Below are 72,089 nucleotides of genomic sequence, written 5' to 3' on the forward strand. Positions count from 1 at the left end.
ACTACACACACACATTTTTAGAAATAATAATGGATTGCCAAATATATTAGTAGGTGCTAATTTCAAGAATAGGTGGATTAATTGTGATAATTTTTTAATTTTTTTAAATCAAACGAAAGCTTATTGAAGGGATAAGTCAGAAAATATCCCAAAAAATATTTTAAAATTTGGAAAAATGATATGAATAGCTGATATTTATATTTTATTTCATTTTTTATATTTTATAAATATAAAATATGATATTTTATAAATATCATATATTTATCATTATAATTATATGATATAAAAACATAATTCATATTTAACTGGTACTGAGAATAGCTGCTGACACATTCAGCCAAATTTTGCCAGGAAAACCAACATTTGTTTACATTTAAATTTTAGAACATTTTAAGTATACAATGCTTGACCATAAATTGTATGCATTTTGCAACAACCGAGTTACTATCTAATTTTTGTTACAGATTTATTTTTTCCACATAAGGTACTAAATACTGGATGGATTCCGTGACATTTTTATATATTATTTTACAATGGCATACAAAATAAAGAAATGGACACTTACATGTCTCAACAAGCCATGTTTTTTCAGACTAAATTCTGAAAATGTATAAGACGTATATCGTACTAAGCACTGTAAGACTGTTTTCAATAGAATATCACGCCGTATTGGTGAGAAATTGGAATTATTTAATGGTTACTTATAAACACTGTTTCACTCTCTGGCTTAAGAGACCAAAAACAACGTTCATTAATTTAAAATCTAAAATTGATCAGTAGATCACTTCATGTGACTATCACTTATTCCATATCAAGTATTTATTATGTGATTCAAAAAGAATGTGTCCATGGCGTCCCTGTTCTACAGCATGAAATTATATGAGAAGCCAAGCGTAACTGATAGTATTGTATAAAAATATACGTCCTGACTGACAAATTAGTAAACGCCAAGCAAAACCCATGAAAGATAGAGGAATAGAAACTGGTACATAAGTTTATTGTGTGCTCAAGAGGTGTACTAAGGAAACAATTTACGCACCGACGTCAAGACATCGCCCCACTGGTCTCTATACTTGGCTAAATTCCCATAAGAAGTGCATTGTAAAATATATGTGCAATAATACACATGTTATGTCTGATAAAAATGAAAAAAAACCAGATAAAATTTAACTAACTGTCACTTGTAAAATTATAATGTGATAAAAAAGTAATATGTTTGATTATCTTAAGTAACATTTAAAATTTCTGTACATCTATTATAGCTTAAAATCATAGATAAAATTTTAAAATACCACTTCTTATTTCAACCTTATCTGTAATCATGGTTGAGTACAGATAGAGCTAATTGAAATAATAAAATTGGAATCTTTAGTAAAAACAAATTTTACTGTAAATTGAGCATATATTAAGAAAGCATCGATTGTCAGTACTTTAGTGCAGATTTTAAAGCCAAAATTACTACATTACGTTTGGTACCAATTTCAAGAATGTTATAGTTTTATTGTTTTTAAAGAAGTATTTTTCTTAGAACAGCGTATGTATATAACCTTTTACCAGTCAAATAAAAAACCTTTGGTACCATAAATATGTAGAAGTATATTAGACAGAAGTAAAAAAAGGGCATAAGTATAAGTTTTTCCCCGATATGATTTTCAGACCTACGTAAATATTCTATTGATCGTCACAACGATTTCTAAATCATTCTAAATCATCAGAACCAGAAGTGCTCTTATATACACAAAGTCTAAAATAAAAACCATACACAATTACACTTAATTTCTGAAGCTCATTACCATGAACACTGTACTAATATGTACCTAAAACATCATAAGTGCGTTCACTGAAAATCTAAAGACTTTGAATTTATGGTTATTCCACACTGTGCTAAAATATTTTAATTGTTACTGCAATGTTTGGTGCTATTATCACAATACCATAAAATATTGGATAGGTACTTCAGGTATTTCAAAATCGTAAAAACTGTACTTTAAATTTAAATCATAAAAGGTTATGGGCACAGAATATCTGTCAGTGAAACTCATTTGTAACAAGACATTTAGAAATGTAATATAAAAAAATATTCCCATGGTGTCCCTGTTGTAACTACTAAATTGTGTGCGACGACACGGTTATCTGCTAGTATATGTATATTTTTTATATCTCAACAGCGAACCAAACAAAAATATGCCATCGGACCATTCCATCCATGTGCCATCTTGTCTAAGATGGCACATGGTACTTTAAGTCTTTAAAGTAGATTACAAGAGTACACGGTGCTTCGCCAAAGTGGGTTTCAGAGATCTATATATGTATACATTTGCATAATAGGGACAAGACAAACTTAACTGTCGTGTCGGAAATGAAATTCATTCCAATGAATATAAGCAAAACTTATTTTAAAAGCCAATAGCAGTGTCACTCAACCACTGATCCCATTAAACATCAACACAGAAATAATATTTACATGATTACGTGATTTACGTTTGAAAAATGTATCGAAAATATGTTAAAGATAAGCGCTTTCCCTAAGAAGGGTACAGATTTCAATTTCGAAAGTTGAGTACATAACAATGGGTAACTGATAGTATGCAATTAAAAATATACTATAGAAGGTTGGTGTGAAGTGGCTTTTAATGATTAAGTATTCATTTTTAATTATTCTGATCAAGTTTTATTAGAAAAAGTTTAACTTATAGGAATAAATATGTTAACGAAATAAGATGTTCCTTTGAATATAATGGAATTATATGTAGTTCTACTTGTGAAATTTATTACAAATTGTCATACGATATCTGTACAAAAAACGACGATATTGTGAAATTCATAGTAAAATTACATAAATAATCTAATTAATCTACCTAAAATCCTCAATAAATGATCATAGTTAATTTAATATGTTCCAAAGACACGGAGATACTCGTATTTTTTTTTTCTCATGTAGATAGAGTATTAAAAAAGGACATACACACCACGACAGTGATGTGTCCATGAGGCTTCCCTCTGGCGCCTTATATGTATCTGAGATTTCTTGTGTAAAGTGGGGAACTGTAAGATGTTTAAAATGGAAATACGCTTTATTCTTGGAAGAACGCTTTGTATGTTTTTAAAATTATTAATTCTGTTTTGTTATTTATTGCGGCCATTAGTGTTAATTATAAGCATGGAATGTACGGCTTTGTCTTCAGTAATAACATGGCAAAAGGAGACCTATAGCGATATTGTTTTAATTGGTTTAACAACATAAAATCGAATAATCACATATTTCCATATCAGTTTCCAATAAGCTTAAACCGTTATTTTAAATTGAATAGAAGAAATCTATTTATATTATCAGGATAGAGTGGCTGGCAATGCAAACGACGTTACAGCACCGAAAATACCGTATACTGAAATGTATTACATACAATAGTAAACACTTTTTAACTAAATTAGGATTCTCAGAGCGAGTATGTACATTCTTTTTGCAGTTTTAACTAATTAGAACCATATATGCTTCTTCACACGTTAAACCTCAAATGAAAACCAGTAGCAGTTTTTACATATTTTTAACCTTTTGAAAAAGCACCGTAATAATAAGTACCCTAAATGTGTCTCCTTCCTATTCAAAATTATCTTAGGGCTCAATCACTATGATTACTATGAAATTAATATTCCTTCAATCTGGTTTAAATTATGGTAGAAGTGTAACTAAATTATTGGAGCTATTCATTCAAAAATTATGGAATAATAATGGAACATTTATTTATACGTTTATATTTATGAAACATGTTTCACTCTTTGTCTTCAGGCCTCCAAGCTATTGGGTTTTTAATCCAAGCCCAATTCGTATTGAATGAATTAGGAGATTTAATTGGATTATCTCCAGGGACTCTCAATTATTTGTAGGAGTATGTTTTATTCCATTACAAATTATATGCCTATAATGTTTCTGTTATTCAAGAGGAAATTGTGATCAAATGCACGCATAACTGCTAGTTAGTAATCAATACAAAGTTTTATGTCAATGTCAGGTCGTTTGTGAGATATCGTGTGATAGAAACAAGTGACTTGTTTTAGCCCTTTGAATGATAGACTTCTCAAACAAGCGGACAACATTTATATGTTGATTATGTACAATGTATTAGAACTACAGTTTTTAAATTATACCCTCAATATTTGAAGCCTAATCAGGATAATTCTAGATATTTCAGTAAATTATTATTAATCTAAAAAGTAATATTTATATTAAATTCAACCGATTATTAAATAACCTTTCAGAAGAAGAAATGGACAGTTTTACCAAAGGCTCTTTGTTCCGTCATAGTTTGATATACATAATCTGCTAACAACCATTGATTTAAGGCAGCCACTTTTTTTGGAATAATCAAATTAAAATTTCAATCACCATATTGTTTGTCTTAAAAGTTTTTTTAAATCAGAAGTTACAAGACTAAAGGGGATACCAGTAAACATATTTTTACCCCCTGCGACTCATACTTGGCAGCGGGGGCTAAATCTCTAATCTACGTCAAAAGTTCTATATTTTTTATTTTTATTTTATTATTAAAAAATTAAATAAATAAAAATACTGTAACACGTAAATTGTCTGCGGCCAGCATCAGGTATAATTGCTAACTGTTGGGTTAGGAGCAATCAATCAGAGTTTCTGTTCAATCACGGTTTATTATATCTGTCATTTAACCAGTACTTGCTAACAATCCAGTTTAGTCCCATTCAATACCACAGAGTTGACAGTTTAAGCCAGTTATTCGATAGCAGTTATAAGCTGCTTGTCGAGTTGACGTCCGGCCATTACTATAATATCACTTACCAAATACTCTAATCACTTTGTAGGTGTATTTTGTACCTATTTATTGTACATATTTTTGTAAACAACTACATAATTTTGCATTTATGAATCATCACTATAGTTCTAAAGGGAAAATTAAAGCGATTGTTTGAAATGACAAAGTGAAATTCGTTATCGGGGTCAAACAGACCGTAAGAGCCAGAGTAACGGAATAACCTCCACACATATGCTGCAAGCTTTGCTGTTATAATGTATGGACGGACTAACATTGACAACAGATTGTATAAGTGTGACGAATGTTATCGACAATACATTTCGTAAAAGACATTGGTACCAACAAGTTGAACATTGATTTTAGTAATAATTTATTGAATAAAACATTGTATGAACTGAATGTATCTGTGAAATAAAAAGCATATCATCTTGAATTGTACCCTACAACAAGAATTTATATTTAATTGGAAATATATAAATGGTGTAAAAACACTTTCTATACAAAATTTAGGATATGGACCAAAAAGAAACAAAATGCAACCAATGTTAAATCTTTATTCACTTAGCATCTGTCTCTCTGTATGGGTTATTGGTTTTAATTGAGAAAATAATAAATATAAGAAAGTTAACGATAACACCATTAAATATTAAAAATTATTGTTCTTGCTGTCCTAAATGAAGAGAAAAAGCTGATAATGCATTACTTTATTACGATTCAATATGACGGATGGATGAAGCTTTTAAAGCTTAGTACAATAAAAAAATTGTATAGTCTTATTAGTTTCTATAGTACTAAGCTTTTAAAAATCTACCATCTTGTAACATGATATGGTAATAAAGTATTATTTTATTTCTCGAACTAACAACAAAAACAAATATTTTATTTTAAATACTGTATATTTGTATTTGAATAGGATAATTTACTGATATAAATGGGGCTGTTTACGAACACAATCTCAAATAGGTGCATTATATTTGTCAAGTGAGAAAGACTTTTATCTTCCAAGCTTTAGAAAGAATAATGGGAGTGAAGAACATCGATTTGAATGTTGGAAAGTGTCAAGTGCTACTTAACCAATATTGATACAGTTCCCGCACCTAAGGAGAGACACTTGTCATGCAGAGCAGGTCACATTCTCTAGCACATGTTTCAAGTTGTTGTGATCCAATTAAAGCGTGTTACTCGAGCACGTTCCAACTCGTCATGGATCACAAGAGGAAACATTTACATTTCTGATCCCACTATCACGTTACAAAATTATTTCTGTAAAACCTTTACAATGGTGTAAAAATTGTTACTGTAGCAAAGTTTATAATCTGAAATGTTATAACTATGGAAGCTTTGTTAAGTTAAGTAAGGTCGCATCAGTAATTAATTGCCCATAATTATACTGATTCTTCAAATGTTAATACTACGGATTTGGAATTTTGAATAAAACTTATACTTTATATTAAAATCCCAATGTGTGCATTTTAAGAATCATACCATCTTTAATCTAACTGGAGCTCGTTTCAGTCATATCTCGAAAACGTTTTTTATAAAACGTCTAGGCGTAACACAAAGTTGAGCCTTTTAAGCTAGTCTAAATACTTACATAAAGTTTAATTGAAAAATCTTTTGCTCATATTAAATATATTTAGATTTTCCTTTTGGTCATTAAACAAACTCTCAAACGTACCTTTCGGAAGGCTACTAGTCGTTAAAGGATGGAGCTAATAAAAATAATATTCTTTTTAACTAAGTATGAGTAAGTGTTAAATAATCAACTCCAATTAGATAACGATTTATCTTTTACCACTGCAAGTAACAGACCGATTTGTTCGATGCAGCTCGTGTGCAAATAACTCTTATTTTAAGCTAACTGAATCAAAGTTGTCATATGTTAAGGATTATACACACACTTGTCGCTCGTATTATCCATCAGATTATACCTGCCTTGCGTAGTGCTAGTTTGTCTCTTTTTTTCTATGTAATACAAGCTGTTTTCTGCGGCTTTGCACGCTTTTCGTAAGGTTGCCCGTGTATGAACACTTTTGGTTTAAGTGAATTATATTTTCAACTCCAATGTACAGTTTGTCTTGTTTCCACTATCAAGAAAATCTTTCAAAAGTGTATATATAGCCTTTGTGTACGTATATATAATTTATTATAAAGTGGTCTAACACTCAAACTTTAATGTTATACTTAGCCCCTTCAAATAGTGTTTGACTATTTAATATATCTAACTCTCTCGAGATGCAGTTTATAATGTACAGGCGCTTTGAAAGCTATTATTTTTTCCATCGTCGCCTGGTGGCGATTTTCATCATTGGGCATAGCATATAAACCTTCTCCGTGGAAATAATACATGCAATACAAATTTTCATATCGGTTTGTCGAATATTTTCTGAGGCAATCAATGCCAACATAATATATTATAACATAATCTTTTTTTATATACATGTATATATATATATTTATATATATATATATGTACATGTGTATATGTATATATATATATATATATATATATATATATATATATATATATACATAGAAGAAGATAAAGATTGCTTCAATATTTGTGACTTAACAGCTTTTGTGGATTAAATCCATTATAGAGGTTGGAGGTTGGAGCTGATAAAACCGTTTCTTCGACAATTTTCCATTTTCGAATAATTTATGTTTTACATGATCGTGAAGCACTTAAGCACTGTTTAGAACTGATCGCTAATTAGACTGCTAACGAGCGGAACCCCAACATAGTCTGGGTTGTGATTTGTATAGTAACATCCCACATAACAAAATTAGTAGTTATTATATCATTAGTTATTAGTTATCAACTATTATTTCGCTCTATTTAACAAGCAATAAATCATTGACATAATTTTATCTGAAGTCTTAGTAATTATTACTTTTGTGTTCAGTTACAAAACATACTTCTTTCGCATTGAAACGTTGTGTTGTGTCGCTTTGACTGCAGCAAATGCCTTACGGTTCAGAATCAGATTGACATAATTTGGCCTCATTCATTGTAAAACCGCAAGGAAGGTGTTATTTACAGATATTATAGATAGACAATTATTGTGCAGTAGTTTAACATGTAAATTATACGTAAAAGTAATTGCAATTTATTAAGTTGTATATTAGGGCCTATGTGAATTATATATATAAAAAAATATCAATAATATAAATTATTTCGGTAGTTTTAAAACTTCCTCGTACTCAAGAGTAGTTGATGTTCTAAACCACCGCTGTGTATAGGGGGTGACATCTGTGGTGGAAACAGCACCATCAATCAAACCTAACATCAGAGTACGGTGCTGTAACAGTATGGTGGTAACACCTGAATCTCCGTAGCCACTGTCTAATGATACCTACTTCATTTCAGTGTTTTATTATTTTTGAAGTTGTTTTTTTTTTTTACTGAAATCAAAATATTGTACTTAATTGAATTACCGTCCATGTTGAATATATGGCATTCCTATCTTTATGTGGAAAATTGCCTTTGTTCAATATGTTTTATTACAAATGTAACTTTTAGTAGTAAGGTGGATAATAACGATTACCGTAGCAGACGAAACGGTATTTTATAAATACTAACATTTGCTATTGAACCGAATCTTTGAAGATTTCAAATAAATGTATTATTTTAAAGTATACTTTTTAGTAGAAGTGTGTTTTAATTTGTTTTCCTATGTTTTAATGTACTGGAGTTTAACGCTATTAAGATACGAATATCAACCGATAAATAGTTTATTGTTACTTAAGTAGTATTATGGAACGTTTGGCGAGCCGTAACCTCGTAGTAAAATAAATTCCACTAATGTTAAAACCACCAGTATAATTCTACATAGGCTACTTATGGTTCTTGAAGCAGCACATCCAGTACTAGCTTTAAATACGCCTGCTGTGGTCCCGCTTGAAGACGGCAATTCCTCCTCTTCATTCTCCAGAAATGAGGAACGTTACAACTACCACATGATCCCTATGCCTAAAACACCTCACATGAATTTCAAATTTTTAGGAAAACATTTAGGGTCTCCTACCCTATGGGTATACCTGTAGATAACTTTCAGTACATTTGGTCCTACTAAGCAGTTCAAGAAAAACATACGAACTAGTCTTGCCAACTTATGAAACCCTTGCGAGACTATAGTATAAGCAAATAGGAAGTGTGGCAGAAAACCAATTAGTTGCATCACACGTACACACTGTCACACCACACATACAGAGATTTGGCACAGCCGGCTCCTACTGATTTCCGTTCCGGGTCATTCATCTAGGCTAATGACTAAGCAATGCTCTTTAACAATTAGAGGCTTTAATTTATACGTTATTAGGCATCATTTTCTCCTCATGATTGCAAACTGTATATTTTATCACTTTAGGATAAAAATAAATACAACAAAAGTCTTGCTAACAATAATGCCAAATATAACTGTTACCTGATCAAATTCAAATTCAAATGACTTTACTTTTATCATATGTACAAAAGGGCGAATTTGATCACTGACTGTTCCACGATTTTCCTTTTACATTATTCGCGGTTGTTACTTTAATTCCGCCTGCTCGATTATGCTTTAGGTAACATATACAGATACTTTGTTTTAATATTTCAAAGTACAATCTCCAAAATATTCATAACCAGGTGCTATTGACCAGTTATGACACTCAAAGAATGTGTGCAATATTTCGACATGATTATTAAGAACTAAAATAAGTATTTATTTTCTATTATTTTCTACAAAAGAAACACACAATGGTCAAATAATTTTTATTTTCTTACACGGGGCTAGAAAATAGCTTTTCCAACGAGAAGAGCTCCTCCTTCTATGTATTTGTTATTATCAAACCTAAATGTGTATAATGCACCAAAACCTAAGATCGAGAACCAAGCGAACATGGAGCATAATTAAGTTGTGAAGCGCACAGGGGTGTGTAACATCATTTTAAAGTAATCTGGTAATTTTTACTTGACCCAATCAGTGTACAATACATAAATATTCATAAATAATATTCTAAACAATGAAAATAAGAAATTAATTTAGTAATGGTATATATAGAAACCATTCGTATTAATTTTCACCACACATTCTGCTCTACAGTGCTTAAAACATTGTTCACAAAAATGTGTTTTTTATATTTAAAGATATGTTGTGCAAAATACAATGTTCTGTTATAAATTCTAAGACTAACGCATAAGAAATGAACAATCTACCATCAAATTTTTTTAAATATCTGCACTGACGCTGCATCAACTAAATAATGACCTAGCTCATTTAAACTTATTAGATAAAAAGTTAAACTGCCACTCCTGGATTCAAAACTTTTACAACTAAAATTAGATTTTACAAACACAGTACTTTTCTTATTCCAGCATCACAATTTCTCTTTTAACGAGTTACCTTTATTACAAATATTTTGTGCAAAAATTTGGCTTATAAAAGCACAAGTGTATTTCAATATTTTGGCTGTACATTACATGCTAAAACTGCAAAAATCGAATATATTGATTCTGAGATCCTTGTAGCGAAGGGAAAATTTACGTTCAATCTAAAAACATGAATACCAGTCAATGGATGAAACATTCCTATTCAACCATCGAAGTGTGGATTGGATATTGGATTGGACTTGTAAATACATTTTGCTGTTCAACTGGTGAATAACAAGTGTACAGCTTTTGGAATAAAAATTTATATAACATTTTAACAACTAAAACAGAATATTTTAATGCTCCACCTAATTATTTAATGTATGAATGATAATAATAAAATGCATTTATTGCTCAAGCGTATTTTCAGTACAATCTGTTTTCAGATAATTTGTCAAATACATCGTTATTATGTGCATTAAATATTATTACAGTTTTTTCAAATATTACCATAATAAACAATAAGACGTACACAATCTTTGTACATCATGAATGCTATTTAGGCGTTTAGTGGAAACAATATATAAATATACCGTTTAAGGCATTTTCTTGTGAAATATAAAGTAAAGATAGCAATCTATATTGTATCTACATCCATATAATAAACCGATTATTCTCTAGTATTTTTATGATTTATTATAAATCTGTTTTATATTTAAAAATTACTTGTTAGTCAATTATCAAGGATTTTGATACAGCTGGATTTATATGTTTATAATTGTCTAATATTTAGAGAATATTAAACTGAAGTCCTACCGTACTAAGCTAAGTAGTAAAAATAACTACTCATATTTGGTTTATAGCAATTTAATATACGCCTATGTCTTAGCCTCGTAAAATTTGACGATAAGTAAAATGTACTTCCAAGAAAGAACATAAACCGAAACACCATTCTGTAAAACCAATGGTTCAGTTTAAATTTAAAAATAATATATATATTTCCCTGTGAAAAATAATTAGAAATGCTAAAAAATAAAAAGTGTAGGAGTCTAAAAGTTTTTAAATTCAAGTTTTTAATAATTAGTCTTGTAATAAAGGTTAATGAGATACTAATATATGCAGTTTTTAGTTAATGTTTGTGAAAGGTATTTTCTTGTTACTCAGCTCTTGTTATTAGCACATCGTTGTTTCAGGCGTGGGCTGGAGTTGTGTATATATATATATATATATATATATATATATATATATATATATATGTGTGTGTGTGTGTGTGTGTGTGTGTGTGTGTGTGTGTGTATGTGTGTGTGTTTTGAAAAACTAATCAAAACTTGCTTACATGTTGAAATTGTGATTACATTTAGAAAGTTTATGATCAGGTGTGTACCTCCTTTAGTTTGTTTATTTTATTTTATTCTGCGTATGTTTTACAAGTGTACTTGACAAAGTTGTGATACAACGAAATATTGTACATTAAACAATTGTAGTTTTTTTAACTGCTTTAAGAGATTATAAATATAGCCTACAGTGTTTAAGTAAACATGATAGTATTACGTCATCCCAGTCACACGTCTCGAGTCGCAGTCTTCGCCGAGGTTGCATGCATAATTTGAAGTCTATAGGTCATATTATACTCAAGATGTTCCTGAGGACAATAATACAATATACACACAGACAGTATTACACAGAAGGACATTGCTCAGCCTACTAGTGATTGATTAGTAGGACTCATTATTGTCTATATAAATATTAAGTTGCATGAAAAACTTAATCTACAGATTAGATATTTCTTAGGATTTCCCGTCACATTCACAGTTTTTTTTTTCATTAAGTTAGATTCCAGAGCTGTGTACAGGCAATAATCAAAATCTTTAACAATTCACCAAAAGATTATGTATTTGTAACAGTAATTAGGCTACTGTGTTAATGTTTCACATATTACTCATATAATTGTACTCTTTATGTTTACAAATTAATTCATTCAGCTATTTTATTGATTCCATCATAGTTCTCAAGGTCAAGGTACATATTCGTTAAGGCTCAGCTACATTTGATTGAGTGATATATACAATGATCGAACCCAGTGTTGCTTTTGAAGACTTTCTAGGCCCTTGAGTGATAGGCTTTCGTAACGCTCAGTCAGAAAGCAATGTATCGTAATACTTTATCTTTATAGAATTATTGTTGTTATTGCTATTTTCGGTGAATAAAGTCTTTTGATCCAAGAACATTGAGCCACGGACTAAGTGGGGTCGGGAAGTGAAGTGGAAGGGTTGAGGTGGAGAAGCGGTGAGTGTTTAATTACTGGCGGTGAGGAGAACAGCCCTTTAGCCGTCCCTACATTAGTTCTGTGTTTGGCTTTAACTCTGCCTCTTACAAAACAACTAAGATATTCATTAAAACATATTAAAGCCATCCTTAATCAAAATTAAAATTTATTAGTGAGTGCATGGCATTTATTTACTGTATGGAACAATTAAAACGATCCAATCAACCTCGTTCTAACATTTAAGATAATATTCACTTTGGTACAAAAACATATAAATCTGGACCGTTAGTATCTCTTAGAATACAAATTATAGCTTTCAATATATTTGGTTCAATAATATAGTTATTCAACAATATTTGGATATTCATAGAAACTTATCAGCTCTGGTTCACGTCAGTAGTAACCCTTTGAGTGCCACGGGTATTTTCCAAAGGCATATGCATAAAGTGCCACGCTGTTTTTCGCATATTTGTAAGCTTTTGGGAAAAAGGCTGTTGTAAAATAACTACCAAACAGATTTCCATAATTTTGTTGTTGTTTTTTTGTTATTAAATGCAGAATATGATACATATCGTTACAAATAAAATTTGATTTATAAAAATATAAAAATTTTAGTATTTATAAAAAAAGGTTTTTACTTTTGTATAAAAAGTTAAGTTTTGACCTAATTTGTGTGTATACGTATTTTTAAGATTTGTTATCTTTATACCATGATAAAGGCCATATGATTCTAAATAAAACCCATGTGTAATATCTTATTCTAGAATTTTAAAAACATGGCATTATATGTATTAACAAAATGCTACCCGGTACCGACATTTTATAAACTGTACTTCATTTGTCAGAGTTTAGAAATTACGAGTAATGATGTTGTTTTCCCAATAAATCTAATAAAACATTAATACAACACAAATAAATATGATTAGTAGATTTAGAAACAAATACTTGCTAACATATTTACATAAAAGTTTACATTTACTAAATAATAACCCTAATAATATTTACACTGAAAATTCACGTTTTTCGCTTGAACACAAATCAAATCATACATTACTTTTGTAAAGAAATACAGTAAAATACTGTATAAGTTACTATTTTATTTTGTATTTACTCAAATGCTTGGTTATCGGCACATAAACAACAAGAAAGGCCGTTACGCAACACGGTACTCGTCCGCTACGTCGCGTGACTGGAAGACAGAATCATCGTACAGGTACTTATCACAGCCCACTATTTTTGGACGAGTTTTCCCTATCAGAGATAAAAATAAACTTCATTATACTTTCCTTCTTCCATAATGAATCGACAAATACTCGATGAGTCATACTTCCTATCTCCAAATCGTCTCCAAATAGACACACGAATGACCTGACATTTTCGAATAATGAAACGTTGTTCTTATAGTTTTAATTTAATTGATTGTCGTAATAACTTGTAAATTCCAAAATAGGTTAAATAAAGTCAGTTGTTTTTACTACTGTAATTTATTTTGTCCCCGATAAGGAAAACTCGTCCAAAAATAGTGGCTTCTTGATAAGTACCCAAACAACGTAAGTTTCGCAGATAACATAGTAGAGAAAGAACATAAAACTCGTATTTATTGATAGTTTGGAACCTATTGAATACAGCCGTCTGATTATTTGGGCAAAATAATCTTGTACTATATTAAATTATTATCGAAATACGAAACGTCAAAATTGGCGACGCTCGCACTTTATGCACATTTCGTACCGTCAAAGTTAGCGACGCTGTGGCACTCAAAGGGTTTTAAGAAATAAATAAAATAAAAAGAAAACACTACAATTGGAGGCTCGATTTTAAATAGCTACTTAAATTGCTGGACTCTAGATTAAGTGTATTAATATTATTATTATATTATATCACTGGCCACACTACTGGTAATAGTGGTCAGTAAATTCCGAAAAAGTTATTGTGAATTATACTTTGTAAATTATTGATGGAATAAATTATTATTATTAAATTATTATTATTATATGTGAATTTTAAATGATATTCATACAATTGTATTCTATTCTGATGGAACAATTTCTATTTGAATTGTTTAAATTAGTTTAGTGACTCATAAATTCCATGAAAGCAACAGATTTTAGAGGCTTTATACTGTCGTACAATAATAAGAGATTTATTTGATGTGTAGTGTGTTTGTGTTAATATTGTTTTATATTGTATTTTATTTAATTTGAAAATGCCTTCTGGTTAATCCACAACTTCAAGAAGTAAAAATATATGTAATATTCCTTTTTAGACGTTCTAAATGTAGCAGCACCTTTATACTTTTTGCGTGTAAATAAAATGTATACATCGTACATAAAATGTATAAGTGTGAATAGTATTAAGTCCTAGAGAGCAGCTTCTACGTTCTATAGCAATTAGACAGAAATATATTTATTTAAAAATATATAACAGATAAAAATAAATTTGACATTATTATATATTCTGGGATAGGTGTAAGCTGTAACTAAATTCGTGAATCTTGAATCTTAACAGTTACTTAACCCTCTAGCCCATTTACTGAGTGGGTTATAGGAAATTTTCATGTTAAGGCGCATGACTGAAACCAGTAGAATTTATGACGAAATTTTGATCTAAATTTTCTAACAAACAGTTACCCGTTTATACCCATTTAGACCCAAATTATTTTTTTTTTCTAATAAAATATAAAATATACACAAAACTACTTTAATATTATGTATTAAAGATGTTCTTAGCAAAATTTTACTAATTTTGTTATTTTATCTTCAAAAAAATTAATGTTCCCAAATGGGAACAGTGGGACTGAATGGGATGGTGACCTATTGTTCCCAAATGGGAACAGTGGGTATAACAGGGGTGGTGTAAAAACTCAACATTATTGATAAATAAAGTTTATTTTACAATAAACACTATGCATATAAGTGACAAACCTCTTTAAGTGAACTACAGAAAACTAGAAACAACACATTTCATTATATTTCACGTTTGATATTTCACTGTTTAGAGTGAAATTCTTGAGAACAGTGTTGGTGAATTGCCACATTGCATTTTTTACACTTCAACCTGGCATTCTTTTTGCACTGTGCACATCTTGATTGTTTGTCATTGGTTACATGGAAGTGGTTCACTTTGTCGTAACGTACCTCATCCACCACTCTTGATTCCACTGGTTTCACAAGACGAGGCGGTCTCCCTAATGTCAAACGTTGAGCATACTTTTGGAGATAAGTTTGGCAGATCGCTCTTGTAAATCCAAGCAAATCAAGTTGTTCGCTTTTACTCTGAATGGCATATCTGTGAAGTTGCCATGCATTGTTTACAGAAGCATTTAACGGAAAACATAACAACTGCCAATACCATTTCTTACCTCTTATATTTATACGTAGTTTAGAAATGTTTTCATCAAGGCTATCAACACCTCCCATGTAGTTGTTATACAAAACAAAGCAAGCTGGTTGATCAACCATTATATGAGATTTACTTCTTTGGCTAAATCTCCTTACTTTTCCAATTGGAGATGTTCCAGCTTGGTTCGAAGCCATTGTCACTACATTGTTATCATGGTAACGGACGAGTGTTATACCTGTTTCTTCATTTGTAACTTGAGAGTAACTCCCTCTCTCTAGTTGCTTCATATCTTTCTTTGTTGGCAACGGAGCATTTAGTGTTCTGTTTTCCCTCAAAGTCCCAGTACAGCGGAAGCCCATTTCTTTGAGCTTTTTCAACAACGCAACACTTGTGAAAACGTTATCAAAAAATACACTGGATTCTGTATTTGGTAGCTTACTCAATAACTCCATCACAACCGATCCACCTACTCCTAACTCAGGTTGTGTATTTCCTGTATTTTTCCCCATGTATGGGATTGATTGAATGAGATACCCCAGCCGGCTACATAGACACCAAGCTTTGAAGCCAAACCTTATTGGCTTGCCGTGCATGCGTTGTTTAGCTCCATGCCTACCGTAGTAAGGAATCATTGATTCGTCAATGCTTACATTATTTTCTCCTGGATAAAATTTCAACCATTTTTCATTCAATTTTTCCCAAAGTGGTGTTATTTTGGCATAACGATCACCTTCCCTAAGATTGTGATTGTCACAAACATGAAAATATTTCATGATTTGTGTAAATCGATTTTTAGGCATAGCGTTACTCACTGCAGAGTTGTGACAATCAGGGCTCTGCTCCCAGTACATACGAAGTCTTGGAACTTGACAATAGCCACTAAGTAAAAGTATTGCAAGAAACACTTTAGTTTCGTCTATAGTGAGTTTCAAATTGTGCTCACCATTTTGATAGGCATGTAAATTAGTTTGATGACATATAAGATTAATGACTTCATCGTCATAAAAAAGCTCAAATAGTTTTACAGGGCTCCCATCACTACTTTTGAGCCAATCCGGAAGCTCGAATTCTCTTTCATTGTACCTTGGAAGGTCTTTTTCAGTCCAAACATAGGTTTTTTTATTAGATTTTTATCAATTATTTTCTTGCTTGCTTTTACTCTATTATCTTTTTTGTTTTCACTCTGATTAGGTGATGACAAACCTTTCTTCTTTTTAGCTTTTGGCTCATCATTACTGTTAGTACAAACTAAATTTCTAGTGTAAGGCTCACCTGCAGGAAGGGCCAATTGTTACTCACTAACAACTTCAAAATGTTCATCATCTTCTGAAATGTCTTCAGGAACACCAATACTTATTTTTAGTAGTTCTCCATCCACAATTTTACGAACCGAGGATTCCGCACTTGACAATAGTTGATTTCGTGATAGGCGTGAAAGATCTACCTCATCCTCCTCACCACTGTCGGCATCTGAATGAACTCCTTCATTTGGAATAATTACTATTTCACTTTCCAAGATATCTGTTTCCTGCTCCAAAATGTCTTGAATGTCATTTAGTGTCAATCTGTAACAATGAAACATACGAATAACAACCTACCCATTCGGTCCCACTGTTCCCAAATGGGAACAACATACTTTATGTGTTTACAAAACATCATAAACAAACTGGTATAAAACTTTTCATTATTTACAACTAAAACTACAATGATATTGAGTTATTTCATTATGTGAAACATTTAATACACGTCATATATAATGCATAAGTACTTACTTTTAATAGTATGCCATGGTAGAAGCATATAACCTCAAAGTGAAGATCTACTGCATGAATACCATGTGCTCAACTGTTGAACAGGTGTGTTGTGGGGAAGCAGTAGTACCACCTGTCATAGACTACCAACAAAAAATTCCCTAAAATATTATTTTTTAATTTTTATTTATTTTTGAATAAATGTTCCCATTTGGGAACAGCGGGGCTAAATGGGATAACTTAAATATCCTCTAAGAGGAACTTTTAAACAATTAATTGATTCGATTCGTCTCTTAATTATCTAACAATTTTGGAATTTAATACTTCTTGCATGGAATAAAAACTTTTCAATTGCTGCAAAAACTCAATTAGTTACCTGTTTTGAAAATCATTCAAAAGTAATGTTTTGTTGTTAAGACAAACAGCGGAACATTCGGAAAAGTCGTTCGTGTGATAATAATAATACATACATAATATACAATATTAAGACTTACAAATTAATTGAGTATAATAGATTAAAATTGCGGCTTATGTATTTCTTAAAAGTAACATAAGGGTGTTCGATATAAGCTTCGCCTAAAACTGTTATTGACCCCAGATAAATAATACCTCCATATGCTTTGCTTTCTATCGACTATTATTATCCACACTTCGTAATTCCAGGGTAACATAGTTTCCGAGTACCTTCAGGCTTAGCATCCCTCATCCTTCAGGATCTCTTTCATTTCTAGACATCTCCTCCTTCTCCTCAGTCTCAACAACCAACATCGTTTCTGAACTTAAAATACTGAGAAATATAATCCTTAGATCTGTATTCTTCACCTTCATTGTAATTGTATTCCAACACTAAAGATCCCAGAGAACAAGATGGCTTAATCTCACTAATAAAAAAGAGTGGAACACGGTAACCTTAGTATTTGGATTGCGTAATCCTGAAAAAGAAAAAATACGTGCTTCCCAATACTGTTTGTACCTAAATTAAGCGTGGTGCTTAGGGACCAGCAAACAAAATAAAAGGTTGGTTCCCAGAAAAAACTTACAATGAATGCACATGTAATAAAATATGACTAAGTAATTCTATCCATAATCTATGGAAGCTCTCACATTAATGTACATGATAGTGTAGTCTAACACTGTAATAAATGATACATTGTAGCCAAAGATTCAGTATTCCAGAGATCGATCCTCTAGAGTCTAGAGAATATGGTCCGTGAGAGTAATACTATTGAAACAACATTACTAATGAGATCTTAGGTTTCCAATCACCACTTCGTTTAAAAAAGCGTACAGCTCTAAACGCTTTATGTTCATAAATATGAGTATTATCATGAAATAATAATAATAAAAATATTATAATGTTTAACATAATGCCATTTTCGAGGTTCTGTATTTCTACATAAGGCTATTATACTGAAATAAATTGAATTTCAGGTTCGTCTAACCTTCAACCATTTTGGTTATTTAGTCCCCGGTTGGTCTAAAATTGTATGATCTTAGAGCTAATTCGTATTGTATCAGATTATAGTCCTTACAGCTTGAATGTACATTAATGACAACACATACCATCACTTCCAGATCACACAAGTAACTGCAGTAAGGTATCAATATACAGGATCGACAGTATCGACTAACGAAATTCAATTATATCATTTGAATACCTCTGAAGATAAATATTTTCACTCGATATTAGCTGGAAGTTCACAAAATTCTATCACATGATACGAAAGGACCATAATATGTCTGCCTCGTAACTTTACGTTACCTTAAATAGAGACTTATACAAAATATTCGTCATATTTGTACATTAATAGAAAAGTATGAACAGTATGACAAGTTGATGTAATGTATCATGATTTAAATACTGAATTTTATTCGGTTATATAATTGTGTATTTAATAATTCACATTCAAATACACGTGCTCTCTGAGGCAGCATACAACCCAACTTCATTAAACAGTTATGGTGTAAAAAGTAATGTCAACATGTTGTTTCAATTCCAAATTGCTATCTAGGAATCTATAAAGGAATTGATTAAAAGCGCATCATTAGAAAGACTGCTAATAGACCTGTGCCGGTATTCTAGGCCACAAATTGATGTGTTAGATCGGTTAATTGGATCTGCGTGGCCACAGAGGACACAAGGTAAGGTATAGAGCAATCGAATTAAACGTTCCGCTCAACCTTTGGTAAAGAAGGGCGGAATAGCTTTGTATTTAACAAACACTTGAATACTGCTACTTTATGTATAAAGTGTCTGGGTTTCCGTTTTCAGTGAAGGCAACTACTTTCACGCTCGATATGGATTTGTATGAAACTGTACTTATAAACTAACTCTACAGTTGAAATGTAACACATATTTGTGTACTTTAAATATATACAATACCAAAATAAAGTAAAACAATATGCATGTTTGGATTTACTAGTTTTAAACTAACAATCGTCCTAATTGCTGAAATTTGTACAAACTCTACACCAACAGTTGTACAAACCACAAGCTCTCGTGAATTTTTAGGAGCCGTAAAAATTGAATAATTTAAAGATTTTTTTAAATTCCCGATATTAGTTTTGAATACGTTTCAATAATATATACATCCTACAATTAAAAGCACTCCTTGAGGTCATTGTAAATTGTGTATGTATATTTGGTCCCATGTCAAGCTATAACTGTCATATGCCATTGGGTCCAAAAGTAGGGCAAGTTTATTATATAATTTCGCAAAAATATCCCTAATCAGTTTTAATAAACTTTGACAAAATGCTTTATCATAAGTTTATTTTAAAATACCACAAACTGTAATGCAACGTCATAAACTATATAGGATCATCAATGCCATATTAATTATTTATTTGTCCTTCGATTTTGGATTTTTTACGAGCAAAAGTCTATATAGTATATATTGTTACAATGCCGTAAGAATAGAACACCTAAATAAAGTTCTGATTATGTAAGTTTACGATATATGTACCAATTAGAGAGTTCAGCAAACAATGTCATCTCAAGAAACTTTAACTGTTGAACTGTAATGTTTTCTTTTCCTGATAGAATTATGCTTACATAATATAATTATTAATAATTTTTATTGCATAATTAAATAACCTAGATTTTCTAGAAATCTTGTTTAAGGAAGGAATAGATCGTCTTTTGAGCTGGTTTGGTTGGAGGTTGGAAGAGTATAATAATGTTGAAATAATCAACGGTAGTTTTTCTCAGTTCATATTTTTCTTTAATAAGTCCGTAGACAATCCGAGAGATGGCGATACTAGCATCGAACGTAAATATTTCCCATTAAGTGGCATTCCTAACCAGTCAGCTCATATAGTTTAATTGTTGCTTTCGATTGAATTAAACAACTTTATTTTGGGTACAAAAACGGATGAGTTTGAGCAATGATAAAACGCTTGTATTTGAAAGGGTTGACACTGAAAGAAATCAAAGCTGAGCTGGACAAAGTTCATGGCTCATCTGCTACAGTTTTTCCATCTGTTTAAATTTGGGTCAATGAGTTTAAACGTGGTCGTACATCCACAAAAGATTATCCGGGCGCCCAGTAGAAGTATCTAACCCCTAAAATGATTGACAAAATTCATGCTATGATTTTAAATTTTCGGCTAATCAAAGTGTGCGTAATATTTGAGAACAGAGGCTTATCGTAAGGTAGAGTGGCTTGAAGTGGGTGTGTAAAAATCTCGGCAGGATGGGTGCCGAATTTACTCAGTGAAAAATAAACGCAATCGTTTGGTCGACTCTGAGGCTCTTTTAGTGCGTTGCCGTCGTAGTTCTGATCAGTTTCTGCGTCGACATATAACGTTGGATGAAACATGGATACATCATTACACTCTAGAGACAAAACAGCCGAAAAACAGTTAATTTTTTAATACGATGGTCTCCTAAGAAGCTGAGGATGGTTAAGTTAGCCGTTAATGTTATGGTCACAGTCTTTTGGGATGCTCATGGAATCATTTACATTGATTACTTGAAAACAGGAACTGCGATAACAGGGGGAGTATCTTGCGTCATTATTGGAACGGCTGAGCAAATAAATCGAGGAAAAATTAACTTATCTGGTAAAAAGATTCTGTTTCTAAAAGACAATGACGGGACCACACCTGCGCAGTTGCGTTGGTAAAAAGTAAGTTAATCATTATAAAATCCGCCGTATTCACCAGGTTTGGCCACCAGTGACTATTTGTTATTTCCAGAATGGGAAAAATAGCTTGGTGGATAAAGGTTTACATTTAACAAGAAAATTAAAAACTCCTAGACAAATTTACAGAGTTGAAAGGAGAATTATTTGGCAAAAAATTTATTTTTGTACTTTTTTCTAGGGACTTATTCAACGACCCTCATTTTATCTCCGTACGACAACTACAAAAATACACTGAAGGTCACCAATTTTAGCCAATATCTCTATATGATTAAAGTCGCTGCTTTAACATTTGTAAACGTATCTAACGGTTCGTTTTAAGTTTGCCAAGCTGATAAAAGTATAATATAGCCAGACATATTCTTCTATAAATTTCATGATTTATACAATTTTGTCCTTATACAATGAACAAAGGTTTTGAGTACCAACTATTTTTGTAGGAAAATATAATATAGCTAGATTCTGGTATCGATTTCGAGAAGTATCGAGTAGTGATCTTAGGTAATGCAAATAAGTTTTACTTTCCTATACTATAATTTTTTAAAGAAAATCATAACATAACTAAAGAAATTTGTCTATCAATTTACAGAATTACCAGTTTTTGTACTTATACAATACGAATTGGCTTACAGTAAGTATAATATTATTATTATTCTACGAAAAATATAATATAGCTAGATGAATTCTTATTAATAATCATTTTAAGACGTATCAGATTATATGTTTATACAATTGAAATTAGTATTAAGTTTCTATACTAATATTATTACTAGCTGAATGCTACTAAATATCTGGTATGTAATTTTCAAAATGTATAAAACAAAGTAAACTTAAATACATTAAGGAAAGTATGGAGATTGTAAAAGAGTTTAATTAATGAGCAATACACATAGCATCTTGTTATCTCCCATCCTATGCACGTTTGTTCCGAACTCATGAAAATTAATAAGAGACCGAACTAAACTACATGGATCCGCCAGTGAGAAAGCTTATCATAATGATCGCGCCCCAAACCCAAGGCTATTAACTGTCTAATGGCGGCAGTAAGTACCCCTAAGAGGCTCAGGATCTAGGAAAGCTGGCAGCCTTCTTAATCGACCGCAAGAGTGCTCTGTAGATAAGATTTGTTTTCTGTATAAACCAAAATGATACTGATATATCTAATAATTATTCCATGCTAAAATACATAACATTTTATATCATGTATTATAACCTTACCTACGTTACCTAAAGTAACTAATGCACATTTTTAAATAAAGAAAGTTGGATCATTCTTTTCAATTTTTGTTTCTATCTCATACAAACATTGTTGTTGAAATTTAAAGCAATATTAAATATATTATTTGTTCTGTCCCTTTGAAACGTTCACTGCAAAACGAGAGATAACAGCACAGTGTAACAAGATTATAAACTAATCTTAAATTATAAATACGCGTATATGCGTCGAAGCTTACCTTCAACTAACCCTTTTATTCCAATGCTTATCCAGTCTGTTCCTCCTCAGAGAACGTCGTGTCTGCACTCTATCTGTTAGACACTGAAGGAACTTTCACTGCGGAACCACAGATAACAGCACAGTTTGTGTGATCAGATACTCAATACTCACATTGGACAGAAAAATATCGCAGCTTATATCCATCTAACTCTCTTGTGCCAATCCTAATTATATCCGGCCTATTACTTCTCAAAGAGCAAATGTACCTGTATTTTATATTTTGTATTAATTACTCCCGTTATTGATAGCAATATAAACCATTACACATTTTTTTCTAAATGGTATATAATTGGTATTTTTTATTTTTAAAATGTAAAATTATTTTTCAATCCATTCATATTTGATGTGTTTTAATTTGTAAGATATTTATGAATTAAAACACTCAAGAACTTTATATCTTCTCAACAATTATGTAAAATAACAACATCCAAGCTATAGCAACTACACTCCTTACGCCAATTATATTGCGTTAATGCCCTTTTCTTCTGTACTTACAACATTAATTACAGGAAAGCGTTTCAGAAAGTACTTCATGAGTTGCTTTTCCATTTTCCTAAAGAAGCACTAATTTTTTAAATAAAATAAAATAAAATTTCATTTATTTCATTTCATTTATTTATTTTCAAACAATTCATGAATACAAATTGACTTATAAAATAGTAAAACGAAAATTGGAATAATACCTGCAGAGACTCCACGTCTGTGTGCAGGATTAGAGTTCTTAAGTCAGTCCAGCAGCACTAATAAACTTATTTAATTGAACTTTGCTAGCTTACATTAACATTAAATAAATGAACTTCCAAATGTGGTATAATTTTAAACTAAAACATTGTATACATCCTACATAATATATAAGTAAAAAAAAGTAAACACGACAATCTACGATATTCTATTAATTAATAAAGCTAAGGAGAGAGTTAATCCAAGAACTAAGAGAAAGTTATATACGTTACTGTCAGAATAATCGGAGCTAGTCAAGCCAATCATATATTATGACACAGAACAGGTGCAAGGAAGCGCGTTACCGTACTTTTTTGTTGTGTGTGTGTATGTGTGTGTGTGATGGAGTGAACGAACGTGTGTGCAATTTACCATTATGTGTATGGCGACTGAATGAGCGCCTCCGCTGCTGCCCAGCCCAGGCCGAGCAACCACTCGCCCACCCTCCGCTTGTATGCAGCAGCACCACCACCCTCGGCCTGCAGTACATCAGTTGGGAGATTCCTATAAAGTTGGTGAGCTAAATAAAACGAATTATTAATTTCCAAAGTATGTGCCGGTCTGGGAATATCAAATCCAAAATTTACTCTATTTCTTGTTAAGTATGTATGGGAACTTTCTTGGAACATTGTATTTTTATTATTACGAATATATATTAATAGGGACTTAATAAAGAGCTGTCTTATATTTAAAACAGGAAACCGCTCAAATAATAATTCAGTAGGATATCTTCTGTTTTTCATAAGGATAACTTTCATTATGGATCTCTGAGCAACCGCCAGCGGCTCGAGAGTAGACGAAGAAACAATCGCAATTTATTACAATATTCCCTCTGAATAATGTAATAGTAATTCAGTGATATTTTACTAGAGTTATTCACGCACATTTAATGTAATATTCTTTTAGAAAATCATTTTTATTTTATGAAGTTGTTCGCTATAACGTTAACCTTTCCTTTTACTCAAAGTAAACAAAGTAAACTTTTAATGAGATTAAGAGGAGTTATTTCAGAAAACTTTACAAATTACATATTTCAAAATGTTATATTATTTCATGAATTTATTTAAAATTGAATAGTATTATATTTCATTATTTATTTATAAACGAGAACTTTCCGTAAAGTAACCTAAGAAATACAAATTAATAATGAACGCGGTTTAACGTTTTATTTCAGTCTATAAATATAATTTCAATGATAATCGGTCTTATGATTAATAATTAATATTCCATACTTTTACACATTATTTTTAATTCTTTACCTCAACAATATTTTTTTATTCTATGTAATTTTTGAATTACTACTAATTTTACTATTCTTCCCGTTTAGCTGTATTTTTCTATATTTTCCTCTTTCTTCACGTAATTTTAGCAAATTAAAACTGAACTGTATGTTTTTCTTGCATGGTTTCAAATGATAATCAAGTAATCATATCATCCAATTAAAATTTAGAAATATTCAATCATAATTTCGTTATCCTGTGGTTTGTATAATACTCGTAATACTTATATTTTCGTTTGTTTCTATTACTCACGGTTTCATTCAAAGTGGAACGTGTGTAAAGAAATTGTCCTACAGACAGAAAAAGACTCAGAAAATATTACATTTATTAATTAATCAAAGAGGTAAAACTATTGTTTACACTAAAAATTCTGATAATTAAACGCTATTCGACCCTCACATTGTTTGGCTTGATCAGGATCAGCTGTTCAGACTGACGCTGAATCAGCTACATTCATTTTACTGCTTACCTTTTAAAATGATTTAAATGCTGTCAGTGTATATTTTATTAATAGTTTTTATTTCTACTAATTACATATTTAAGTAAAATCTATAAAATTTAATTACCAAAAACTGTTATAATACAAAAATATGTATGATTGTTTATGATCTGTTTCCATGACCATATCATTTATATAACTAATAATTTTGTTCACTCTGGAATAAAAATATTATTTTCGCCACAGCTGTGAACGACACATTTAAAGTGTGGATAAAAATATTAGATTTAGACGGAGCACTAACTATATAGATTCAGTTTTAAGAAATATGTAGCAGTGATACTTTAATATACTATAAATGAATACTTTAATAGTACCTTTAATATCTAAAATGTATACGTATTGGAGGTTTAATACAGGGTTTGTGATCTAAAGATCAATTTCATAATTTCAAACATTTTATAAATACATTTTATTTATAAATTAGTATATTAAAAAGGAGTATAATATTTATACAATGATTTGTACGCTCCTATACCAAAATAGCATTGATTTGTATTTTAAGTCTTTAACCTACTTATTTAAAATAACAATATACATGCAGCTACGGATACCTGATAACTAATAAAACAGTCCTTCGAGTTTATCCGCAAGTAGGTAGATTTTATAACATCTGAAATGTTATAAATTCAGGTTTTCTAGTGTATTTATTTCTAGGTCCATAAATAATTAATTAAATATTTTTTATAGTTGTAACGGCATCGATATTAAAACGAAAAACAGGCCAATGATTTCAGCCATGATTTTATAAGGTAGTTAAACGAATAGTTTTTTTAAATAATTTATTTCATAAGAACTTTTTAATTACATTAAGAACATTAAGAATTTTTTTTATTTCTTGTATGATGTCCATGTAATCAGTACCTAAAATACTTTTCAAGATACAATAAATGTTTTTATAAAAAGAGCTATGGAAATTTCTATGCAATCAAAGACATTTTTATTTTTCTCTACGTTGCAAAATAACGGAGTTTAGAACGAAATTATGTATTAAATTGGATAACAAACTTGGCCAAGATATTTATTATATCAATATTTATATGCAATATTTATAATATCTATTATTGTACCGTATTTAAATATTTAGGTTAATTGTAGCCAAGTTATTATTTCCAAAACCCAAAGTACTTAGCATAGACATATAGCTAGATAGATATATAATTTTTGGAACTGGGGATGGATTTATGCTCTGGACTTGTTGTTCGGTGAAGTTATGTAGAAGGTTACTTTAAGTGTAACCATTACACAATTACAATAAGTCGATACCTAATACAAAATCTACTACAGATGGTATTTTACAGTACCTCCTTGGCTATGATAATCAATTCCAAAAGATTAATTAGTAACAAATTTAAAATAAAGTTGAGATGATGATAAATCGTCAGGCTCTACAATATTATTAGGTTCTTACTCTAATATTATCAAAACAAATAATTATAAAAGTACTGAAACCTATCACACCATCAAATTGAAAATAATGAAACAAACTGAAGGAATGAAATAAATAATTTTATGGTGTAAATATTAGCATCCACATCCGATAACTGTGTTTGGACACCATGTGTTTTAAAAATTAATCAGGAAAATTAGAATTTCACATCAAGTTTAAATATCAGCAAAAACTTTTAAAACGAATCTTTGTATTGTAATAATTAACATTAAATGATATTATAAAGTTGGTAGAAAATGTATTCTAATAATTAAATAACCAGTTATTTCTAACTTGTAGCGGTTGAAGTAGAAAGTTCTAGAAATAGTTACTACGCATTTGAGGTCTTACGTAAACAGTATAATACATACAATAGCTGTTGCCTGCGGCTTCGCACGAATTTTATTAGTGACCAAGTAGACACTGTAGAAATAAACGTTTTAAATAATCTTTAGTTACGTAATAACCACAAACAAATCCAGTGTTCTTATCGACTTCAGATTTGAGGGCCCTCAAGTCACAGAGTAAAACAGTTTTACTAAGTACCGTGAAACCACTTGAATGTCACTCTGAAATTTAATGATAACTATTACAGTAACAATTAAATTATCTTAGGCCAGCATGGAGGAATTATAAATCGAAGTTCTTAATATTTCAGTGAAAATATTCATGATATAATGAATAATGGGTCTCTATATCATTTTGAAACGTAAATTGATTTGGCGCTGATGCGCCGAACAATAATATATACATATACGCAGATCCGAGAAGTATATTTCGGCCCGTAAACCTATACCTAAGACTATTGTAGTTTATTCCAGTCTAAAGTATTTCTTATGCCTTAATTGAGTTTATCTAAAAGGTATACTTGAATTAAATAGTAAATAATATGTTTTTTATAACATTCTTTAAATCTGCATTAAAAGATAGATTGCTAATAACATTTTTTGAGATCTGCGTTACACAAATAATAAGTACTGCATACTAAATTTTCACTTGAAGTTAAAAGTAAATTCGTACTAAAACTTCCTGTTTTATTATCAGGATAACATCTGTGCTCAACAGTGATTACAGAAAAGTTTGAATAAGTGTAGTTTTTTTAATCCTACGCTATACTGTTTATACTATAAACATAAAAAGAAATGTAAAAAGAAACATCAATAATATTTAAAAATAAGATTTTCGGTCACATTGTAATGTTTAAAATGTCCAAATTTTATTTTAAAAACCTTTATTATCTGCTGATTAAGCAAAAAAGGGAACTTTCAAGGCCAGAGGGGATTTAGAAATAGGAATAGGACTACATACTCGTATTAATCAAAGTTTCTGAAAAATTGTCCCTGAAATAATTTCTATAAAATGTCTCGAATATTTTTTACGTAGTTGAGTAACACGTACATGAATACACAAACGAACGCAAACAAGAACCCACAGTATAGAGTATACATTAAGATATTTATACAATAGTATAGATGTATATAAAACAATTAAATATATATATACAGGGTGATTCAAAACTAAACGGCAATCTCTCGGGAGCTTATTCTATAGCTAAAAACAAGTAAAAAAGTTCATATAACCATATGCCCGGAAACGCTTCTTTAGCGAGTTACGCCTAGCGAAAGATTTCGCCCGGATTTCAGAACCCTTGGTGAAGTCAGGCCGTATAAAAATGGTAAAAGTAGTTACAAAGATACAAATATGATTGTTTTTTATGTTTTTATATCTGACAAATTTATTAAAATTCGTCCCAGAGCTGTAAATGCAATACTTTCAGAGATATCTTACGTAAAACACAAGAATTGGTGCAAAGAAATAACACATTTTTGTGTTTAACGTAAGATTACTTCCATAAATGTTAAATAAAGGTCATTTTTTCTTAAACAGATTTGTAAAACATTTAATTCTGAAAAGATTCATGTGAATTACTTAGGAAAAAAATTAATAATAGGTATTGAAATTTAGCTTTATTTAAAAATAAAACAGACGCACAAAAATGCATATTCTTATCTGCATAAAATATTAACTAATGTTTAGGTTGTGAGTAACAGCTGATCATTTATTCAACACTTTTTATCGTCATATTTTCTTTGCAAAGGTTGGCAATATCATCTGATCAACAATTAAGTTCATGAAGTAATATTTGAATAACCTTTATGGAGGTTTTTGTATTGTGGCGTGTGAAGATTGTATTTTGTGAGATCCTGTGATTATTTGGAAATATTTTATACAAGTGTATAAAATATTTTATTAAATATTTATTTTTAAAATATTTTATTAAATATTTTTATAAAAGTGTATGTAATTATCTTAGTAAATAATGGCAGATAATGTAAATGGTATGTATTCGTTTGAAGAGTATACGGACATGATACTGATTTACAGCAAAGTTAACAAGAATGGTTTAGCTGCAGTTCAGGAATATCGTGATACTTTTCCACATCGAAGAACACCTGATCGCAAAACATTTGAAGCTGTGGAGAGACGACTTAGAGAAACTGGTAGCTTTAAACCGAAGCGAATAGATACTGGTCGTCAACGTAGCGCAAGGAACTATAATAATGAACAAGCAATAATAAATGCTGTAGAATTATCACCAACCACAAGCACCAGACGATTATCACGTCAGTTACATATTTGCCAGTCAAGCGTATGGCGGACACTTCATGAAGCACAGTTGTACCCATTCCATATAACACGTGTTCAAGACTTATTACCGCAAGATCTTAATAAACGGAAGATGTTCTGCCGCTGGTTAAGAAGAAATTGTTTACGACATCAGTATTTTCTTCGGCGTATTCTCGTTACTGATGAATCCTGTTTTACTAGAAATGGAATTGTAAATTTTCGTAATACCCATACTTGGGCGTACGACAACCCACATGAAACTGTGACGAGGCATTTTCAACATACATTTTCAGTCAATGTATGGCTTGGTGTTCTGGGTGATAATTTTATTGGTCCATTTTTCCTCCCTAATCGACTTAATGGAGTAGCGAACTTAAATTTTTTAAGAACAAACCTGCCTACCCTCTTGGAAGATATTCCTGTTCAAAACAGAATAAATGCATGGTTTATGCACGACGGAGCACCTCCACATTTTTCTAATGATGTGAAAAACTATTTAAATGATACATACGGTAGACAATGGCTTGGTCGAAATGGACCAGTAAAATAGCCACCACGTTCTCCTGACCTCACGCCAGCAGACTTTTTCTTATGGGGTTGGATGAAGTCAATTGTTTATTCAAAACGGATTAACACCATAGAGGAGTTACGTAATCGCATTACAGAGGCGGCAGAAACTATCAAGAATGCTCCAAACGTTATGAAACGCGCTAGAAAAGAGTGGATTCGTCGTGCGAAAACGTGCATTGCTAACAACGGAGGACACTTTGAGCAACTATTATAGGTAATTATTACAGTTTTATAAAGGTAAATACATTTTATGTTAATGTTCAGTCTAGAATAAATGATCAGCTGTTACTCACAACCTAAACATTCTGTTTTATTTTTAAATAAAGCTAAATTTCAATACCTATTATTAATTTTTTTCATAAGTAATTCACATGAATATTTTCAGAATTAAATTTTTTACAAATCTGTTTAAGAAAAAAATGACCTTTATTTAACATTTATGGAAGTAATCTTACGTTAAACTGAAAAATTGTGTTATTTCTTTGCACCAATTCTTGTGTTTTACGTAAGATATCTCTGAAAGTATTGCATTTACAGCTCTGGGACGAATTTTAATAAATTTGTCAGATATAAAAACATAAAAAACAATCATATTTGTATCTTTGTAACTACTTTTACCATTTTTATACGGCCTGACTTCACCAAGGGTTCTGAAATCCGGGCGAAATCTTTCGCTAGGCGTAACTCGCTAAAGAAGCGTTTCCGGGCATATGGTTATATGAACTTTTTTACTTGTTTTTAGCTATAGAATAAGCTCCCGAGAGATTGCCGTTTAGTTTTGAATCACCCTGCATATATATATATATATATATATATATATATATATATATATATATATATATATATATACATTTACATTTTAAAAATATAATGTATTTTGCTTCAGATTATTTCCTTAACGATTTTTTAAAGAAAACGTTCAAAGATATTGGATGTATTCTTGAAATACGAGCAACTTTGAAATGATAAATGAATGCACTTTTAATAAACGTATGTGTAAAAATGTTGATTCTGATCCCGTATGTGTACTAATTCATCAACTCCATCATTTAAATTCAATTAATTTATTAAAGTAGCCCGGACATGTTTACATTTTCATTCCAAAGTTTTGTTATTAAATGATACAATATATTATGAGCTTTTCAAAATAATAATAATATTTCTTTTAGAACAGTAATGTTTAGTCAGTCCCTAAGCCATAAGTGATTTTTCAGTAACCATAAACACTTTTGACAATTATGTACGTAAAAAACTCCAACGATTGATTTAAATTCGGCTGCTTAACCAACGAAAGATGAGAAATTACAGTGTGGTAGTCAGGATCCTTTGATGTAAAGTGGTGCGAACTCAATTTAGCAAAGTCAAACGCTGCAGAGAGAGAATGTGTCAATGTGTTTTAATAGAAATATCTCTTGACTGTTAGTATATGACTATTTGTATATAGTATATATATATATATATATATATATATATATATATATATATATATATATATATATATTTATATATATATATATATTGTTCAATATTTTCAATAGTATGACAAATTTCACAAATGTAATATACGATGGTTCTCTTATTCAAATATTTATAAAACACCTCCTACTATACATTTGGAATAGACCGTCAGATTGGTATTTGTTACAGAACAAAGTTTCTTTCAAAGTGGTCATATTTTACCAGTAAGCTCAACATTTTTAAAAAGTCCAGAAGATCTCAATAAGGTATACATGTATATCAGGTTTAACACATTTGTATATATTTCTCAAATAAAATGTTCATTTTTCTAACATCTGTACTATACTTACTTTTATTGGTATTTCAATTGGGATCCCAAGTGTCTGTTATTAAATTAATAATAAATTATTATATTAAAAAATTTAATTATTCCAACAAGAGGTAAGCAAATATTGTGTACGATATCTTTTAAACCGTTAAAAAATATTGAACATGAGTAATGTTTAATACATTATAGATGCTCAAATCATAGGTGCCAATAGCGAGAGATAATTTCATGCGCCAATTTATCAATCCCAAGCACTTGGTCGAATATGATTTTTTTTATTAATAACTACAACCAAAACTTAAACATTAGTGTAAGAGCATAATTAGCAAGAACTAGATCATTTTCTAGAGAATAAATAGAATACACAGAATGTTTATTTTTAAACTGTTATTTAAAACTTAGTATAAGGTCTCTCTACAATACACAGAATTGTGTTAATCCAGAAATTATTTGACGGCACGTGTAGTTAGATAGCTCAATTACGGTTAATACCAAGTGATTTTTTCACTCACAAATAGCATAGTCGGTAAGCATAGTTTCCTTGTAAGAAGTGTAAAAATTATGTTCCTCTATATATTTATATATCATTAGCCATTTCAATGAAACTTATGAACATTCTACAACGCCCGTTTCAAAATTTTATTATTGTTTTCGGTAGGATTGCCAAAATATTTTTATTTTCTTCTACTGATCGTCTAACTAGACTTTAACACATTACAAAAAATACTTTTAACTCCTTTTGAAGTGTCTCTTATTTGTATATTCTTATGTAACTCTCGTTTGGTTTTAGTCGCTGGAAGGGAACTTGTACATAATGGTTGAAAAATAATGCATAATGAATGGATGTATTAAAATTGAAAATAAACGATGACTGATATTTAAAAAATTTGGCTGATAAAAATAATATTCATACTTACAAGATAAGGAAAATAATGTATTTCCCTTATAATGATGATAGTTACAAACTTCACACAGTGTAATTATATTATCACCATTTAGCATAAGTGTGAATCAATTTATTTTACTGTATCATGTTTCCTTATAGACCTGTCTAAAATGGACGTTTTTACATTTCATAATAAAATTATTGGAGCGTATTTGAAATTGTTGTATAACAGAGTGTGTAAAGTCGATATTTTCAATGCTTAAAACTGTAATTTATTATTTATTATTAAAGCAAGTTTGATATATCAGGAGATCGAATAATAATTTTTGTTATATACATAATAAACCTCTAAAATAGAGTATCGAAGGATATTACAGTAAGTAACGAACAAGGTAGCACATAGACAGACAGACGGAGTGCACTTTTATTTCTTGACACCAAAATCAATACCATTTTTCTGTAAACTAAGAGCATCCCAAGTACCAAGTTTCAAGTCTATAGGACCTTTCTCTCAAGAGTTATCGCACAGACGGCAGGGAGACAGACAAACGCACTGCCTTTTGACCTCAAAATCAATAGGATTCTTTCTTTGACCAAGAGTAAACTATAGGTAACAATGTTGTGGGATATTAATAAATACTAAAATCAGCTTACTTATTTTTTCTCAGCGGAATAAAGCTCTGAGTTATTATAACAGAGTAAAACTAAAATAATGAATGCGAATGTTCATGCAGCACATACAATTATAAGCAACCCGTGGTCTCGTATGCATGGTGATGTAATTTTCTTAACTTTAAGCCAACCATTATTACTACGAGAGTTCAGTCTGAATAAACAAATTTGGACCTACATATATTCACCATATTTATCTTCAGTGTCAGGACTAACAAATCTACCGAAATCAGAGTCTGATTTATTTCTCTGTACATTCAAGTTTTATTATAGAAGATGCTAATTATTATATTGTAGAAGCATCTTGACACAGACTCAATTAAATAAAAAAAATTAACAATAACTTATATAACTAATATTTGTTTTATGTATTTATTTGATAACGTATTGTCTATAATTATTTAAATTTCAATGGTTTGGTGTTATCCATAAATTATGATAAAATATGGGCATGAACATTGAATCGTTATATCACTATTCAAAAGTGTATTTTGCTTAAAACCATATAATATTCAGTTTTATGAGAAACTAGCTTCAAATTGTAAAACCGGAGACCATGATACTGATTACATCCAATCTGTTTGAGAAATAATGGACCACGAGTAATGTTGGTTGAATTAAGGAAATCCAATTTGTTGAGAGGGATAATAACATAACTATATCTTCGGAACGACCGACAGCAAAATAGTTCAATTACTGGTCACTTGGGCGCTGCGTTTCGCCGTTGATTGACTAATTGCTATCACTACCTCGTGTATTATTTACTACAGGAAATGTATATATTTCAAACTGTTACCCTTATAATAATATCAAAAAGTTTTAAGAGTTTTAATTGTAGTTTTTGTAAGTTCTTAATTGAAGTAGAGAAAGTAGAGTACATGTTATCAACTTTCTATAATTGTTATGATAGACAAACTCTCGTATATGTGTATTTGACCCAAATATGGGCGGGTTAAATACTTGAATTATTTCTCTCAACTTAAATTTATTTTATAATTGAAGAGTTGGTAGTTTTCCAATTTTTATTACTTAATTAACCCTATACTAAGACGTCTAATATATGTCCATGAAATTTTACATATTGAATGAGAATTAATTGTAAGGAATAGACAAATAAAGAAACTATATTTTTTTAGGAACTTTTAAAGAATCTTCCAACTCTTAGCCTAGGAACTGAGCTAATTTTTATTCTATAGACAAAATACATTATTTTCTTAAATAAGGAATTTTCCATAAAAAAATATATAATTACCCGACCTAGTTTTGGTGCAGGTAAGAATGGGATGGTATTGATAGGTTTAAAAATGTGAAATAATAATTGTGTAATATTTAAAATAATTATGTTTGTTTACAATAAAACAAAACAAAAAATTTTAGACTTAGGCTACCAAGCGGTATAGAGTCATGCATTGAGAGTGTCACCTTTTACTATTACTGAAACCGCTGATATTGAACGTATATAATAGTTCAATGCATATATCTTCTCTAAAGTAATCAATAAACAGGCATAACTTGTACTTTTATCAAGGATTCGTCTTCTATTTGCCAGTTAACATGATATGATGCTTGATCGATATGAAAGCAATTTTCTTTGGCGATATTATAGACTTATCTTACCAATCCATCTCTCTTGATTCTTAATAATTGCAATATTTAATATTGTTTTCCAGAATTATACTTTTCTTAAATTATTTTTATGAAAATATTCGTCAGCCTTGAAAATATTAGTCATGCCACCGTCAGACAACTAGATAAACTGTTAGCTACAGCGTTGAAGGTCTGCGATTTAAAAAGCTGACCATGATTTAAAAAGTTTTGTTTATATTTAATTTTTGACACAATTAAACCAACCGTTGACAGCTTGGAAATTATTATTTCAAAAAATAATTATATATTCATATTTATAAGCCTTCTAAAACCCTCAAATTTCAACTCTCACGTAAACTAGACGGCCGATGATAAATTTCTTTGTTAGAGGTATTTTCTCTATTCAAGAAATACAAGGTTGTGGCTTATACAATGCAAATTAGTTTCCGGTTCTTTGGCTAAATGGGTCGTTAAGTGTTCATGCTTTTCGTACCTGGACATGTTAACCACTCCAATATTTCAAACATAAGTTGTATGTCTTTTTTCAAAATTACTTGTAAAATTTTTTATCATTCCTTCTATTTTTTTCGTGAGTGATGATCACCAATGACCTCACTTTCGGCTATCCTGTTAACACGCTTACTTATTTCACTAATCTCTAACAGTTTTAAAATATCAAATTTTATTATTAAATTTTTTTAAAGATTTCTTTATGTTTTATCTGCTAGTACAGTTTACTGCACGTTATTTCAGCATATAATATTTGATAATAATTGTTTCTTTTTATATAAACTACAGAGACATTAAAAATTAATTCAAATATTTGTCCTAATTATGCATATTTATTTAGATTGATAAATATTAACTAGCGCGCGATGTCCTATTACATAACAAGTAAGTAGTACGTATGTCCTTCGTAAATTCCATAATAAAGTGGTACTGACAATTTGTGATGATAATTAAATAACATTCTCATCTCCTGATTTACTTAAGAATAATTATGGTCCTAAAGAAGGAAAGTGAAAAATTTTTGTTTATTCTTATTTAAATTAATCGATCTTACAATTTAAGAAGCACTTTAAGCTTTATAATTTAAGTAACACTAAATATTTTAGGCCAGAATGGAGAAATACGAAGTTGGACGTAGTAATCTTAGTGAAAAGTCTCGTAATTTAATATCATCGAGGCCTATAACCGAGTAGACATGTTTATAGTACATATTATGTCTGCTTTCATAACTATAAGGTTAAAAAGTTAAGAAAGTACTATTGCATCTTATTTCAGGTTTATCGTATTAGGAAGCATTCAAATCACTTATATTTGATATGCCTTGAGGTCACCTTGCTGCTACGTCAAAATAATTAGCCTATTCAATCTGAAAATCCCACTTTAGTAAAATGTATCTACTTTCGGCCGTTTTAATCTTTCGATGTACGTAATTCCAAATGCCTTAGTAGCGTTTGCATTGTTTCCAGGATCAAGAAAATATATATTAGGTTGGTCAAGTCTCATTTAGTTCAAAAAAGGACTACCGTTTAGTGATATTTACTTCCCGTCTACATTATTTTCGAAGCCTAGCGGTGTTTTCTTTATAGACCCGACGAAGAAAATGTATAGAACACAGTACTTACATTCATAGTTATCTACTTCCGGCCTATTTTATTTTTGGCACCATAGTAGCGTTCGTCATATTGTCTCGATCATTAACGTATTACATATAATTACATCTACAAAGAGCACTTCCGTAAAAAGCAACTACTTCCGGTCATTGTAATCTACTTCTTGTTTAACGAATTTCCGGTGTCCCTTCTCATTTTAACCCTTTTTGTAACCACTGTTAAACACATAGCTAGAAAATATCCAGGTAAGTAAATAAAATGTTAAAAATATACTTATAACTGACGGTACATTTTTGCTAATATTAAGCATGCAGTGATTATTCAGTGCTGAAATCCAGATACCAAAGACTAACATATATTCTTGATGGGGGAAACAAAACAAACTCAAGTCTAATTATTATTTTTCCATAGTCGATTTGCTATTTTTCACGGTATGTTAAGTGTATACACATACCCTGATCTGAGAAGACTAGTTCTGTTATAGCAATAATTAAATTTACAATGCAAGTCAGATAGTAATAATGTCATTTGTATCTGAAGGATCACAGTATTGAACAAGCACTGCAAACTTAATATTTGTTTTTTTAACAGAAGTTGCAGTAAAGGATGAAATAAGAGGTGTTATTACTGTAAATCTTACACTGTGCTTACATACTCTACATGTAAACAAGTTCAGGATAGAGGTTTAATAAATTAAAGATATAGTTAATCTGTCATAAAACAATGTTTAGACAGAACAATTGATTGCATTTAACAGAATCTTTCAATTAATATTCTACACCTTTAAAGACTAAGGTGGGATTTTTTACTTTAGCGACGGTGGGGCGCTCGGATGATTTTAGAACAATCGGATGAATAGTTTAACCGTGAAAGCAAAGCAAAACAACCACGTCCCCTAAGCACTTATAATATTATTAAATAATAAACATTTAATTTTAATATACATTAGTTAAGCGAAATTGGTAGTTTATCTTTTGTGTAATAAGACTTAACGTAAGCAAACAATGAATGCTGCTCTGTTTACTTAGCTAATTACTACAAAGAGTAAACAAAGGCATGGAGGAAGCTCACCACTTGCATGTTCATGTTTTATGATTTTAATAATAAAACCTTTTTATAAACATAACTCAATGTTTTATATTTTATTCAATAATTTTATAATTACATTAAAACATTACTTGATTATTATGGAACACCATAGCGTTTTGTGAACATCTTTACACTATTTATCATCACATATTAAATGGTGGAAGTGGAGATAAGAAATAATGGAGAATAGAACGTCGACGGGTGGAATTATGGTCCTAAAAATGGATGGATTTTGAGTAAAATTAAACTTGGTGATATATTGGATACATTTTGATCCATAATAATTGTTCAGTCTGAGCCGGGGCTCAGTTTGAACGTTTTTGTCTTACCTTTCCCACCTCGGCCACTCTTATCAGTCGGTGGGGAAGTCACTCCGTCAAGTATTGATTTTCTGCCTGGTTGGACTGTTTGGTTGAGGTCAGCTGGTTGACCTTGACTAGTTTACCGACCAGCTGTTCACCGGCACCGGCTACTGTTCGGAGCGGTCAGACACGTTCGGAGAAGCTACTGTGTTTCTGACTGTTCTCTGCTCTTCCCGTTTCCCCATGGCTGGCTAACTCCACTACTTTCGGCAGGTAATTGTCTCTCTCACCCTCTTAACTTTATTTTTGTTGGCGGTTTTTCTCTCCCACGCAGACATATATTATCGTAGTTTAGTTATAAGTAGTTTATTTATTATTTTTGTAACTTGTGTTCCTCGTGTACGTTTTTCGTGTCGCTAAGTGTTCTTTCATGTCTATCGTACGTTCTAAATTTGTTAATTTTTTCACTATGCCAGTTAAGTTTTTTATATTTTTGGGCCGTGCTTTCTAATTGATCCGTTCGGCGAACGGAAATTATTTATTTAGTATCACCTTGTATTTATTTAGTGTAAGCGAGACGGTACAGACTTTGCAAATTTTGTGACCTCGTGTTTTGTGTTGCGTGCAAAATTGGGTGGCAACATTAATGATTTTCTTTTTATTGCTTAATTAATTATTTTCCTTATAGTAGCGTGAACAGATTATAATTTAATTATTGTTATCTGGGAAATAATGTTCTGTTATTATTTGTAAATTATATAATTATTATTAGGCCTACCTTACAATTAATATTTAATAATAGAATGTAAATTATTATAATATTATAATAGAATGATTAAAATCCAGTGAATTATTGTTACAAGTAAATGTAATCACGCTGAATAATTTAGTATGGCTGTTCTAGCCTATAAGTAAATGTTTATATATTTGAAAATTTGTTTTGTACATAATATTTAATATTGTCACCAAGTAGTGTATTTTATAATACTTGGTGTCTTGAGTTATTTTTAGGAAATAGTCTTTGATACTTAAAAGGTACTGTTAGTTACAGATGGTTATTTTTAGTTGTTAAATTTAAATATTTTATATATACTTTGTGGCAAACATAATTAAGTTTTTATTATTTCTCAGGTTGCAATAACATTTTTCTAAATATCTACTGGTTATGTTGGGATTCTATAGGGTCCCCGTGAGTGCCGTCAACAGACTGGTGCGGCGAGTCTGCCCAATGGTAACAATACTGAAACCAAAATGGAATGCCCGCGCCCTGCCAGCGCTACTGTACCGGCATCCAACCGGAGCGCCTGTATTCATCTTGAACAAGGTTGGATCAAAAATGTTTTTTTTTCTTCTTCTTATACCACTTGAGAGGATTGGCTTGTATGGAGCGCTGCCAGATGTTAGATCTGGAGGAGGGCCAGTATATTAGCCAGTGTTTATTTAGTTTAGTTACATGAACTGAAGGGGAGGATTTCATCTTTAATTCGGATTCGTGGAGGCAACTAAGCCCCCGCCTCCTTCGAAAATTGGCTTTAAATATTTTTTTTTAATTTTCGGCTACAAACTTGAAACCAAATTACTTTTTAAAATTAGTGGGCCTAGAAATTCTACAACCTTTTCCCTCCCCTCAGTTCATAAAAAAAATTACCTGTTAAAATTGTTATATTTACTACTGCCGTACCTGAAATTGTTATTTATATATCAAATTTCTATATTATATTATATTATCTATTTATTATGTTATTGTTTCTATTTATTATGTTATTGTCATTACTGGATTTCTATTTATTGTTGTTATTTAGTTTTTAAGTTACGCGGTGCACCGTGGTGCTGCAGTTCATTGTACTTTTGTGTAAAGATGTTTGCCACCTAATAATTATATCTTGTACTGGAAATTTTGTCTCGCTTTGTGTCTCTTCCCACTAGTGGCATGTGATTGTTTTTTTTTGCTTTGCTCCGAGTTTGGGAGGGGCGCGCTTCCGAGACCTACTGTCTATTTTCGCTAACTCGGGACAAGTCCTCATTAAAAGGTGGATCTCTAGAATTTTCTAGACACCAATATATATGTTCTACGTTAGAAATGGATAAAGGAGATATGAAATAACTTTAATAATTCATTAACCTTGCTTTAGATCCAGTTGACCAAATCCATTTCTTTACAGCAATACTGAAATATATGCATTATAAATACAATCTTTGTATGTATAGTTCCTTGAATATAATTTTTAATCAAAAAGAATTTACTTATCCGACACAATTTGTACTCAGTCTTGATAGTCTATAAACTGTTGAGTGGAAGACGTAACGCTTTATGTATCAACTTTTGCACACCAGTACTCATTCAATGTTTGTGTTGTCAGTTCGAATGCCTTCTGAACCTGATAAATTGTTATGAGTTCCTTTTCAGTAAGTGCTATCAATATTATACTAAAATATAATTACTGAATGTTTAGTTTTAGAATAGATATTACAAGGGTGATTCCACTATTATTTTACTCGTGTGATAAGCTTCGCTTCAGCCACTTACTGTACACATGGTAAGAATATTTCACATGTTAAGTGATTCAATAACCAAAAATTATGTATACAAGTATGAATATATGATATACAAAAATATTTATTAATCTAGCTTTAGATTGTAAAGAACATGTCACAATTGAGGACATAGTTGAACAAAACCTACATATTACAGTCCAATAATTCATCAGTAACCAGTTATTAGACATAACAATTTCTAAAATGAATCATATATTAAGATGGAACTTAACACAAAATTGCACACAATATCTTATAAATAAGAATGAATAGCTGAATGTGTTGTAAGGCGCTTATCTTGAGAATAGCTTGACTAATGCGGCTTATTGTTTATTTATATAAATATATATATATATATATATATGTGTGTGTGTGTGTGTGTGTGTGTGTGTGTGTGTGTGTGTGTGTGTTCGTATTTGTGAATATATATATATATATATATATATATATAAAATATATTAAATATTGTATACGATACAGAAAAAGTCAACATTTCACGCACCCAATTTTTTCTGATAGGTTCACAGACGCTTTCACAAAACACTATCAACTTCATAATTACTAGAGCTAATTTAAACTTGTTATATAAATATTGTTGCTTTAAATCATCACTGGTAAGGAAAAAGTTAAAAAAAAATATATATATATATATCACACTAGAACGTTTGTACGCTTCGATTCCAGCATTATAATTTATTTTTTTAATGTTATCTTTAATATAATTTACTTGTGGCATAAATTTGTTTTATAGTCTTGGATTAAAACACTGTATTTTCGACAAGACATTATATCGTAACATTTCAAGTATCAAATTTTAAACTAATTTCTGAAACTGATGTAGAGAAGGGAAAATCTGGTGCCATCTATGGGAAGATGTGTTCTTATTTTCTCATCACGAGCACAATTGAGTGCAATACGATTGTTAACTGACACGATATCAAATCACGGTAGATCAATCGAACCCTCCCGCACATAAGGCGGTTATGGTAGGAAGGGCTAATTCAATGTGAATCATGAGTTTAGCTCCAGTTCAACTTGCAGTCTAGGTCTCGTCGAAACGATGGGGAGGGGTTAATTTTTTAGCTCAATTCGATCTTCGTCACCGTCAATTTTTTGATCCTTTCAGACGACATGACACCAGCAAGTCTGTGTGCATCAGATTTCAGAGATACTCAACATTCGCATTGAATACGCCCTTCCCACTATAGCTGGTTTTTGTATGAGACCCGGTTGCTCCACTTTCATAAAACAGAATCTATAAAGGAATTGAATTAAAGGGGCATTACTAGAAAGACTGCAAATAGACCCTGTGACGGTAGTCTAGACTACAACTTTATTTTAACCGGTTAATTCCGGTAAAACTTCCGAGACCCTACTGTCTATTTTCGCTAACTCGGGACAAAATGGTAGCAGAGCGTGGTTACGTGTTTTTTACCCTCTGCGGGCCCGGGGTTTTTTGTTTTGCCACTGGTGGTGAGAGGAATGAGTTGGATTTGGTAGATTGTGACTTCCTGCGCCTGTGCCGTCCTCGCAGTGCTATTTTCCGCCGATCGACAGGAAGTGTGTGAACTTGTTTATTTATTTTCTGATTATTGTTAATTGTGTGTTTTTGTTATACTTTGTCATCGTTTGTTTTTTTTATAGTTTTGTTCTGGTACGGCGTAGTGTTTTTTTGGTTTCGCTGCCGTGTTTCGTGGACGGCAGGAATTCTGGGGACCCTGCTGAGAGTGTTTGTTTCACTGCGTTCTCTTTGTCAACTTAATTATCTTGCCTTGTTTGTCGTTGACTTCGAGTCAGTGTGTTGCTTGTTAGTCTGTGTCTTTATTTATTTATCATGCCTGTCTCTCTGGTGCCTGAATAACTTGTTGAAGGAGGATCTCCATTTTGAGTTGTTGGCTCGTGGGCTCACTCCGGGTTCCGACTGCGAGTCCATGCGGAAGCAACTGCGGGATAACATGGACCTGGACACTACCTGGCCTAGAGATTTGACATTCCAGAAGCAGAGGCCTATTTTGGAGGCTAAGTTTGGAGACGTTTGAGAATAGTCAGAGGACTGGTTGGAGTCGCCGCCTACTGGCCGAGAGAGGGCTAGGTATTTGTCCCGGCTTACCCATCTACATATGAGGCTGTCGCTACTTGGAGCCAAGCTTTCTAGTTCTGGTGATAAGGAGTGGTTGGAGGAACGCGTCACCTTGGTTGACGGCCCTGCTGACTGTACTCGAGAGGGACGAGGGGGCAAAGGCTCCTGAAAAAACTTTGTCTGCGATTTGACTCTGCTGCGGCTGTTAAGGGTGAATGCCAGATCCCTGGGTCAGTTGTTGCTGATTTTGATGTGGGCGTGGCGTCGGGGTTGTTTGGTGTGGACGGGGCCCGGGGCCTGTGACCCAAATGCCTGCTGGATCTGGAGGACTGGGGACTGTGGTGACGGGATCCTTTGTTCAGTATCACAAGCTTCCAAACCCACTTACCCCGTTGCTGCAGCGACTACCTACGGTTGGATGGTCTAGATACTGAAGCTTTGCTGCGGTTTCTATCTGAGATCCTGCGACTGCATGACTTTGCCTGGTCTTCAGGGGAGCGAGCTTCCTGCATGTCATCTCTCCGTTTTGTAGGCCACCTTTGGGTGACTGTCTGGTTCGAGTTCTCCAGAGGGGTGGTACCCTGGATGATTTTCATAGGGAGGCATTGGATTTCTTTGTTCCTGGTCCGTTGAGGGAACGTCCTCCGTGTGGAGAAATTCTTTAGGCCTCAGGGCAACGAAGAGAGTTTGGCAAAGTTTTGTAGCCGAGGTGAGGGACACTGATAGGGTGTTTAAGGCTCGATATCCCCAAAGGTACTGTGGTCACCACCATTCTTGAGGGTCTCAATCCTGAAGAGAGGTCCCGTCTAGTTTTTGCTGGTCGCCCTTCCACCTTTTCTGAACTGGACCGTCTGTGCATTGCTTCGCGCAGCGTGCAGTTTGCTGACCGGCAGAGGGCGGAGAGGAACAATCATCGTTCCATCCAGCCCTCCAGGGCTTGTCACGGCCGTGCAGAATCCCGTGGATGGCCACATCACTCTGGTGGGCTTCGTCTACCCATCTGCTATGCCTGTGGTGAATGAGGTCATACTCGTCGGGAGTGTCCTAGGAGATATCGCACTGGTCCAAAAAACTAGATCAAAGGGGGGTTTTTATCTGAAGTTCCCCCGAGGTCTAAGAAAAAATTTCAAAAAAATAGTACCTGTGCGAAAAATTTGATTAATAGTTTGGACACTATGAGCCTAGCAGAAAAGGGAAACCTACGGCTTAGGACAGCATCTTCGGTGTGCCCTTATATCAATATCTTAGTGGGAGACTCAGTGCATAAGGCCCTAGTTGATTCCGGTCAGCCTGTAGCCTCCTCTCTTCCGGTCTTTTTGAAGCCATTTCAAGGTTAGGTTTGGTGAAGCACACCGAGGAGAGTCTTCTTTAACTTGCTGGACTGCTTCTAATTCCCCTCTTCCAATTTCGAGGAAGGCTTCAATCAAGTTTAAGGTTGAATGTTTTTCATGGGTGTGGAGCTTCCTTGTGGCCCAGGACCTGAGCATGGACTGTATTTTGTGGGCGGATTTTATTCAAAAGACTGGTTTGGTGCTGGATCTTCAGGCGGGCCAGTCTTATTTTCAAATTCAATCGGCGAGTGTCAGTCCCCTTTTCTGATAAAATTCAAATCGACACCGCAGGTTGGTGAGGTGGAGTGTGAGGAAGTTTCTGCCCCTGGGGACCCGTTCGGTCACTTGGATGAGGAGCAAGCTGGGGTTCTCCGTGAGCTTTGCTCAAGATTTCCGGAGGTCTTCACACCCAAGCTCGGTTCTACCCATCTTATTGAATATGAAAATTCGTCTGACTGACACTCAGCCAGTACGCTCCCACCCATACAGGTTGGCTCCTCCAGAGATGGAGGTTATGCGTGGTATCATCAAGGATCTCTCCATCAAGGATCAAGAGTTATTGAGCCCTCAAACTCATCGTATGCCAGTCCAGCGTTCTTGGTTTCCAAAGCCTAATGGAAAAAATCGTATGGTGGTCGACCTAAGAAAACTTAAATGCCAAGATTGAAAATAGACTCAGTGCCTCTCCCCCGATCTCCATTCTGCTTTTGATTGGTTTCGGCAAGGCCAAATTTTTTTCACTATATTTGATTTGAAACCGAGCCTATCATCAGATTCCGTTGAAGAAGGAATCACGTCTCCTCTCACGGCCTTCTGTGTTTCCGTGGAACTTGTATCAGTACCGATCTGTGCCGATGGGGCTAGCTGTGGGGGCCCAAACGTTAACTAGTTGCTTTGACTCCATCTTCCACGATGTGAAGTTTCAGCGTATGTCTTTAATTATCTTGATGATCTTCTCGTCTACAGTGAGTCTTTCACGGAACACGTTAAACATCTTGAGGAGGTCTTGGTTAGGTTGGGTAGGGCTGGCCTTACAGTCAATCCGGAGAAGGTGTCTTAACGCCAAGTCTGAAATATCGTTTCTTTCTTTGGTCACCTCGTGTCGTCTAGGGGTGTATCTATAGAGACCCTGCCAGGACCCAAGGCATTCGGGATTTTCCTCCTCCGAAGGATGCCAAGGGTGTTGCCAGATTCATCCGGCATGATTAATTTCTACCGTAGGTTTATTCCTGACTTTGCCGAGGTGGCCGCCCCTCTGAACGCTTTTAAGAAGGAAAGACGCAAAGTTCGTTTGGGGTGAAGATCAAGAACGTGCTTTTCAACTGCTTAGGGAGGCCATTATCCAACCTCCTGTGCTGCGAATACCGGACTTTAGTAGGCCCTTCATCTTGCAGACTGACTCCTCATCCTGTGCTGTAGGAGCTGTGCTTTCTCAAGAGTTCGACGGCGCTCGGCAACCTATAGCTTTTTGCATCTAGGACTTTCACCCTTCAGGAAAAGAAATCTTCTATTTATGAGCTGGAGTGTCTGGCGGTCGTTTTTCGGCATGGATAAGTTTCGGAGGTTCCTAGAGCATTCCGAATTTCTGCTGGAAACTGAAAATCAGGCTCTTTCCTGGCTATTGGCCCATCCTCGACAACTCGGGAAAGATTGGTCGCTGGGTTGTCAAAATTGCGGCCTTTAAATTCAGGGTGCAGCACATTCGCGGCACCCAAAACGTCGTCGCCGATGCTCTTTCTAGAATGTATCATCTACCCAGCGATCCTGTTGATTCTCCAAGCACCGTTGTGTGGGACTGTGATGTTGGATTTCCCTGCTGCCTTTGAGAGTTTTTGGCTCTCACCAACTTCAAGACCCCCGAGTTTTCAAACATCATTGGTGAGCTCCAGGAGGGAGAAGCCCACTCTCCTTACTTCTTGTCCAAGGGTGTCCTCTGCTGTCGTGCCCGACGCGGAGGTGGTCCCAAGATTGTTCTGCCGAGTGCCCTCATACCGATGGTCTTTTCCTATTTTCATGTTTCTCCCGTGGGCGGTCATTTAGGGATTCACAAGACCATCGCTAAAATCAGAGATAAGTTCATCTGGAAGAGTATGGACAGAGACATTGCTGGTAGAGTCCGAGCTTGTCATCTTTGCTCGGTCAGTAAACCAGCACAAAATACCAAATTAGGACTTCTTTCCTCCGAGGTGGCGGAGCGGCCTCTTGAAAAGGTGTTCATTGACTAATTGTGGGGCCCTTTCCCCGTAGCAAGTCAGGGAACACCTCCCCTGCTTGTCGCTGTAGATGCTTTTCTCTAAGTTTTGCTGGTTGATTCCTCTTAGGAGTGCCACGGCGTCGCTCACCGTCAAGGCACTCAAGTCCCGCCTTCTACAAAATTTTGGAGTGCCCGCAACCTTCGTCAGATAACGGCACATAATTCGTGTCGAGGGAGTTTCATCGCTTCTGTTTTAGGCATGGAATCAAACATGTTACGACATCTCCTTACTACCCCCAGCCATCTCATGCTGAGCGGTTCAACCGCAATCTCAGAGCCGCCCTCATCGCTTATCACGCTGAGAAACAAACTACCTGGGATGAAAACCTGAGCTGGCTTCAGTTAGCCTTCAATTCTGCTCTTCACGAAAGTCATGATTCCACGCCTTTTCTGGTCATGTTTAGTTCGTCCTCCTTCTGATCCCTTGTCTAATCTCTGGAGTCTGGATAGTCCTTCTACCAGTGCCTGGTACTAGGTCCCAATGTGAGTGACACTTGGGAGGCAGTCAGGGTTTAAGCTCCTACAGTCTAGGGAAAGGGTGAGGAGAAAATTCAAGAAGGGACGTATTGCTAACCCCTTCCAGGTGGGGGATCTTGTCTTTTGTAAGGCCCATCCGGCCAGTTCGGCCGTGGATAAACGGGCAGCCAAACTTTGCTATCGGTGGACAGGTCCTCACCGGATTCTTCGTTTTCTCTCCCCAGTTACTTGCTGAGTTGGTTGATCCCGTATCGGGGAGGTTGTGGCGGAAGGCCCACGTTTCTCATCTGAAGGCTTTCCGTGGTGATACCACTGGTCATGCTCTGGATACTGGTGCGGCTGCGGGGGTGTCCGGGGACTAATCACCCCTGGTTTTCTCTGTAGTGTCGTTTTACTCTATTTCTGTTTTCTTCTTTCTCCAAGAGAGGCGCCTCTCAAAATTTCAGGAGGATCGCGTTTTGTCTGCCCTCCTGCTCAGGGACTTCGTTTCCTGTTAGGGTTCTCGACTTCCCGTATACTGTGCCAGAGCTTGTTGGTTCTTCTTTCAGTGGGGGAAAGGTTTTGTTTGGGGTTGCACCCTTTTTAGTGGGGGAGGTTGAGCCGGGGCTCAGTTTGAACGTTTTTTGTCTTACCTTTCCCACCTCGGCCACTCTTATCAGTCGGTGGGGGAGTCACTCCGTCAAGTATTGATTTTCTGCCTGGTTGGACTGTTTGGTTGAGGTCAGCTGGTTGACCTTGACTAGTTTACCGACCAGCTGTTCACCGGCACCGGCTACTGTTCGGAGCGGTCAGACACGTTCGGAGAAGCTACTGTGTTTCTGACTGTTCTCTGCTCTTCCCGTTTCCCCATGGCTGGCTAACTCCACTACTTTCGGCAGGTAATTGTCTCTCTCACCCTCTTAACTTTATTTTTGTTGGCGGTTTTTCTCTCCCACGCAGACATATATTATCGTAGTTTAGTTATAAGTAGTTTATTTATTATTTTTGTAACTTGTGTTCCTCGTGTACGTTTTTCGTGTCGCTAAGTGTTCTTTCATGTCTATCGTACGTTCTAAATTTGTTAATTTTTTCACTATGCCAGTTAAGTTTTTTATATTTTTGGGCCGTGCTTTCTAATTGATCCGTTCGGCGAACGGAAATTATTTATTTAGTATCACCTTGTATTTATTTAGTGTAAGCGAGACGGTACAGACTTTGCAAATTTTGTGACCTCGTGTTTTGTGTTGCGTGCAAAATTGGGTGGCAACATTAATGATTTTCTTTTTATTGCTTAATTAATTATTTTCCTTATAGTAGCGTGAACAGATTATAATTTAATTATTGTTATCTGGGAAATAATGTTCTGTTATTATTTGTAAATTGTATAATTATTATTAGGCCTACCTTACAATTAATATTTAATAATAGAATGTAAATTATTATAATATTATAATAGAATGATTAAAATCCAGTGAATTATTGTTACAAGTAAATGTAATCACGCTGAATAATTTAGTATGGCTGTTCTAGCCTATAAGTAAATGTTTATATTTTTGAAAATTTGTTTTGTACATAATATTTAATATTGTCACCAAGTAGTGTATTTTATAATACTTGGTGTCTTGAGTTATTTTTAGGAAATAGTCTTTGATACTTAAAAGGTACTGTTAGTTACAGATGGTTATTTTTAGTTGTTAAATTTAAATATTTTATATATACTTTGTGGCAAACATAATTAAGTTTTTATTATTTCTCAGGTTGCAATAACATTTTTCTAAATATCTACTGGTTATGTTGGGATTCTATAGGGTCCCCGTGAGTGCCGTCAACAGACTGGTGCGGCGAGTCTGCCCAATGGTAACAATACTGAAACCAAAATGGAATGCCCGCGCCCTGCCAGCGCTACTGTACCGGCATCCAACCGGAGCGCCTGTATTCATCTTGAACAAGGTTGGATCAAAAATGTTTTTTTTTCTTCTTCTTATACCACTTGAGAGGATTGGCTTGTATGGAGCGCTGCCAGATGTTAGATCTGGAGGAGGGCCAGTATATTAGCCAGTGTTTATTTAGTTTAGTTACATGAACTGAAGGGGAGGATTTCATCTTTAATTCGGATTCGTGGAGGCAACTAAGCCCCCGCCTCCTTCGAAAATTGGCTTTAAATATTTTTTTTTAATTTTCGGCTACAAACTTGAAACCAAATTACTTTTTAAAATTAGTGGGCCTAGAAATTCTACAACCTTTTCCCTCCCCTCAGTTCATAAAAAAAATTACCTGTTAAAATTGTTATATTTACTACTGCCGTACCTGAAATTGTTATTTATATATCAAATTTCTATATTATATTATATTATCTATTTATTATGTTATTGTTTCTATTTATTATGTTATTGTCATTACTGGATTTCTATTTATTGTTGTTATTTAGTTTTTAAGTTACGCGGTGCACCGTGGTGCTGCAGTTCATTGTACTTTTGTGTAAAGATGTTTGCCACCTAATAATTATATCTTGTACTGGAAATTTTGTCTCGCTTTGTGTCTCTTCCCACTAGTGGCATGTGATTGTTTTTTTTTTGCTTTGCTCCGAGTTTGGGAGGGGCGCGCTTCCGAGACCTCCTGTCTATTTTCGCTAACTCGGGACAAGTCCTCATTAAAAGGTGGATCTCTAGAATTTTCTAGACACCAATATATATGTTCTACGTTAGAAATGGATAAAGGAGATATGAAATAACTTTAATAATTCATTAACCTTGCTTTAGATCCAGTTGACCAAATCCATTTCTTTACAGCAATACTGAAATATATGCATTATAAATACAATCTTTGTATGTATAGTTCCTTGAATATAATTTTTAATCAAAAAGAATTTACTTATCCGACACAATTTGTACTCAGTCTTGATAGTCTATAAACTGTTGAGTGGAAGACGTAACGCTTTATGTATCAACTTTTCCACACCAGTACTCATTCAATGTTTGTGTTGTCAGTTCGAATGCCTTCTGAACCTGATAAATTGTTATGAGTTCCTTTTCAGTAAGTGCTATCAATATTATACTAAAATATAATTACTGAATGTTTAGTTTTAGAATAGATATTACAAGGGTGATTCCACTATTATTTTACTCGTGTGATAAGCTTCGCTTCAGCCACTTACTGTACACATGGTAAGAATATTTCACATGTTAAGTGATTCAATAACCAAAAATTATGTATACAAGTATGAATATATGATATACAAAAATATTTATTAATCTAGCTTTAGATTGTAAAGAACATGTCACAATTGAGGACATAGTTGAACAAAACCTACATATTACAGTCCAATAATTCATCAGTAACCAGTTATTAGACATAACAATTTCTAAAATGAATCATATATTAAGATGGAACTTAACACAAAATTGCACACAATATCTTATAAATAAGAATGAATAGCTGAATGTGTTGTAAGGCGCTTATCTTGAGAATAGCTTGACTAATGCGGCTTATTGTTTATTTATATAAATATATATATATATATATATATATATATATATATATATATATGTGTGTGTGTGTGGTGTGTGTGTGTGTGTGTGTGTGTGTGTGTGTGTTCGTATTTGTGAATATATATATATATATATATATATATAAAATATATTAAATATTGTATACGATACAGAAAAAGTCAACATTTCACGCACCCAATTTTTTCTGATAGGTTCACAGACGCTTTCACAAAACACTATCAACTTCATAATTACTAGAGCTAATTTAAACTTGTTATATAAATATTGTTGCTTTAAATCATCACTGGTAAGGAAAAAGTTAAAAAAAAATATATATATATATCACACTAGAACGTTTGTACGCTTCGATTCCAGCATTATAATTTATTTTTTTAATGTTATCTTTAATATAATTTACTTGTGGCATAAATTTGTTTTATAGTCTTGGATTAAAACACTGTATTTTCGACAAGACATTATATCGTAACATTTCAAGTATCAAATTTAAACTAATTCTGAAACTGATGTAGAGAAGGGAAAATCTGGTGCCATCTATGGGAAGATGTGTTCTTATTTTCTCATCACGAGCACAATTGAGTGCAATACGATGTTAACTGACACGATATCAAATCACGGTAGATCAATCGAACCTCCCGCACATAAGGCGGTTATGGTAGGAAGGGCTAATTCAATGTGAATCATGAGTTTAGCTCCAGTTCAACTTGCAGTCTAGGTCTCGTCGAAACGATGGGGAGGGGTTAATTTTTTAGCTCAATTCGATCTTCGTCACCGTCAATTTTTTGATCCTTTCAGACGACATGACACCAGCAAGTCTGTGTGCATCAGATTTCAGAGATACTCAACATTCGCATTGAATACGCCCTTCCCACTATAGCTGGGTTTTGTATGAGACCCGGTTGCTCCACTTTCATAAAACAGAATCTATAAAGGAATTGATTAAAGGGGCATTACTAGAAAGACTGCAAATAGACCTGTGACGGTAGTCTAGACTACAACTTTATTTTACCGGTTAATCGGATCTGCCTGCCCACAGAGGACACAAGGGAAGGTATAGAGCAATCAAATTAAACGTTCCGCTCAACCTTTGTTAAATAGGGGTGGAGTAGCTTTGTATTTGTCAAACACTTCAATACCGGCGCTTTATGTACAAAGTCTCTGTTATCAGTGAAAACATTTCTTTATCGTAAAATTGTAAGTTGTCTCAACCAGTAGTAATAGAAAAACTCTAGAGTTTAAATGGAACACAAATTTGCATACACTCAAATACATACAATACCAAGACTAAGTAAAACAATAATTGCTTAATTGGATTGTTGAGCTTCAAACTAAAAGTAATTCTAATTGGAGAAATTTTGAAAACTTCAATATTGTAATATTGTTCATAGAAAGGTAACAACCAAGTGGTTTGCCTAATCTATATTACAGATCTTTCGTTACGATATTAATTTATTTCCTTGGAAAAAATCCACATCCGTAATCAATTTGTTGAAGATTTTTTCCCAATATTAGTTTGTCTTCGGTTAAATGAGGGATTCATCAGGAAGGCCGTACTAGCAGGTATTTTGGATCAATACTAAACAAACATAGAACACTCCCTGAGGATATTTTAAACGTGTATGTATATTTGGTTCCACGTCAATCTAGAACTATCCTGTGCCAGTGGGTCCAAACTTCGTGGAAGATTATCGTTTAATCTTTTGAAAATATCCCTAATAGGTTTTAATACCCTTTGATGTTATGCTTTCTCATGATAAAAAAACCGCAATGCAATGTCCTAAATTATTCAGAATCATCAGAATTTTGTTGATAATTTATTAGTTCCCTTATTTAATTTTTGTTTTACGAGGCAAAGTCTATATCGTATTTTACGTTGTTGTAAACACAGAAGAAAATAAAGCTTTGTGTTCAACTAACATTCCCTAATTAGTTAGTTCATTAAATGTCTGAAGGCAATCATAGTTATCTCAAATAACTTTATTTGTTAATAATTTAAGTTTTCTATCGTGATTAAATTATGTTTAAATTACCTTTCTTTTCTTGTTTTAAAACTGTATGTTGTGTTCTAGTATATTTCGTAATATTAAATTACGATATAAATTCTATATGAAAGTGATTAATTTTTGATTAATCTAATTAATCGCCTCATTAAATTTACATGATAACTAAAAGGTTGGTATTTCAAATCTTACAAGGTTTATCTATTAATGTGTCTACCCGTAGTTGTGTAATATGGTTGAAATCCTATTGTGATAATAAATTTGTATATTTACATAAACTGAATTAGTAATTATAGATTACTCTAATTGTAATTGTATGGAATAAATTAAAAAATAAAAGTTTTTGAGCTAAATACTTGTGTAACTAATACAACCAATCATAATATGCATGAGTATTTTTTAAAGATTTATCAAACCTACTGAAGATGTGACATGTGAGATGAAATCTGTTACAGTTCTGGATAATAAATATGAGTATGTCTTATAATCAGTTCTTTTCACTTCTGAAAACTCCCTTGTCAACTATAACTTAGTAGTAATACCCCGGCATACTATTGGTATTATAGGCAAAGAGTCTCTCAACCGTAAATTTCATACGTCGTTTCCTGGCGGAGTATTATCATATTGAGATTTCAGTCATTTATATTTTAACGATGTTTCTGCATCCTAATCTGCATCCCCAGTGTAACGAAAAGTTTTTGAATTTTTATAATACACTTATGTTTAAAATCTCTTAAGAGTTATTTTTCTGTTTAAAACTGAGTTACAATACATATTATGTGATATAATATAAAAAGGATTTAAGGAAATTCTTTGTGAAACTAAAAGACACCTCTTGTGTCTTAAGTTCTGACACACTGTAAAGAAAGGAACGTAGTGCGTATTTCAGTGTAATATTTTAATAATGTTACTAAAATTTGAAACTACTTAGTAAGACAATAAATTTCAATTTTATATAAGCAAAACTGGGTTCGATGATTGTGAAGGTCACTACATAGGATTTAGCAGAGCTTTAGCAAAATATTTTTATATGTGACTGGATTTAACAATGAAGTAAAATCATATGAGATTTTTGCAAGTGACATTTTTATTTATTGAGTAAAACGACAATATAATTGAGTATAAAGATAATGTTAGAAGTCAGTGGCAACATTGGATTTCAGTGCACAATGGAATTGTAGAAGGCTCCCTAGTTCTCAGGAACTTTTATTATATGAACGGTCCTATGAAACTTAATGAACAAAGGTTTGAATGTTTTTTTTTCTTGGCTAATAAATCTCTACTAGAGAGATTTCGTCTGTAAAATTTAAATTTAGTGTCATACATCGTATCTACATTCAAAGAATGATACCTATGATTGTGCATGTCCATCAATAGCATTTGGTTAGGAGTCTTTAAACCCTATCACCCAGTGGCTGACAAAAGTTTGCCTGGCTTCCGTTTCACAGGGAACATTAGTATTTCTAGGTGATTGGCTTTGTCTATCAGTCGAAAGAAAATTTCGTAAATAAATAAATTATAGATTTAAAACTTTAAATGCAGCCTCAGCGACACTTTGAGTGGTATACCCCTACCTTGTATGTTTGAGAATCTAGTCTCATCTCCTAAGATTGTTTGAAATGCGATATACATACAATTATATTTCTTAATATTTCATGAAGGCGATTACGATAAAACCACAGAACTGATACAGTGTCATCATTATAATCCAGGTCATACATAAATTTATGTTTATGTATACATAAATTAACAATACATTTTCAATGGGTATTAAAAAATGATCATGTATTACCTGATTGTAGCTAAAGGATTTTCTAAATAAAAAATAAACAATGAATTGAAAAGAGTACGAAGAAAATCATTGCTAGGCATAAACGGAACTTTTTTTGTATTAGACCAATTTTTAATATAGGTACAGTCAGATTAATGATCCTTTATTTCTATAATAATTGGTGAGCTGGCAGTTATTATTGTAATTCTAGTTAGATTCTAAAGATAAATATCATTCAAAATGTGAGAGTTGCTTCTTTCCATGTCAGTTTCTCGAGGGAATAATCCTACAATTAACTTTCTCCACAATGCTGACTTACATTGAATACTTATGATGAGTTTGCTAAACTTCTTATTCAATGAGTCCGTGATAAAATCAATTTAATATCACTTTAATTCGCTGCAAGACTCGTGTATACATTAATATTCAGAATGAAATTACTTTGCACATTTCGCAAACTTATTTTTACATTTTTTTTTTGAACACTTACTTTTTTATATTCCAAATCAAACTTTATATTAGTAATTTTAATTGATTGTTTAGTACTGGTTACGTTTATTAACGAAGTTTCTTTTATATATATATATATATATAAAAGGCGGAGCAAGTACTTTTTGTGATTCAATGTTTATTGAAATTATATATATATATATATATATATATATATATATATATATATATATATGTTTTGTATTAAGATTCAATTAATTTTATATCGATCGTGAGTATTTACCGTCGCAGTAAGTTTTAAAATCTTGTACGATGATAAATTATGGACTTCACAAGTTTTAATCAGCCAGAGGAAGACATTTAGATAAGAATGGAAGCGGCGACAAGAAATAAATCACTGTCAGGTCTTCGTGTGAATGGATTTCTTACGGACTTTTATTTATTTCAGCATAATCTATCACCCACATATAGATGACCACACACGCACATATAGATTTGCTGAGGGTTTATGTATGTGTGTGTGTGTGTGTGTGTGTGTGTGTGTGTGTGTGTGTGTGTGTGTGTGTGTGTGTGTGTGTGTGTTAAAAAGAGTAAATATTTTAAATTATGTATAAATATTTTGCACATTTATCGAAAAAGCTGAAATATGTTTTAAAATAAATTGCGAAAAAGATTACATAGTTCCTTTCTACATTCAAGTTTGCAACGAGAATTGAAAATGGAAACAAATCCTGACTCTGCTTCCAGAAATACATTTATTAAACCTTAAATAATTTCTCGTAAAGTTTTTCTTAGCTGTTAACCAAAACACTACCTTAGAACATTAAGATTAAAATTCATTTTTATAGGTATAATGTTATATATAATAATATTATTCTCTACAACTTTAATTTAAAATTTTACTAACATCACATAACAAAATAAATAAACAAGCATTAAAATTATTGTACATATTTTAATATATTCAATTACAACATTTAAAAACTTCTTTAAACCTAAAAAGCATTCTTATTAACAAAAGGATAAAGACAACTCCTTACAATTTGCTTTAAAACAATAAGGGTTTGTCTAGAAGTTGTGTTTTATGACGATAAAAATTTATCTGATTCAGTAAATTTTGTAACGCCAAACGTTATTACACTTTAAGATTAGACCAATTTAAATAATATTAATCATCCAAAAATAAATTTATGCGATAATAATAAACGTTCGAAAATAATAATAATATGCTTAATGAAAAGACCTTGATTTAGTCACTAATTGTAGGAAAAAGTGATTCGTTCGAAAAAACTTTTAAGGCTTAATAAAAAAGTCAGATGCTTTTAAGCTGGCTGATACCTATTTTACATTGATCGTGAAATATGTTCACTAATTTAAAAGTGTCTGCTTTAATCAAAATTATTTAGTCTCACTTAAAAAAATAATCAATCAAAAAGAAACGTAAACCTCCGTTCTCTGTGATCGTGGATTTGTAAAAACTATGTACTCGGTATAAAATACGAACTAAAGAATACAATTTTACACTCAAGATGAGGAAGTGGCAATGGTGGATCTCTTATATCGCCCTTTTCGTTCAATATATTTGAAGAAGAAATCAAGCAAATTTTTCTACCTTAAATTAGTTTAAAGCAATGATCTAATAGGATATATGTTATGTTATTAACTCCACTAATAGGGTTATCTATCTATATATATTAATGTAATGAAAGTAACTAAAACCCTTTAAAAAATCTTTTTATTACATACACGTGTTTCGGTTTTTAACCATCATCAGTGTAGATTAACCTCTAAATAAATAAATAAATAATAAACAATTAGATATACACATGTTGACCTTTTATACATATGTTAAATTTAAATGACACAGTTGTAATTTTCTTATTAGTAATTGTATTTAATATTTTAATTTTTTCAAAAATTTGATTTGTATTATTTTTCATATTACTATTTAAAATGTTACGAGGATCTTTATTATAATTTAGATAAATATTTAGTTCTTCTTTTGTGTTTAATTTCTCTCCTTTCCTTTCGATATATAAAATTTCCATGTTCTTTTCAATATTTGTGTAGTTATGGCCAGTCTCCAATAAGTGTTCAGCAAAATTTTATTTCATTGTAGACATTTTAATGTTTTCAAACTTGTATGTGTTCTTTAAACCTTTTATTAAAATTTCCTTCTTCCAGTTTGCCCAATAAAATAACTTTCACAGTCACTACAGTTAATTTTGTACACTCTAGATTGTTTGTATAATTCCTGTTTGTCATCATTTTGGTTCACTTTGTTTTCAGTAAGTTTAAAAGTATTATTTCTTGTTTGGTGACTGATGGAGAATTTTGAATTTTGAAAGGTTTTTCGAACAACTTTGTTTAATTTAGTATTGAATGGTACATATATATATTTTTGAATTTCTGTAGTATTAGGATTAGGTAGTATTTTTTTGGTTTTATTGATTTTATTGTTCTCTTCTTAATCATTTTATCTACAATTTGGGGTTGATATTCATTTTTGACAGCTAGGTATTTTATTTTTTTTATTTCTTTATTTTTATTCTCATCAATCATTGGTATATTTAACATTCTGTTCACCATTGAGTGAAATGCTGCTAATTTGTATTTCCAAGGATGGTTAGAGGATGATGGTATTAGAAGATCTGGTTGGGTTGTCTTTCTATAAATTTCAAATGAGTGATTTCCATTAAGATTAGAAATACTTATATCACGAAAGTTAATTTTGACTTTTTGGATTTCTTTAGAAAACTTAATTGTTGGTGATATAGAATTGAGAAATGTTAAAAAATGTTCTACCTGGTACTCATCTCCATTGAAAAGACATAATATATCATCCACATATCTAAATCAATATATTAATTTGTCTTTAAATGGATTAGTGTCACTCATTATTTTATATATATATATATATATATATATATATATATAAATATATATATATATATATATGCATCATTTAGAAAACAACAAAATAATGAGTGACACTAATCCATTTAAAGACAAAATAATTTATTGATTGAAAGGTATATATATATAGCAAGGTATATATATTTGCAAGAAGGCCTGAAAGAGGAGATCCCATTGCCAACCCATCTTCTTGTTTGTAAAAGTCCTTATTGTAATAAAAATAATTTTGATTAACATTTGATTTTGTCATTGATAAGATATCGTCAATTTCATTCATATCTAGTTTACTGTATTTTATTAGATTATCTGTCAAACGGCCGAAGGTTTGAACAGTTTGAACACCTGCTACATTAAAACAGGTAACTGTTTTTAGAATTTGCGTTAGTTTTGACTCTTGTTACGATAAACAGGACAAGACAGTTACTGATTTTATTATTGTAAATTTGTAAAAAAATCTGTTAAAATAAACGTAGAGACCTCTAGTTTGCATTATTGGATTTATTTTTTATTCCCTTTAAAATGAGGGGTCACGTGATAGGGGTTTGTATTTGAAAATGTTTTAGTTGCCCCCTTTACCCTCCTTTAGAAAAGGGGGGAAAAATTTTCAATAACTTGAAAAATTAAAAAAATATGTTATAATAGGTAGGGTCAAGGTATCACATAGATATCTCGGGCCGTTTAAATTATATCCAGATGTACCAGGACATAAAACTCACTCTTACAGAATTAGTAAGGGATAAAAAACGAACTTATTACGAAACATTAGTGAAAGGATACACAAAAGGGTACATATTTAAACTTTCTGTCCAGCCATCAAGTATATATTGTATACTCTCTATTTGACAAAGCTACGACTTGTGCTTCCACAAATAGAAACTGAAAGAAGAAATATATTTACTTGAATTCAAACTAATACAGAAAGAATTTTCTCAGTCTGTTTTATATTAATAATTGCAAATGAATAAATTGAAACATCTATTAAGAAAAACACACAAGAAAGTGCAAACGACGATGGTTTAATGTTAGCTGGTTGTACCACAGGGTAGAGTAAAGTTTAATGTGTCCCTTAAGTCTGTTCAATTCTGTAGATGTCCAGGATCATTAAACGAAAAATATGAGATAAAGGGGGGCCAGGGATTCCTACTGCGAGGGCTCACCCTGTTTAAAAGGCAGTTGCTAGTCTAGACATAAGGGCGTGCCAACACTTCTAACTTTGACTTTAGAGGCTAGTACATAGTCGGCCTCCCCTTCTTCCATGGAGACATATCGTATATTAAAGTCCAAAATGCTTTCTCATGGATCTCGCCAGGAAGTTGCAACTTTCCCTATACCCAACTTTAACTAACTAAAACATTCTGTCACTCCGGAAGCAGCTCATAGACCCTTTAAATCAGCTCATAGATCAGGGTAAAATTTAAAATTGCTCAACATGGCTGGTCTGAAAATCATCAAATAATTTGGAATTAAACTATCATAATGAACTATGAAGTTATTTGCTGAAAATTAAAATCTATTGGAACATCCACAAAAATAGCCTAATCAACAGATCAACGTCTATGTAATCTTTTTGATTAAGGTAGACCAATTTGGCTATCAATGCTTATAATAGAAACCTCATACAATAAAATTAGTACACGAAATATGGCTTAGATATTATAAATGTCCGAAGAAGGCATATTGTTCAAACAGTAATATGAGTTTTGGTTATTCTTCTCCTGACCTAACCTCCATTATTTTTGACATAAATCTTTCTACTGTCTATAGTTACTGATAAGGTGTTGTACTGTCTAGACTCACCGCTTCGTGTTGTTGATTTGCATATGATATTTTTGTCCATACTAACATTATCACACACTAAGAAAAGTACAGTTTGTAGTTCTCGAAACGTAGAGTTTTATTTTTTTACATATAACTAAAAAATGACTGGAACCCTGCTGCTACCCTTGAAATTATATCAGTTAATAATGAACTTTAAACAAAGATCAATCATAAACTATATAAATATTTAACTTTAGGTATTGCTAGAAAAAGTTTAAATCTTAGATAATGTTACAATGCAGTAAATATAAAACAACAAAAGTAAAGTTCTCATGTTTAACATACACGCACCAATTAGAGAGTTTAACAAATCCCTGAGGGAAATGGTTGTCATCTCAAGCAACTTCAGCTGTTAAACTTTTACATGTTATTCTAAATATTGTATACATTACCTTTTTTGTTTTAAATACTGCAAATTATGTTTAATATAATAGCATATTTTGAGCAAAATAAGTTCCGTGTATTTTTTAGCCAATGAGTACCAAAACAATTATAATAGTCCATCCTGCTTATTCGGTTGAAGTAAGTAAAGTTTGAGGCAACTGAATTATAATTTATGTGTTGTAATGGAATTTACATGTACTCGATATCTCTAAAACTGTTTAGACGCACATATCTACCTAAAATTAATACAATTTAAAATCTTAAATGTCTAACCTATAGTTTCAACCATGATGTGCAACTAACTATATATAACAGGCAAAGCCCCCACTCTTTCACTCATCACTAATTCTCAAACTTTTTGATGTCCCCGAAAGTTTATATTTAAAGATACCTGGTGTTTGCGGTCTTGACCTAGTCACACGTGGTCAGACTATTGAGGTCTTGGAATTTTAAGGCTGCCATCGGCACTAATAGTCTAATGGTCACTTAGTGCAGAACTGAAGATATGTTGATTTTGGGCTTCTCCACCGTTTTCCAGCAAGACACCCCCAGTTATTTTCTAACTGATAACCGTAACCTGAGTACCCAAGTCATCACGTTTACTTTTTCCCGCATCTCATTTTAGAAGTCCGCATAAGTTCTGCCAGCAGCTGTTCTTTGTGGTCTTCTGAAATCCGCCTCCAGACGTGTCTTCTTTGGGGATTTTTGTCTTACATGGGTTTAGGGCTATATTTCAGCAAGTTGTTACACTGACTTTCTACACTTTATTATACTCACCTCTTCTTTCTTCGTACTCTCCTCTGGTCTGGTAAGTTTATTTGCTATGGACTATTCTTGCTGAGATCCCTGACTGCTTTCGGCATCGGAGACGAGTGCATTAGAACTCCTGAAGGAGAAGCAAGTGCTCACAAAACCTCCTTCTTCGTGTGGAGGGCGTGCATGGGTAAACCTGTCGTCGCCGTCGTGCTCGGGTCAACAAGGGCCCTATTTTCTCCAGTGACCTCCGGAGAGCCGTTGAGCAAGCCTTTCTTCCTCTTCCGGGACCCCTGCTAAATAGGTAGGAGGTTCTGTTTGGAAGTACCCCTTTCCTGTAAATTCTGTGCTCTTTTGCCTGATGAACCAAAATACCTGAATCCATTTGGCCCACACAGTGATGTGCTTCACTCCTTTCTTGAATACCAACGGCTCTCTTTGCATGTATCTTGTGGCAGAATATTTCTAGAAAAATCATTTGAAAACTTTACATTTTCATGAAACTTGGCACAAATGAGTTTTAGGTAGTAACTGTCCAACTATGGAATTATGCTGAGCGTAATTGAAGCTTACGAGGCTGCCACAATTTTTTGTCGTGCTATGTAAAAATATCTCCGCGTTATATGACTTTATCTGACCGCTAGACATCAACAGAAATAAAAAGGCTTTAGGTTTGAAATTGGCATGCAATCTCTCTCAAGCTTGTTACGCGACACGTATGTTTAATTATAATGAAAATAAAATAAAAACAGTAGATGTTGCTGTAAATAACATAAATGTTGAACATATTTTACTTTCAAAGAGATTTTTCAGTATCAATGGATGGAAATCCAAATATTTCTACGTAACTTGCATCAATCTTATTGTTTTTACTTTTACCTGAATTTTTGTACTCAAATATCTCTTTGGCTAATCTTATAGCAATTGCATTAAATAAACATAGACACAATGATTGTATTCTTTTAAAATTATATTCCAAGCAATCCTGAGATAGTCAATGAAAGATATATAATTTTCTCATATATTTGTCAGTTTAAAGAGAGCAGTATTTTTAGGCTGTCAAGTCAGAAAGTAGAACAGTTTTTGTACATACTTGTGAAACAACCCATTTTTTTTAAATATCACGTTATTATTTTTCATATATATTTTCAAAAATTTCATTTACTTAAATATATTAAGTAATTGTATAGGAATCCTTAAGTCGAAGTCTATAGTATTTTAAGTGACGCACTTATGATGTAATATGGTTTGGATCCAATTAACTTTTAAATGGAAGTAGCAATTTTCTATGTCGATACGATCAATGTTTTCATGTTTAACAGCTTCACACCTAAAGCGAAACGATTTTTTTCCGTATGATTGTTTTAGATTTTGGCGTGTGTGAGCACTTCTCGATGGCATTAATTATATTTCAGACGTGATAGTTAAATTTCCCTTTTTTTCCCGATCACGAATATATATTTATATAGTTGCATAGATCTTTAAAGCCCACTTCGATCCTCGTCGAGAGTCTATTTTCGTGCATTTTACTTTTCTTCTAATCTAAGATATTTCTGATATTTTATTTTAACTTACTTTGTTACCCCGATGAAGAAAGAGGGGTTCTGTAACGGTCTTTAAGCCTGTATAAAGTCATTTTCTCTTTTATATCTGTATTACACTGAGTGATCAAACACTGCATAATTTATAATTGCTAACGTTTACAGATAAAAGCGTATTAAGTCCAGTTTTAATATCTTCATACCCTCTGTGCTGAAAACATCAGAATTAGAAAAAATGTTACCTACACTAGGTAGGAAAAAACACACACACACACACAAAATATATATATATATATATATATATATATATATATATATTTTGTGTGTGTTTGTGTTTTTTCCTACCTAGTGTAGGTAACATTTTTTCTAATTTTTTCTAATATATATATATATATATATATATATATATATAATATATATATATATACAGGCTATAAATGCATCTAATGTGACACTCAGTTTTATTCTCTATAACAAGAGACGATATCACCGATATATTTGTGAAATGCAAATAATAATTAAATTTCTACACATTACTTAGTTTACATAATTTGTATCAAACAATTTTCTATCCCTGATTGTGATTAATAGGTGTGACTGAAGTGAAAAACATCTAACCAAAGAATACAGGAAATCATCAAATGACAATTTATACTAAATTATAAAACACTTTACAGTTTCAAATGAAGTACAGTTGTGAATATACCATATGCGTACTTCCATTCATACGAAAATCTTTTAACAACGTCTCTGGTATGAGAACAATTGGTCTAAGTAGTGTCTCTTACGGTATTGCAGAAAAATTGAAAGCCTGTAATATTATCACGTTGATTTGGTTATGACCTGAGATAGACTGACTCCTGCTGTAAGCAAATATTAAATAAACGGAGTGTTGTGTTTTCCATAAGTAATTATCTTCACACAGTGATCTATCTCTGCCAACCGCTCTCGGTAGGCTATCCACGTCTTACACTGACTCCTACTGTAAACAAGAATTATATGACGCTGCCTAGGACTGTCCAGAAGTAATTGTTTTCATACAGTAACCAATCCCTGCCACCACTTTCGGTAGATGATCGACGTGTTGGAGCTAAGCTACATTGATTCCTGCTGTCAGAATGGTTAATGACACCGTTTTGGGTTCTCCAGAAGTAATTGTTTTCATACAGTAATCTATCCCTGCAACCCACTATCGGTAGATAATCGACGTCTTGGAGCTAAGATACATTGATTTCTGCTGTAAGCATGATTAATGACAACACCGTGTTGGGTTGCCCAGAATTAATTGTCTTCATACAATGACCTATATCTGCTACCCACCCTCGGTAAACTATCGACGTCTTGGAGCTAAGATCTTTCCCTGTCACCCGCTCTTAGTTGACCTATCGGCATCATTGAACGCAGAAACTCTGATTCCTTTTTTCAGAAAGTGGTACATTAGATACTGTGTATGGTTCTTCATAAGAGATTTATTTACACGGTAATCTGTAACGGCCACCCACTTTTGGTAGTACGTCGGTTTCTTGGAGAAGAGATAAAAGTAAAAAAAGCCTTTCTTTTTTGTGCGATCAATAACAATAAATGTTGGTTAATTTATTGACGAACGTTATATTTTCAGTGTTGTTATATTTACATAGTACAATACTATTCTGTTTTGGTGTCATGTAAAATGTTACTTCTCGAATCTCAGAATAGCTAATGTTACTGGAGCAAATTTCTTAATACGTAGAGTACTAAGCCACATTGACCTCAGTTAGCCTATAGAATGAGAGTTATTTTTCAAAATATTATGCAAGCTATGCCTTACCCTTTATAACAATTATTTTAGGTTTAAGTTATACCTTGGTATAAAAATCAGCAGAGCACGTAACTTCTTTACTTGATAGAGAAGATTCTTTAATTTACGAACGAAATAGAGGTTCGAAAAAATTCAAATCTAGAATTTCTGTCTGAGAAGAATTCCTGTATTTATTCTTGTAAAGGCAGGACACAAAGGCATTAGACAGTATTAATTAGCTTGAATAATGAAATTTGAAAATCTCGGAACGTTTTATCTTTAACACAAATCAATTAATTTCATGAAACAATCATATTTTTTCACCCTTACATAATTCTCCGTTAAATGTTTTACAACTGACCAATAATAATTTTTTGGTTTTAATAACTGATAGCATTTAGATAAAAAGTAATGTTAATATTTAACGATCTGGGTATTAAGTTATTCAAATTTAGTTTTTGAAATAATTTGGCGTTTAATGGCTGTTTTTATGACACAAATAACTTATATTAAGAATTCATAAATTTGTTTTGTTCTGTTTTTATGCCATTTGTCAGATATTTTAAGTAATAAAATATTAATTTCCTCTGAAAAATCGTCAATAATTTTTAAATAGGATACATATATACGTAAACACAAAAATTGTGGTGAGGGCCTAGCTTTGGACCATGGATATGGGAAAATATCTGTAACGTATTACAAAAAATACTTAAATGTTCCTTAACTGGTTATACACTGTTGTAAACGATATTTAAAACTTGATTCAGTGATCTTGAGATAAAAATAATGTATTTATGATTACCTTGTCCCACACGTAATTATCGTACCATTGAATAATCACTGCATAATGCTGTATAAAAATGGTATAAAGAAGGAAAATAAAAATGTCTAATACATTTTTTGGGACAAATGAATTAGACCTTTATTTAATTTGGTAAATTTTAGAGGAACCCAACATGCACAAACATACATTTTATACTTCTTAAAAATACATCTTCAACACCTTACTTCCAAATTTCTGCTCGGGAGCATTATGATAAACATTTTTCACCTGATTTAATTTATTCTATAATGGTTTTTTTATTATTTCTAGTTGTTGTGCTGTTCTGAAATGTCCTTTATTAATTATTATGTCTTTAATTAGTTGTTTTAAGCAGATTTCCAGTTATCTAGAATTTTTATTCGTTTTGAATAAATTAAATTGATTTATAGTGCATGTTCTTCCAAAGAGAGTTTTAAAATTAACTCATTTTTCTATAAACTAAAGCAGTGACATGTAGAAAAAAGGAACTAAAGTCACCATAATAGTAAAAGTAACTAAGTAAGGAAGGAAGATTTGGTTTTCATCATGTAAGCCAATCGATGTAATTCATCAACCTTATTTCGAAGGTTCCCACATAAACCGTTAAGTAATTTAATTACCTTGTGAAGTGTGGACGTCCTCCTCTTTTTATCCATTCATATACACAGTTGAAGCACTTTCCTGATCAATTATATTTACGCTTTACTTTCCATAATACCTACATTTTAGATCATCACAAGGATGAATAAAAAAACTGCGATTGTTTTCAGTTAATTTTTGGAGATATTGTACGTAGTTAATTAGACATAACTTAACTAAAAACCTACATTACGATTTTTTATATCAATTATTTTATTATTAAAAGGTCTAAAGAACCCAACATGACTTTGTAAAAATAGTGTTGTAGTCCATCCATCTCCCGTCCATCAGAGTAATAATTATAGATAAAAATGTCTTATGAGATTGAAACTATGTACATGTTTGGCAGAACAGTATTGTTTTCGTGTCCTAAGGTAAAAGTAATGCCTATTGTTTTATAAAATTGCTCTGATCTTCTGTGCAATAAATCTTGACATAAATATTCTAGGAACTTGCAACTTAATACATACTCTCTTGGTTTAAGGAAGAGGTCAATTCATTTAATGGTCAAAAAGCACAAGGAAAGGACGTACGTTTGCTTTCCTGTCTGTACGTTATCTCTTTTCTTACCCCTCACTTTTTACGATTCAATTATTTTGTATTTGGCCGTTTCTTTCACATATTTGTTTAAATAAACAAACTAATATATGATCGGAAGACCAAATATCTGTCAAATGACTTCTATTTACATTCATTAAATTTGTATAAGTGGCAATAGAATAATTTAATTCCAATAAACATTGAATCGCAAAAAGTACTTGCTCCGCCGGGACAAATAATTGAATCGTAAACAGTGAGGGCTCTGTGGTGTAATGGTAGCACATTCACTCGGCAAGTGAGAGATCCGGGTTCGAGTCCCGGCGGAGCAAGTACTTTTCGCAATTCAATGTTTATTGAAATTAAATTAGCCTATTGCCACTTATACAAATTTAATGAATGTAAATATATATATATATATATATATATGTGTGTGTGTGTGTGTGTGTGTGTGTGTGTGTGTGTGTGTGTGTGTGTGTGTGTGTGTGTGTGTGTGTGTGTGTGTGTGTGTGTGTGTGTGTGTGTGTGTGTGTGTGTGTGTGTGTGTGTGTGTGTGTGTGTGTGTGTGTGTGTGTGTGCGCGCGCGTGAGAGGCTTTACAGTTTTAACGCCCGCGATATCAGAACAAAAAACTGGCCCATAAATTTAGCCGTGATTTTTATAACTGTGCCTGGTTCCTTAGAGATAATCAAAATTATGTTTTATCAATTGATTCTAAAAATAATCTTATAAATAAGAACGTCTATTGTTTACTTGTCACTAAAGTCATAAGCGTTATTTGAGTAACCATAAAACACTTTTGCCATTTATTTATATAAACAACTACAATTGTTCATTTGAATCCTGCTGCTTAACGAGCAAAAGATGAGAAATTACAGCGTGGTAGTCAGGATCCTTTGATGTAAAGTGGTGCGAACTCAATTTAGCAAAGTCAAGCGCTACAGAGAGAAAGTGTCAATGTTTTAGTAGTAATACCTCTTGACACTTAATATATGACTATTAGTTCGACAATTTAAATATTATGACCAATTTTACAAATATAATGTATGATTGTTTACAACATTCAACTATTATTAAAACGCCTCCAACTGTAATTTTTAATAGACTGTGAGATTTTTCATTGTAGCAGAACAAAAGTTCTTTTAAAAATGTTATATTTTACAATATGCTAAACATTTATCAAGAAGTGAAGAAGATTTTAATTAATATATTGATAATATTAACACAATTTTCTTAGATTGATCAAATATAATGCTCATTTTTCTACAATCTGTAACACTGCAATGATAACCAGAAACATTAACAAGAGTTAGAAAAATTACTTTTAATTGTATTTATTTGTGAGTTCCATGCAACCATATACTTACTTATGTAGAATATAAGTTAGGTGATTAATACTACACAGTTAACAAAATATTGTGTACAACACTTTTTTTAAAATCGAGGGAATATTTAACATAAGTAGTGATGAATATATTATGGATGCTCACATCATATTTGCCGATGGCTAGAGATAAGTTCCCACGCTTTTCCAAGTCTCAAGCGCTTGGTTGAAGATTATTTTATTAATTACTGCAACCAAAACTAAAATATTAGTCGAGGAGTATATAATGAGCAAGAAGAAGATAATTTTCAGGAAAATAAAAAGAAAACACGGAATGTTTAATTTTAATTGAATTAAGGAAATTCATTTTGTTGGGAAGGATATTAACATAAGTAAAACTTCGCCGCGGCCGATGACAGAATAGTTCAATTACTGGTCCCTTGAGGCGCTGCGGTTGCCGTTAATTGACTAATTGTTATCAGTGCATCGTGTATTTTCGACTACAGAAAGTGGCTATATTTATAAATCATATCCTGGTCTGAATATATAAACAAATTTTAAAGAGTTTTTAATATTATTTTTTATGTAAGGAATATAAAGCGCATACAACCTAAATTCTCACTCAAATGCCTAGGAGCTGAGAACCAATTTTCATTGTGTAAACATTGTACATCATTTTTCTTTAAGTAATGCTAGTTTCGGTGGAGGTAAAAATAAATAGTATTTATAGGTATACAATTATGAAATGATAATTGTGTAATGATTATTCGTGTTTGGTTAGAATAAGATTCAGTTTTATTAAATAATTCCTCGACTACCAAGCAGCGCAGAGTCAAGTATTGAGAGTGTTATCAATCACTATGACTGTAACCTCTGGTAGTGAATGTGTTATATACCAGTACTGTTATAGTTATAGTAGCCTATATAATGTTAAAACTTTGGTTATCAAGCGGCATAGAGTCTTATATTGAGTGTTACCAATCGTATATTATCTTATCTGATCTTATGTGGGAGGTTACTGTAACCTGTGGTAGTCAATATTTTATAATATTTCGGTGCATTTGTCTATAAAAAAAATGGTCTGACTAGACTATGATCCCTGAAACCAGATCTCTCTTATTGGCCTGTTGACATGGCGTTATGTCTGATCGGTTAGGATAGCGTCTGCTGGGCGCTTGTTCTCCAAGAGTACTACGGAAGATAGACGGATGGAATCTCGTAACTACGTATCCCACGCCGATTCCAGTGAAAGTTGTGGAGCGATAAAGATTTCATCCCCACCTATGGGCATCAGTTGACCCCATAGGTGCCCTGAGGATACAAGCTAGGGGTTCCGCTCCTTGTCCCTGGCCTGAAGCGAGGACGATGTTAGTAAATTTGCATCGCTGCTAACAAAACTATTTTGTTTACTGATTTTATAGACACTTCCTACCAATCTATCTGTTTTCATTCATAAAAATCACATAAAAAATTAGTCAATAATTCCTTTAGATTGTATTTTTATTAAGTTGTTACTTTGGAAACCGATTTTCAGACAAAAATATTAGTTTTGTTTCCGACAGACAACTAGATACGGAAACAGAAAGTTACCCCTTTAAGGTGAACTTTCAGTTTCTCATACATGTCCATCAAGAACTACGTTCTGATTCAATGCGGATATTGAGTTGAATTCGATTCACCTTCCGCTTAGTGCAGAGTTTTAAATCAGAAACTGTGCACAATCCGAAATTTTCCATCCGATGGGACAAAAAGAATATTTCTTCATCTAGATACACTGAGTAGCTGCTGGGTAACCAGACAGCTCCTTTGTAGACTAGGTGTCTCTGATGTTGAAGCGATGCAAAGAGTTCGCCTTGAACGTCTTCACAGACGAAATATAAATATTATAGATCTCCAGACTCCTGGAGTCAATCTGTAACAGTACCAGATTTCTGATTCTGTTTGACTACAGACAGTTGTAGCTAAATACATAGCATATATAAATTCCTTTACTGCAGGTTTAATACTATAAGCCATGCCACATGAAAGTTCTGTGTATTCTACTTTTAATATGGCAAGACATATTATGTCCAAGAATATTCTGCACTTTTGGATCCATTACTTCCAATGTGAACCATCAAAATTTCTTTGTCCCACTTATCGAGAAAAATCATGTGTTCACTATGATATATTAGTTGATATTATGTCATACTTTTAATAGTAGCTGCCTCAAATAGGATAACATTTCTATAGCTTGGTTACGTTCCTAATTTTTAAAATTGTTTAAAAATGTATTTCAGTACAATGTCAAGAAAATTTAAAACAAGTCTTAACTGAAGGGTATTTAAATGTATTGATCATAAACATCCTGCTTTCATTATATTGTAAAAAGTCATATTACTAATATTTACTGTAAATTTTGGTGTTACAAAATAACACTTTTTAAATAAAATTCGAATAAATTCTGGGCTTTAAAATCTGTGACAAATTATAAGAGTGGGATGGCACCTGTGAATGTTGGGTTTCGGCCAACTGGAGCGGGAAGTTGTCCTTTGCCCTGGCCACCTATAATGTGGGATGGAATATGTTCAGTATTAGTCATGTAAAATATATGAGACTTTTACACACACACACTCATATATATCACACTCATATACTTATATATATATATATATATATACATATACATATATATATATATATATATATGTATGTATGTATTGTGTTAATTCATAAGTAGACATACTTATTAAACCCTAGTTAAACTAATGACTTTTATAAATACATTATGTATAGTGTTTTCTATTTTTATGTACTCGACTTAATCGCCATAGTACATTTTCTGGAACAAAGAGTATTGCATTTTAAACATCCAAGACAAACGTTAATTATTCTAATAACCTACAACACGAAATTACTCATACATAGTGTACATTTTCAATTATATTTTATTTTTGATTATTTAACAGTAATAATTAAAAACACGTTAAATCCTGGAAAGCTCCTGTGTTTATTGTACGTCTTATGGCAGTATTGGTAGGATTATTCCATTGAATTTTGGGGGTTAATCAGCTAGTTTTATGCCTCACCATCGGCTCCGAGAATGGAGGCTAAAATAAATTCAGCATTAGTCATGTAAAGTTTACCTAAAATTTTCTCAGATATATTTTCCACAGTAATTGGCTATCGATGTTGCAATCATTTAAGCCCGAACTAATTATCTCAATACGCAACGTGTATCTATTAAAATTAGTAATTGGAGAAATGTGCCTGCAATTTATTAATTAGTTCAAGAGCATCATCAAAGCTCGGGAAATAATAACCCGATACTTACTGGGGGGAATAATAATTAAATATGACTCCATAACTCAAAAATATTTTAAAGCTATAGCTATTATAAATATATGTAAGACTCGCTTATAATAATTTTAAAAGGTGGTCATAGTATTGAATTGCAACTGTTTCAGTTACATTTGAAATTATATATTTATTATGAACGAGAAATACTGCTATTCATAAATGGAAACTTTTCCTTTGTAACACCCGAGCTTTCAATGCCTAATCCGATAAAATATGCATAACATACACTAAACACGCTAAATATGAACAGATATATAGCATTGTATGCGTATCCAAAGTATGTCTAATATGTAGTGCATGTGATTTTCGTCGATTTGAACACTAATATCATAATTCTATTATTAACGTACTTTTTATAAACTACAAGAATACAGCTTTGGCTCTCACCACTACAAGAACTACAAAAAGTAAATACAGTTTATTTTGAGCACTAAAATATATATTCAATTCAAATGAAATATACTATTCACATTTATAATGAATCAATTTTTACCATTATGTATATTAAAGATCACGAGTGTAATACACAGAGAAATCCACATCTCCTTAATACAAGGGCCGTTTAATAAGTCCTTAAAAAGTTGTAAACATTAATATTATGGAATTTTAAATATTTTTACATAACTCTATACATGGGTCTAAGAGTTTTTCAAATGTGTTTAGTCGTCTAAACTTTTTATTTTGAAAGCTCCTCAAAAGGTATTTGAATGGGAGATTACTTACTCTTTAGAAGTAAGCCTTTGTCCATCAGCCATTTCTTCAAATCTAGAAATAAGACATAGTCACTGAGGGCCAAATAAATAAAATACTGTGGACCTTGTAATAATTTAAACTTTTATTCCATAATTATTGCCAAGACAGCATCCGTGCATTGTCTTAATGAAACAGAATATTTTGTTCAGATGAAGACGTTTTTTCCTTAACTTCTTCGCTCAGCTATTCAAATAATGACGCATAATACTCTTCTGCTGTCTTTACGCAATAAAGTTGGAATCTTTATCACAACTAGATTTTAACTGTAAAATTGAGCGAATAATAAGTATGCAATGTTTGATCAGTAATGTAGTGCCGATATTAAAGCTAAAATGACTGTCTCACTTTTGGTATTGATTTAAATAATGTCTTTAAGAACCACCTTATTAGGATTTATTTACAGATGTAGTGTTGTCAGAGCTGCATATGTATATAATGTTTACCTGGCCAACAAAGCAACCTTTAGTACCAAAAATATTTTAGACCGAAGTAAATTACAATAGTTCCAAGTCTAAGCTTTTCCCCTATATAGGCCTTTCATACATACTGAAAAAATATTTTCTTTATATCAGCAAGAAGGTAATCTCAATAATTGCGTTCGAAATCATAATCATTAGATCCAGAAGTGTTCATACATACTCAAAGCCTAAAATAAAAACCATACAACATTTTGCTTAATATTTGAAGCTCATTACCATAAACTAATTAACAATATGTGCTGAAGGCATGTCTACTTCCGATTCAAATTATAATAACCATCAGTCGTTAACTGAAACTGTAAGGATTTTGACATTGAGATTCTTCCACGCTGAGCTAAAATAGTTTTATTGTTACTGAAGATGATGGGGCTATTCAATAGAAAATCATAGAGTATTGGAAATAATTTCGATTTATTTCAAGGTACTTATACAAACCATTTTA

Source organism: Homalodisca vitripennis, chromosome 3, assembly GCF_021130785.1.
Source record: "Homalodisca vitripennis isolate AUS2020 chromosome 3, UT_GWSS_2.1, whole genome shotgun sequence".
NCBI lineage: Eukaryota > Metazoa > Arthropoda > Insecta > Hemiptera > Cicadellidae > Homalodisca > Homalodisca vitripennis.